Raw genomic sequence first — 70,000 nt, forward strand, 5'->3', positions numbered from 1 at the left:
CTATCCCTATATTTTTCCAAGTTCCAAAGGACCATAAGAAAAACAATGAACCCACCGTCAAATTTCTCCTGTTTCCTTTCAGAAACCATCCGACGGTGAAAACTAAGCCATTAGGACCAGACCAGATAGAAGAGTCTAAAGTGATTTAAAATTCTACCTGTGATCAGAATAAGGCTATGGTCCAGAAACCGTGTCCGCGTTTGTAAACCCTGGCGGAGACACCTCAGGGTGGCGCACGGGGCTTCTCCCATGTTTGGAAGAACACACGCTATGTCCGAGCTTTGCGGCTGTCTTCTGCAATGTAAAAATCCTAATGTGATTCCTTGGGGGGGGGGGGCGAATCAATGCTTCTGTTGCGTGGGACGAAACAGAGCCATCAGTGTGCCCCAAAACACCATTTTTTCCTCGTAAGCCTTGTCAAACCTGTACCACCACAAGCAGTGAGAAAAACTAAAGCCCGTTGTGACGCTGACGTGCGTCCAATGGGCTCCCTCCCACAGCCCCGTTATAAACTACAAGGAGTTTCACCACGTGAATTACACCAGGAATTGCATTGCAAAAGACGATATTTGTTTTTTTGAAATTTTGACCTTGATTGCTAAGGATGATTATCTTAGTGGTATTTATTTCATTGTGCCTCTGGAAAGGCGGATCTGCAGGGATGCTAAATGATACGGTACAGAAAATGGGGTTCTTAATAAACGAACCCCTCCTGACCTTCAGGGAATAGAGCATGGCAATGTGTTGAGAGACGACTGGGGTTCCCGGTGAAGAAACCCCTCAATTTAAAAAAAACATTATCTCTCTATCCGGCCATTTTACTATTCGACAAAATTATTATCAATTGATATTGTATGTGTTAATGGTCCTAAATTTGTAGAACAGTATTCCCCATACAAAAAAAAAAAACAACTGGGATGAAAGCATCCAAAAATGAATAAAAGCCTGTAATCTTCTCCCATATTGCAGATTATGCTAGCAAAAGTTTGATGTTTGGGCATATTATTAACAGAGCGCATGAAGCCAACACAAGCCCCAAGAAGACCGGAGACTGCATGTTATCGCCACAACAACCAACAGCAAAACAATATTGAGCAACAGTTGTCCCTAGAGAGAAGAGTGGAAGTGATGAACCGGCAACCAGGGGATCTGAAGGATCTAGATTTGACCTGAGTAGATGAGGCGCCCCCAATTGTGAGAAGCTAGCCAGCCGATTCTTCTTTGCTGCGTAACCCTACATCAGCTATTTACAACTCTTGACCACCCATACAAAAGGAGATGCACATCAGGGGCGTGGGCTCCCATATTTATAAAACACAAGGGGTTTTCCAAGTTGGTGAACTTGGAGGAGCCCGTTAATTTTTAAAAACTCAAAAGAATCTAAAAAAAAAAAAATTATTAAAGAGCCCAAAGCAAAAAAGCTTGGTGTCTGTTGCTAATGACAGAAAATACACGTGATTTTTGTCCTTTTTGATCCATTTGTCCTTAAAATTTTGTGATTGATACGTCGCGTTTTGCTTATTTCCTACTTCGGCTACCATGGGGGCAAAATTGACTGCAAAGGTTTTTATTCAAAATCCAATTGAGGAAAGTTGAAAACTAAATTTGCTGTCTTGAAGCAAAAACGGTGCTATCTTGGGAGTAATCACCTCATTCAAGCGCATTACCCAACCTCCCTGTTTTACTTTCATGGTTTTTTTTCTTAATAGCAACGGAATGTTAGCTTTAAAACTAAAAGTCTTCAAAGGAATTTCTTATGACAAAGGAGTTCAAAAAGTTTAAAATAACGCTTGATTAAATGGAATAGTCATACCCCAAAAATAGTAGATGACGGGCCTGGATAAAAGTTCTGTCAATATTGAAGAATACGGCCAAAGTGTAAATGAAAGAATTCTACATAGAAAATGACAATTTATGAGAAAGGATTTATTTTGGTTAAAGATATTTATTCATTTAATTTCTGAAATTATTTAGTAAAGATTTTGCATTATATACTTAATTGAGTATTTTGTCCTTCGAAATTATTGCCTTATTTATTTTTAATAATTTTTATATTTTTAAAAATAATATTTAATTATGTTTTCATGCTTATGTCGAACTGATTCATTTGACTTAGTTATTAGATGTTCAATTCCCTTATAAGTTTTTACTTTTTTTTAAAAAATATATACTCACTGCATTAATTTTTCTAACTTAATTTTATTAAAATAGATGTTATTTTTAATTATTTATATTTGAAAATGAGTGAAATGATAAAATTGTCTTTTTTAAAAGTAAATGTTAAATTTTTTTTTCCGCCAAAACTTATTGGTTGACTTACGGTCAACCAATGATTGTTTCATTTTGGTCAATAAATTAAACCTCCACAAAGGTTTTTGTTGTTATTTTTATATTAGGTTTGCCCTTATTTTTCTTCCCTTTCTTTTCTAATTTACTAATGCATGTTGATACTTTGTTTTTGTAAATGAATTTGATTTTTGTGCACTGTTATGTTAAAACGCATTACAATAGCTAAATGCTTCTACAATCGAACATGCCAAGAAAATTCTAATTACTACGGTGGTTTTTGGTTGATAGAAGCTATTCTGGAAAGTAGCATTAGGTACAATTATAGTTATAAATAGGTTTATATAATTTAATTTAAAATAGCTGTTACCCATGAATCAATTAATAAGAATGAAACTCTCATGAATATTATAACGAGCGAACTCCAAGGAATAGTTTTGAGTGTCAAATTTCGACCATATAAGTGCTTTTTTCCCTTTCTTATTACTTTTTAAAGAAGTAAAACTTAATTAACACCGAAAAATCATGGGAAGAATGATAGGATTTCTTTCTCTTCTCTCTTCTCCAAGTAATAAAAATTAGTTTTATGAAATATGACAATATACAAAACTATATCTTTTTTTCCACAATTCACAGCATCCACAAAAATAGCCCAAAATAATCACAAATATCAATCACACAGACACACAATTCTACGTGGAACACTCCTTTCAATTAAAGGTAAAAATTCAGGGGCTTGAGAGTCCACTCAACAACTTTACTATGATAAAGGTGGGTACAATATCTCAATTTTTATGCTATACAATGAGTGCATAACTCTTTTTTAACTAACAACAAGAGTCTTAAAATTAAAAAAGAAGGAAAGTTGAAGTATTTTTCACACCGTAATTGGGGTTACAATTCAAAACACAATTTCCAAGCTAAGTTCTTGGATGACCATCTACCCACCAAATCCGTGTTCATACAGCCCTCTATCTATTGACAAAAAAATCAGCTTGATCAAAAACCAACGGATTGACCCCTTCACACTTATAGAATGATCAAAACCCTGACCACTATAAGCAAAAAACCTAATATTTTCCAAGTGGTTAGTGTTAAAAAAAGTAGAATCTCTGACATACAAACGCTTTGTACAACCATCAACCATCATATTAAGCATCTATTAAGTCCTCTATCTATTGATAAAATATAAGCCTCGATTGGGCAACTAATTGCTACACTCAGCTAGTTTAGGGCTGAGTTTTTGGGCTTTCGGTTTTGAAGTAGGCTTTAGCTATCGCTTGAGGTTGTGCCTTTAGGCTATGTTAGGTTGTGGTTTAGAAGTTTAAGTTTGGGCTTGGGTTTTGGTTTAAACTAGGTTTGGGATAGGCTGGTTAGATGGTTTTTAAGTGGTTGGGTTGGGTGTTTTAAGTAGGTTGGGTTAGTCCTAGTTCGAGGTGGAATGATAACTGTGACGAGTAAAAGTTCAAAAAAGGAAAAATACAGTGGTTGATTTAATATATTTTGTATGTTCTTTCTCATTTCCTTATAACCAAACATTAAACAAAAACATGAACCCAGCCTGCAAATTCGCGGGGGTCGTTCTGAAACAGCCAGATAGGTGAACCTAATCCAGAGATAGTCCCTACGCAGATGATAGGCCTAAAGTAGAATCCATTTTAATTCTACCTGGGATCAGGATTGGATGCATAGGGCAGAAACTGTGTCCGCTGTTTGTAAACTGGCACTGACAAATAAGGTGAAACACGCTGCTTCTCCTATGTTGACGGAACCCAAGCTTATGTTGTTCAAGCTTACTGGCTTCTTCTTGCAATGTAAGGTCCATGTGATTTCGCTGGACGATGCGGTTGTTGCGGACAGGACAGAGCCATTCTTGGTCCCCAAAACAGCATTTCGTCCTCTAAAAGGCTTTGTCACCTTACCGACACTTGTCACTGCAACTGTCATTGTAAATTTTATTCTGTTGAAATTTGAAGGACGAACGCTTGATTTTCCTAAGGGATGATAGCTTAGGAGGGTTTTTTTATCATTTCCGATTCCTCGGCCTGGAAAGCAAGATCTGCTGGGATTTCTGAATGATACGGTACAGACACCGAGTTCTTGAAAACCCTCTTGAACCTTCATGTGGAAATAGGAGCCATGGCATGTGTTTGAGAGACGACTGGGGACACCCACCCGCGAACCTCAATTACACAGTGTCTGCAATTGTCATCTGCACAAAAATATTATGCAATTGATATTGTATGTGTGAATGGTCTAAATGTGTGTATGAACAGTACTCACATACAAAAAAAAAAAAAAAAAACACATGGATTGACAGATATGTGTTAGCAAAAAGTTTGATGTTTGGACATATTATTAGCAGAGAGCATGAAGCCAACACAGCACCAAGAAGACCAACATCAACATCAACAACAATATTGAACAACAGTTGTCTAGAGAGAGACAGAGGGAGAGAGATGAACCTGCAGCCAGGGGATCTGAGGATCTCAGATTGGAAATGAGCATATGAGGCTCCCCAAATTGTGAGAAAGCTGTTAATTGCTAGCAGCTGCGTAACCCCTGCATCAGTTATTACTCTTTACCCATACAATAGAGGCCAAGCCACCGACTCTCCTGATGCCCGTGCCCTTCAGGGATAAGGATGGACATCGGGCGTGGGCTCCCATATTTATAAACACAAAGGGGATTCTAAGTTGTGAACTTGGAGGATATGCGTTAATTTTTAAAAACTAAACAATAAAAATAAATTTAATAAAAGAGTGAAAAGCAAAAAGCTTAGATCCTTCTTAATGACAGAAATTTTTACTTTTTTATTCATGTTTCCTTTAAACATTTGTGATTATGTTTCTTTAAACATTTGTGATTGATAGGTCGCCGTCTTGCTTATTTCCTACTCAGGGCTACCGTTGGGAGCTAAAATTTGCTGCAAAGGCATATTAAATCCAATTGAGGAAAGCTTGGAATTTAAACTTGTTGTCTTGATGGCAAAATTACTATCTTGGGAGGTAGGATCACACTCATTCAAGCTGCATTATCCAAAGTCTTCAAAGGAATTTCTTGTGACAACGATGTTCAAACAAGTTTAAATACCCTTTGATTAAATGGAATAGTCTATACCCCAAAAATAGTAGATGGTGGTCTAGATATAAAAATTTGTAGTTGATGAATAACGCCAAAGTGGAAATTGAAATTCTACATAGAAAAGGAGTTAAAAATATTTTAGTCATTTAATTTTCATGAAATGTATATAACGAATATTTTGGAATAATATAATTAATTAATTACTTTTTTAAAATTATTTGCACTATTTATTTTAATTAATTTTTCTTATTAAAAAAATTAATTATGTTTTCATGCTTATGTCAACTGATTCATTTGAATTAGTTATTAGATGCTCAGTTCACTTATAAGTTTAATTAATTTTTTTTTAAAAAAATATTATAATTAAATGATTAATTTTTCTAACTTAATTTATTAAACTAATGTTATTTTATTAATTTATTTTATTAAAATTGAGTGAAAGGATAAAATTGTCGTTTTTTTAAAGATAAAAAAAATTTTTTTTTTTTTTGCCAGACTTAATGGTTGACTTATGGTCAACTAATGGAAGGTTCATTTTGTCAATAAAATTAAACTTCAAAAGGTTTTGTTGTATTTTTCCTAGGTTTGCATTGTTTTTCTTTTGTTTCTTTTTGCTAATGCATGTTGAGACTTTGTTTGTAAATGATTTGATTTTGTGCACTCTATGTTAAAACTCATTACAATAGCTAAAATGCTCTACAAATCGAACATACCAAGGAAATTCTAATTTACCTATGTTGGGTTTGGATGGCTGATTGCTTATTTTTGGAAATAGATTAGTTACAATTAATAGTCATGATACGTTAGTTATAATTAATTATACAAAATATTTTGTTACCATGAATCAATTAATAATATGAAACTCTCATGATGTTATAACATCGAACACTCAAGGAATAGTTAGTTCCAAATTTCACCATATAAGTGTCTTTTTTCTTTCTTACTACTTTTGAGAAGAAAGGAGACTTACCGAAAAATTGTGGAAGCACAACCAGAATTTCTTTCTCTCCTAAGTATATCTTTTCAGCAGCACTAAAATAACCATAAAAATAATCACAAATATCAATCACACAAGACACCCAATTTTACATGGAACATTACTTCAAATTAAAAGGTAAAAATCGTGAGCCTTGAGAGTCCACCCAAAAACTTCACTATGATAAAAGTGTGGGTACAAGATCTCAATTTTTAGCTAATACAATGAGTACATAACTCTATTTTTAGCTAACAACAAGAGATCTTAAAAAATCAATCAAAGAGGGAAAGTTAAGAATTTCATCGAAAATGTGGTTACAGTTCAAACACAATTTCTAATGCTACAGTGCTTGGACGACAAGTCTGACCGTTCAAAACAGCGTCTATGAGTCCTCTATCCATTGACAAAAAATCAGCTTGATCGAACTAGGGATGACTCTCCACTAGTCGATTGATCAAAACTGCACACTACTTCTATACTTGACTGAGTTTAGGGCTAGAGTTTTGGGCTTTAGATTTTTGAGTTAGGCTTTACACTATGGATTTTAGGTTGGGCCTTTAGGCTATGTTAGGTTGTGGTTTAGAGTTCAAGTTTGGCCATGGGTTTTGGTTTAACTAGGTTGGGATAGGCTAGGTTAGAATAGGCTTTAGTTATTGGGTTAGGGGTTTTAAGTAGGTTGGAGTAGGCTAGGTTAGAATAGGCTTTAGTTATTGGGTTAGGGTTTTTAAGTAGGTTGGGTTAAGGTCTAGTTCGAGTTGGGTTTGGCCTTAATTTAGGCAGGCTTAGGTTTTGGGCTTGGTTGTTTAGGTGGGATTGGGTTCTCAAGTTAACGGATCATAGTCAACAAGTGACTCAGGTCAAGGTTGTTAGGTAGTTGACTCGAGTTAAGTAGCTGAGAGTAGTTGACCTAGGTTTGTTGACTTGGGTTGAGTATAGTTGACTTGGATCTAGGTCAGCTTGGCTTGGTTCTAGGTCTCTTTTAGGATTTTCAAGTCATATTGAACCAGTTTTTTGGGTCGATTTGACCTGGGTTTAGGTGGTTTAACCTAGGTATTTGGGTTTGTTTGGGGGTTTTCATTAGGTTTTTAGGAAAGGTTTTTAGTTTTTTTTTTTTTTTTTCACTGGAAGGGGGGGGGGGGATTTTAAGGGTGTTTTATTTTTTATTTTAGGTATTCTAGAATTAAATTTTGGGTTATGTTTGCTTGAGATTTTAGGAATTGAGGGATTTTGGTAGAATTTTGATTAGAAGCCTTCATTTTGAACAAAAGCAGTATTTAGTTTAACTTTTTCAAAATTTAATATTTGACGAAAATCAATGCCAATTTTGCATTGTTCAACTTGAAATATTGTAATTTCAGGCAATGAAACCTAATTTCAAATCATCTACATCACTTATTCAAACAACCATACATTGAATGACCATAAGTACTCATCAATGCATAGTAGAGGAATTAAGGGCACTTACCTCTTAAGCCTTCTCTCTCTTTACTTATTTTTACTGCCTTTGCCCTCCAAGCTTCTCTCTGTTCATACTTTTTTAACTTTGCTCTTCTTCACTCTGATTCTTACACTCTCATTCTTATAGGTTTTTGTACAAGTTTTTTTCCCCCCTTTTTCAGCCTACAGGCTTCTTTCTCTCTATCTCTCTCAACGACTTTTTTTTTCAAGGTCTCTCTCAATTTTCCCCCCTTTTTTAGTATTTTTGAATTTAAAGCCTCTTCCCCTATGGAACTAGCTCCATGGGGAAATGCAAAATGTGGCTAGCCATGGGAACCAACCACATAGGCAAGTGAAGCATAGGTAAGGGTAGGGCATGTATGTAGCCTCAGTTGCTCATGGGGAATAGCTATGTGGAAGGGATTGCTAGATCCAACTAGAGGCCCTTAAATTGGGCCGTCACTGTCCTTAGCCAAATTGGGATCCAATTTTAAAGAAAGGCCCACAATGTGCCTTAATCACTCAAAATTAATCCTCGGGGCTGCCAATGAGGCACATAGGCTTTAAATCACAAAATTAGCCCAAATGGGCCCAAATGTTTTGAACATGAAGCCAACATTGAAACTCTTTTGTGCATGTAGGTGATGAAAAAGACCCAATGTGGGCAGCCCCAAAATTAGATATTCGTATTTTCATTCATATTGTACTTGTATATACATACCTATGGATGATTGTAAAATAAAAGAAAAAATATTTTGTACAAAAAACCAATTATTGAAAACACATGTCAGCGAGTAAGGTTGAGAGAATCAAAATGAGAGATCCAATTAGGTAAAGACCTTAGATGACACCAAAACAAGTAGGCTAAAAAGTACTAAAAATAAAGAACAAAAATAATATAAAGTAAAAACCCCAAGAGTTTTGTCATATAATGACCGGACAAAATGGAGTGTCTATAGAGTAATTTATATAAAATTAATTTATTATATTGTTACATTATTAATAAGAGCAGAAGCTTTATAATGCATAAAAATAAAAGGTGTACAAAAATAAGAGCCAAGAGGGTGTTTGAAAAAGAAGGACAAAAATCCTAAGTTGGTGATACTAGTGTACGTGATGAATATAATGAAAATATTCGAACTAGTTTACTTGAGGAGTGATATAGATCAAATGACAGAATCACTATAAATCATGTTATCTATCTTGCTTACTTTTCTTTTATTTTTGTTCTCCCTATGGTTGTAATTAAATTACAAAAGCTCATTTACTATATTGTTTATGATTTAGTTAACCATCAAATTGATTTGAAAAGTGTTAACTTTTAGAGTCTGATCACTGTCTTAATTATGACAAACTACAGTATTTCATTTGTGCGTTTAATCTTTAAACAGATTTATGATGTAGAAGGCGCAAATAAGGGATGCAAAATGCTAAACTTGCAATTCTGAATTGATTTAAATTGGCTAAGATAATTTTATTTGAGTTGAATAATTGTTTAAATACAAGAAGGATATTTGCTTGGCTGAAATTATTCAGATTGTTTATTGACATATTCATTGATTAAACACAAAGGTTAATATATGTATGGTTTAAATATCTATTCACCTATATTAATCTGCTAGAATTAAAATAAGTTTTGTGTTCTAATTATATATATATATATATATATATATATATTTAGGATTGTTCATTGGTATAGTTGTTTGCTAATTAGACTCTTGTGTTAATTAATATTATTTATAGGGAACCTGATAAATAAGTGTTAAAATAAATCAAGCTTTCGCGTGTTAAATTTAAAATACCCAATTCGCTCCCCTCTTGGTACTACACAGTCACTTTCAGTTGGTATAGTATTTGAGAAATAATACTATTGATCAACATGTTGTTAGACATATGGATTTTAATTTTGCAGGTGATCTCGATAAATATCGATTGACTACTAGATATGTATTTACTTTTAGTAATGATCCAGTGAGTTGGAGGTCTATCTTACACTTGCTTTGTCTATGACAGAAGTAGAGTACATGGCAGCTCCAGAGGCTATTAAGGAAGCTATTTGGTTGTAGGGTTTACTTGAAATTTGGGAGTTGTTCAAAAGCCCATTATTGTGTTTAGTGATAGTTAGAGTGCTATTCATTTGGCAAAGAATCAAGTCAACCATGCACGAATGCAGCACATTGACGTTCGATTTTACTTTATGCTGGACATAATTAATGAAGGCAAAATACTTCTTCAGAAAATTGCTACAGTTGAGAATACCGTAGATATGTTGACCAAGGTTGTGACAGCAATCAAGTTCAAACATTGTTTAGACTTCATCAATATCTTACAAGTCTAAATACTTTTGGAAGGCACTGATGATGTGGTACTCTAGAGAATGTTTGTGATTGCAAAATTTATTGAATTTATCATCAAAGTGGAGATTTGTTGGTTTTTTGTACCACATTGGTGGGAAGATTTTTTTAAACTTTTAGTTTGAAAGTATATAAGGAGCTTCTCTCACCATTTCTAGAGTTACAAATAGTATTTGTACTTTACGGGTATTTCTAATTACTTTTGGTAATTTTAAATTTACTCAAGTTGTAATTTTTTGAAAATAATGGATTGATCGTCAATGCCTGAGAACTTAAGTAATTTGTTTATTGAACATCATAAATTGTTGTGTTGTTCTTTATTGTTGTCTTTGATTATTAGTTTCTACACTACTTTAATTTAGTTATATATTCAGTAGTAATAGTTATAGTATTGGTATTTAACACAAGTGGGATGCGCGGCACAATATTACTCTCTGCTTTAAATGGTGCAGAGTTAAACAGATGGCAAGTTTAAAATGGGGAGAACTTTTTTGTATTCTATTCCCATTTCCTTATGTCAATATGGAAAACAAAATTTGTCAATATATAATTACGTCGTATTTAAATTCTTTCTTGTGCCAAGTACAAATGAGGAAGAGAAGCCTTTCCATTCCTTAATTTCCCCCCTGTTTTCATGTATTATCCACTTTACTTTTTGCCCTTGTGTGGATTGGAATGTTAGCATATCAACTCCAATTCTTTTTGTCAAAAAGGTGTTGGTGTCTCCACTTTGTGGGTAAGTGTTGTATAGAGCTGGTTAGAATAATGTTGTAGAGCCTTTGGGACGTTTTATGTGAAGTAAGTTTCCTTCTATAAGTTAGTCAACCACCCAGGCCTTAGTTGTCGTTGGGTAATGTGTTAATCTCTCTTCTATGGTACATGATGTTATTCTGAAGCTACACGAGATAGTTGCCATGCGCTTCAAAAAGTACACTAAGGAAAAAATTTTATTCATTTAGTTAACTGCTTCAGCAAGAGTACATTACGAAAAAAAAAAAAAGTGTAAAATTGAAAAGATTTATTTTATGTGTTGTTACAAAGCTACACAAAATAGTTAGGATACGCTACCAAAAAAACTTGTTCCTTTAGCCGTGATAGTACATCATGGAAAAATATTTATCCATTTAATTAAAGACTTCATATAATGTGAGGTACATTATGGGAAAAATTATTTAAAATTGAAAAATAAAATTAGCTCGTATAATATAGATATGATTTCAATAATGTAACTAGTAGTAGTGAAGAGAAAATTAAACTTGATAATCAAGAGATTGATAGTATAAGTAGATTTAGATAACTTAGATCTGTTATGCAAGTGGAAGGGAAAATTGAAGAAAACGTTGTACATAGAATTAAAATAGGTTGGGTAAAATGGAGGAGTGTGTTAGGCATTTGTGTGATCGTAAAATTAATACTCTTAAAGTTAGAAAGGAAGTTTTATAAGTTGGCTATAAGTCCAACTATGATTTATGGTTCAAAATGTTGGGCAATTAAGAAACATGTACAAAATGTGAAAGTTATTGAAATGTGAATGTTCAAGTGGATTAGTGGTATAACATTAAAAGATTTAACAAAAAAAAAAAAAAAAACATATATGCAATAATTTAGTCATAGCACCAATCAAGACAAGGGAGGAGTGACTTTAATGGTTTGGGTATTTGAAAAGTATGCCTAGGAAAACACCTGTGAGGAGGAGTGAATTAGTTATTATTTTTTGAATGAAAAGGGGTAGCACTAGGCCTAAAATAACTTAAAATAGGGTAATGATGAAGGATTTAATAGCCACTAATCTAATAGAGGAAAACAACCTCAATCAGATGAATTAGTGGAAAATGACTAATATAGTCAACTCGATTAGTGGGATTAAAGTTTTGTTGTTGCTGTTGTTGTTGTTGTTGTATAATATAGATATAATTATTTACACTTTTTAAATTAATTAAATTATTAATTAATTTAATATGACCGTGGGTGAACTTAAGTGATTTTATATATTTGATATATATTTTATACTGAGAAAAATTAGTGAATCAAATTACAACATATAAAAAATTAGTGGATATTTTAATATCAGGTTAAAGAGGATTACTTTGCCACTATAGAAAAATTGTCTTAAAATTTATACAAAAAAAAAAAAAAATCGAAACACTGGTAATTTTATTTTAAAATTCAAAAACCCTTTAAAGAGGGCCTCCTATCTAATTAAAAGCCCAAAACGCCAAGTTCAACTCAGAGCAATGGGGGCATGCCAAATAAGCTCAGGCCAACAATCTCACATCCTTTAGCCCTAGCCACATCAGTCTAGCAAGACTCTAGAAACCAGCTAAGCCAAGCAAGCGCATCAAAATTTTAATGTTGTAGTATTGCTATATAGCAAAAGGTATTAAATGAAGATTTAATGAGCTGATCTGTCGCCTGAAAGTTTTCCGAACATGGGCATTTAAATGAAATATTTCACATCTAACTCCATACTCGAAATGTGCTAGAGAAAAGAATTACATCCATTGTAAGGAACTGATCTGTTCAATAAATTACATAGGGAAAAACAAAAAAGCAAATAATAAAGAGTAGTTGGTCAACAAGCTAATAAGACATCGACACTCTTCATTGGCGAAATCTTGAACCCTTTGACTCAATCCAATTACAGCTTTTTTGTTCTACAGTGTTGTGGAAATTTTCCAAGACGCCTCACAACAAAGAGAGTGATACCATTTTTTATTCTAAATAATAGAAAACAATGTTTTGAGTTTTTCCATAAAATCTAGGAAAGTATATTTTGTTCTCGACTCCAAGGATTCTAGCTACAGCAAAAACAAATGACCAATTGCTAACGAATACCATATGGCTGCTTAAGCTTTCAATCTTCACGCAAACCATGGCAAGGCAATTTAACTTGAAATAATTTCACCCATTCCCCCAAATGACCTAAAAAATTTGACAAGAGCTCTCCATCATACTCCATATGGTTAAGGCATTGGAATGTGATGGAGAGTTCTTGTCAATTTTTGTAGGTCATTTGGGACAATAGGTGAAAGTCTTCCAAGTTAAATTGCACTGCAATGGTTTGCATGAAGATCGAAAGCTTGAGCAACCTTATGATATTCATCAGCAATTGGTCATTCGTGTTTGCTGAAGCTAGAATCTTGGGAAAGGAGAACAAAATCTAGTTTCTAAGATTTTATGGCCAGACTCAAAGCATTGTTTTCTATCCTCTGGAATAAAAAATGCATCACTATTTTGGTTGTGAGGTTTCTTCAGGGAATTTCTACAGCACCACAGAGCAAAGAAACTATTGTTGGATTGAGCCAAAGGGGTTTTAGACTTTATAAATGAGTAGTATAAATTTGTGTTGAGTTTCTTCTTAACCTATCCAAGTTCAATTCCAATGCTTGAACCCATGCTCCTAAGCACTATCAAAGAAGCTTTGCAAGAACAAAACAAATATCACGACCAAGAGCACTACAATCTACCATAGAAGTGTCTCTCCTTTGCCCCAAAATCTTCAAAAAATGGTTGTCTTCCTTACCCTCCTTGCAGGGGTATTCTTCCAAATTTTATGGCTATGATCGCCTTCTGCATGCCTATGAACAATAATAACAAAACCTCAGTTAGCATGCGAAAATGGTGAATATTCATATAAATATAGAAAAAAAAAGTCTAGCCCAAGTGATAAGAAAATAATATCCAAATTATCGAGCAATATTTATGACTAATTTGGAGCAAAGATTTTACTTGAAAAAACAACAGAAAAAGAAAATAAGAGGGAAATTCATTTTTTACGATATTTTCTTCTTGTATCAAATATCATTTAAAATAAAAAATTATTTTAATATGTATCAAATTTATGATAAAATTTCAGCTTCATTACAATAATAGTAGCTTACAACATGTTTATATATACAACTTCAGCTGATATTGAACTGATCAGTAACAGAAAACTTAACAACTCAATAACTAAACTAACAAGTCAATAACTAAACTATTGATAAAGTTGATCAATGAGCTGGCAACGAAAACAATGAGCTACAACTATTCATAATATGCCCCCTCAAGTTGGACTGTGTATGTTAATCATGCCAAACTTGGCAAGGAAATAATGGAAGGAATCCGAACCCATAGCTTTGGTAAAGAAGTCTGCCAATTGATGACGCGAAGGCACATAAAGCAAATGAAGAAAACCAGATTGAACATGATCTCGAACCAAATGGCAGTCTATTTCAATATGTTTGGTTCGTTCGTGAAAAACTGGATTCGATGCAATGTTCATGGCAGTTTGGTTATCACAGTATAAAGCTACAAATTACAGATGAGAAACATGGAGATCCTTAAGTAAAGATACTAGCCAAACCAGTTCACATGTGGTAGAGGCCAAAGCTAGCCTTATATTTGGCTTCAACAGAGGATTTAGATACTGTCGTTGGCCTTTTAGAACGCCAGGAGATGAGAGACGAACCAAGAAAGACACAAAAACTAGTAAGAGATTGTCAAGTTATAGAGTAGTTGGCCCAATCCAAGTCAATGAAAGCACTAAGTTGAAGGCTTAAGCTATTGAGATAACGTAATACACGTTCAGCAACTTGGAAATGAGGAGTACGTGGATTGGCCATAAACTGATTTAGAACTTAAACATTGTAGGTCAGATCAAGCCGATTGATAGTAAGATATGGCAGGCGACCAACCAGGCTTCTTTAATGGAATGGATCAGCACGTAACTCATAAGTTTGAGATTCAGCCCCATTTGAAAAGGTACTGGTTTACATCCTAAAAGACCTGAATCTCGTAGAATGTCTAGGGCATATTTCTGCTGGCAAAGAGAAATACCCTTTGAAGAATGAGCTACCTCAAAACCCAAGAAATAAAGTAAGGAACCAAGATCCTTAATCTTAGACTGCTCATGAAAAAATGTTTTACTGATAGTAATGCAAGACACATTAGAACTAGCAACTATAATGCCATCAACATAGATGAGAAGAGTTGTAAAATCAGCACTACCAACATAAGTAAACAAGCACAAATCAGGCTTCGATTGAGTGAATCCATAGGATAAAAATGTTGATGTAAGCTTGGAAAACCACTGATGTGAAGCTTGCTTTAAACCATACAAGCTTTTATTCAATCTACAAACCATATTCACTCCCCTGAGCTTCAAATCTGGGAGGAAGCTACATGTACACTTCCTCAGACAAATCACCATGAAGAAAAGTTTATTCACATCAAGCTAGTGAGCAAAGAGATTCTGAGAGGCAGCAGCAACAACTAAACACCAAACGCTAACAAACTTTGCAACTGGTGAAAAAGTCTTAATATAATCCAGACCTTTAACTCGATATAACCATTTATAGCCAATGGGTTGATGTGTAGGAGGCAAAGCAGTGACAATCCATACATGATTCTCTCCAAGAGCCTTAATCTCAGTAGCCATAATATTTCTCCAATGAGAAAAATTAACAATTTCATGATAGAGTTGTGGTTCCTTAGTGGAAGAGATATTAAGAACAAAAGAGTGATAGGAAGGACATGGTGAAGTATATGAAATAATTCAACTAAGATCATAGGGCATACATGAAGAAGGCCAAGAGCATTAGGAACATTACAAGCATTAGAAGGAGAACTAGAGGGAGAAGCCAAGGTGTTTGATGGAAAAGGAAAAGAAATATCATCATAAGTATTCAGAAGAACTAAAGAAGAAGAAAGATAATCAGAAGCAAAGGTGAGAAAATTATAAGGAAGAGATGAAAAAGGAAATTGGGTTTCACGAAAAATAACATCTCGTGAAATAAAAATTTTATGAGAGTGAATATCAAATAATCGGTAACCTTTGACATCAAAAGGATAACCAAGGAATTCACACTTCCAAGCTCAAGAATAGAACTTGTGACGAGAGGAAGATGAAGTCGAAGGAAAACGCTGACAACCAAATACCCGTAAATGATTATAGGAAGGAAGTTTAGAAAAGAGAACTTCAAAAGGTGATTGGTTAAACAAAAGAGGAGTAGGCATTCAGTTAATAAGATAGGTTGTAGTAGGAATACAATCTGCCAAAAAGGGTAAAGGGAGATCGATGAGCTTGAAATCAAAGAGCACGGGCAACATTAAGCAAATGTTGGTATTTTCATCCAACAACCAAATTTTGCTTTTGTGTAGCAACACAACTACGTTGGTGTATGATTCCTTTTAAAGCAATAAAATAAGATGTAAGAAATTCCTGCCCATTATCAATGTGAAGAATTTTGACAGGGGTATGAAACTAATTTTCAACAAGAATGAAAAAATTCTAAAGAGACATATGTGTCTCACTTTTATTCTTCATTGGAAAAATCCATGTACATCGAGAGAAATCAACTACAATGGACAAAAAATAAAGAAATCCTTGTAAGGAAACCACTGAAAAAGGGCCCCAAATATCAGTATGAACAAGTTGAAAACTAAAAGTAGTCACCAAGTGCTTGAAGGAAATGGTAATCGATGTTGCTTAGCCACGGGACAAATGGTACAAGGACAATTATTAGCATACTTAAAAGAAGAAAAATAAAGCAAGCCACAAAGCAACAATAGCTTGGAATCAGATGGATGACCAAGCCTTTTATGCCAAACATTGAAAGAAGAATGTGTCGAAGTGAGACACTTTGGAGTCGAAACAGAAGGCAATATGAAATTGTAAAGGCCACTAACCAATTTACCCAATCCAATCGTCCTCCATTACTGCAGTTCCTTTACAAAACGGAAGGAATAAAGAAAAATGAAGGAACAAGAAAGATCCAAAACCAATTTACTAGCAGAAATAAGATTGAATGTAAAAGAAGGAACACATAAAACATTCTTTAAAACTAAAGAGTCAAAAAGCACAATATTACGAACATGAGTAACAGGTGCTTGAAGACCATTAAGAAGCATAAAAATAATACGAAACAATAAATGTAATGGAAGAAAATAATGTAACCGAGTTAACCATGTGATCAATAGCCCCGATATCAATAATCCATGAAGTAGAAGGAGAGTTAATCGCGAGAGAAGAAAAAGCATGAGACTGAGATGAAAAAGAAGAACAAGAATGATAAGAAAGAATACCTATCATGTGAGTTGGAGTTAAAGAAGTACTGGAATGCACTGAATGCATAGAAGTAAGTGTAGAAGTAGAAGAAGATTCTTGTGAAACAGATGGCTGAATGAGAGCTAGTAACTGATGATATTGCCTTTGAGTAAAAGGCAATGATGGAGAATCAAAATTAAGCTCAGTAGAAACATTGTGAGCTGAACTCAGTGATGTAGATTTGGACTTAGTAAATTTGTATTCGGGAGGGAAACAATGCATTCGATAACATTTTTCCACGGTGTGACATGTTATACCACAATGCAAACAAACAAGATGCTCTTTCTTGACAAAAGATTTTTTGTTACCACGTGTGGAAGATGCTGGAACAAAAGAACTAATCATTACTGCGGAATCAGAAAGAGGAGCATGTGGAACTACAATTTGTCATTGACTCTCTTCTTAAAGCAAAAGAGAAAATACTTTGTTGACCAACAGAAGAGGATCAAGCAAAAGAATTTGACGCCGTATGTGACCATAGGATTCATTCAACCCCATTAGAAATTGCAAAACATGATCATAGTGTTGAAAATCCACAACAGATCGGATAGCACCACCAGAACAAGCAAGAACACAAGAATAAAAAGGAGAAGGACGTTAGCTTTGAATTTCATCCCAATAACCCTTAAACTAAGTGTAATGCTGAGTAACAGAAAAATGACCTTGAGATAAATCCGAGATAGCTTTCTTAAATTGAAAGATGCAAGGATCACTACTGCAAAAGAAACGATCATGAAGATCCAACAAAATCGCACGAGCAACGGTCACATAGATGACACTAGCTGCAATCTCCTTAGAAATTGAATTGAGAAGCCATGCCACAACCATGCTATTACAATGGCTCCATGGATAGTGAAGAGAATCCGAAATTGGTGGTTGAGGGAGCGAACATTCAATGAAAGCTATTTTATTCTTTGCATTCAAAGTAGTTAGCATGGATCAACTCCATGTATGATAGTTATCTCTAGTCAAGACATGAGAAACTAGAACAGCACCGGGATGGTTTGAATTACTGAGATAATATGGATTGACAAAATCATCAATGGTTGATGAAGGAGAACAAGAAGGTGGAATGACAAATGCGGAAGGAGAAGAGGAAATTAGAGAAGCTTCAAAGGAAACACTCTAAAGTAGCTCTGATACCATATCAAATTTATGAAAATGTTTCAGCTTCATTACATTAACAACAGCTTGCAACATGTTTATCTTTGTAACTTCAACTGATATTGAACTTATCAATAACAGAAAATTTAACAACTCAATAACTAAACTAATAAATTAATAACTAAACTAGCACCTCAATAACTAAACTATTGATAAAGCTCATCAATGAGCTGGTAAGGATAACTTTGAGATGCTGCTATTCATAATAATATGATAAAATATTAAGAAAAATCAAATTTATTCATTGAGTTGATATAATTTTTTTATTTTCTTTCTCACTTTCCTTTATAACCAAACATTAAAAAGTAAAATCCTTCTTCTTCCCTAATATTTTCCAAGTTCCAAAGGATCATTAAAGGAAAAACATGAACCCAGCCTTCAAATTCTCCTGTTTCTTTCTGAAACATCCGACATGTGAACCTAATCCATATATAGACCATACGCAGATATATGTCTAAAGTAGATTAAAATTCTACCTGTGATCAGGAATAATGCATTTGGTCAGAAACCGTGTCCGCTGTTTGTAAACCAGGCGAAGACAAATAAGGTGAAACACTGGCTTCTCCCATGTTGAAGAAACACAAGCTTATGTCCGAGCTTGCGGCTTCTTCTTGCAATGTAAAATCTATGTGATTCGCTTGGATCAATGCGTCTGTTGCTGGACAGGAAACAGAGCCATTATTGCCCCAAAACACCATTTTGTCCTCTTAAGCTTTTCACCTGAACCACACACATCATGTGAGAAAAAACTAGCCCCTGTGACGCTGACTTCGTCCAATTGCCTCCCTCCCACAGCCCTTTATAAACTACAAGGAGTTCACCACGTGATTACACCAGGAATTTCATTGCAAATACTATATTTGTTTTTTGAAATTTTGACGCTTGATTCCTAAGGATGATATCTTAGGTGGTATTTATCATTGTGCCCTGGAAAGCAGATCTGCAGGGATTCTGATGATACGGTACAGAAAATGGGGTTCTTACCCTCCTGACCTTCAGGGAATAAGAGCCATGGCATGTGTTGAGAGACGACTGGGCACCCGCGACCTCAATTTAAACATTATCTGCAATTTTAATTTGAACAAAAATATTATGCAATTGATATTGTATGTGTGAATAGTCTAAATGTGTGTATGAAGCAGTATATCACATACAAAAAAAAAACACATGGATGAGCATTCCAAAAGATGAATAAAAAGCCTGTAATTTCCCATGATTGACAGATATGTGTTAGCAAAAAGTTTGATGTTTGGGCATATTATTAGCAGAGAGCATGAAGCCAACACAAGCACCAAGAAGACCGAGAGACCGCATGTTATTGCAACACCAACATCAACAACAATATTGAACAACAGTTGTCTAGAGAGAGAGAGGGAGAGTGATGAACCTGCAGCCAGGGGATCTGAGGATCTGAGATTGGAAATGAGTAGATGAGGCTCCCCAAATTGTGAGAAAGCTAGCAGCCGATTCTTCTTGCAGAGGTATGGCTTTGGAAGAAGACAGGCCTTTTACGTGTTAATTGGTAGCAGCTGCGTAACCCTACATCAGTTATTTACTCTTTACCCATACAATAGGGGCCAACCCACCGACTCTCCTAATGCCTGTGCCCTTCAGGGATAAGGATGGACATCGGGCGTGGGCTCCCATATTTATAAACACAAGGGGTTTCCAAGTTGTTGAACTTGGAGGATACGCGTTAATTTTTAAAAACTAAAAAATCAAAAAGAATTAGTAAAAGAGCAAAAAGCAAAAAGCTTGGATCCTTTCTAATGACAGAAAGATATGCATTGATTTTTACTTTTTGATCCATGTTTCCTTAAAATATTTGTGATTGATACGTCGCCGTTTTGCTTATTTCCTACTTGCGGCTACCATTGGGGGCTAAAATTGACTTCAAAGTCATATCAAATCCAATTGAGGAAAAGTTGAAAACTAAATTTGCTGTCTTGAAGGCAAAATTGCTATCTTGGGAGGTAGGATCACACTCATTCAAGCTGCATCATCCAACCTCCCTGTTTACTTCATGTTTTTTTCTCAATGGCAACGAATGTAGCTTATAAACTAGAAAGTCTTCAAAGGAATTTCTTATGGCAAGGATGTTCAAATAAGTTTAAATAACCCTTGATTAAATGGAATAGTCTGTACCCCAAAAATAGTAGATGGAGGTCTGGGTATAAAGATCTGCCATTGATGAATAAGGCCAAAGTGGAAATTGAAATTCTACATAGAAAAAGACAGATTATAGAGAATGTTTTATTTGTTCAAGATATTTTATTCATTTATTTTTCATGAAATGTATATAGCAAATATTTTGCAATGATATAATTAATTAAGTATTTTTTCTAAATTATTTGCATTATTTATTTTTTATAATTTTTTATGTTTTGAAAATAATAATTTAATTATGTTTTCATGCTTATGTCAACTGATTCATCTAACTTAGTTATTAGATGTTCATCTCACTTATAAGTTTAATTTTTTTAAAAGAATATTATAATTAACTGATTAATTTTTCTAACTTAATTTATTAAAATAATGTTATTTTATTAATTTATATTATTAAAATTGATTGGGAGGATAAAATTGTCATTTTTTTAAAGATAATTTTTAATATTTTCGCCAAACTTAATGGTTGAATTACTATCAACTAACGGAAGGTTCATTTGTCAATAAAATTAAACCTCAAGGGATATTATTGTATTTTTCCTAGGTTTGCCTTATTTTTCTTCTATTTCTATTTGCTGATGCATGTTGATGCTTTGTCTATAAATGATTTGATTTTGTGCACTCTATGTTAAAACTCATTCCAATAGCTAAAATGCTCTACAGACAAAACATACCAAGGAAATTCTAATTTACCTACGTTGCATTTGGCTGACAAAATGCTTATTTCTTGAAATAGATTAGTTACAATTAATAGTTTTAATACATTAGCTATAATAAATTATATAAAATATTATGTTACCCTAAATCAATTAATAATATGAAACTCTCATGATGTTATAACATCGAACTCACGAGGAATAGTTAGTTCCAAATTTCACCATATAAGGGTCTTTTTTTCTTTCTGACTACTTTTGAGAAGAAAGGAGACTTACTGCAAAATCGTAGAAGCACAACCAGAATTTCTTTCTCTCCCAATTCATAAAAATTAGTTCTTATGACATGACAATAGTACAAAAATATATCTTTTCAGCAGCACAAAAATAACCCAAAAATAATCACAAATATCAATCACACAAGACGCACAATTTTACGTGGAACACTCCTTCAAATTAAAAGGTACAAATCATGGGGCTTGAGATTCCACTCAAAAACTTCACTATGATAAAAGTGTAGGTACAAGATCTCAATTTTCAGCTAATACAATGAGTACATATGTAGAGACCTGAAGAATTATTACAATTAAATAATAAAAAGGAAGGAAAGAAAAGGAAATTTCAAAGGGGGGACTCAACAGGGTCTTATCGACGAGCGCAGAGCATTTGTTAACGAGCAGTCTTCTTGGACACATCGACGGGGACACATGTCTCATTGATGAGAGCTTATTGAGAGAGCTGATTTCGGGGTCTGAGATTCGTTAACGAGGGTTATGTGTTTTTCGACGAATCTCCTTCTTGGTCTCGTCGACGAGGTGACATGACCAGCCATCTATATATATATATATAGCCAAAAATTCACTTTTCGGCTTCGTTCCTCCCCAGTTCGATGATCAAAAGCTAACACAGTGATCATGGGGAGATTCTTTACAACCTAGTCGAAGCAAAATGTTGATTTGAGAAGTTTGGGCACCATCCCAATTTTAGGGTAACTAGATCATTTTGGTATTTCCAGTATTACCAGGTTTATCTAAGCCTAGATTTTGTATTTTATAACAACATACTGGTGTTTTTTGGAGTAAAAATTATGGTGTTATGATTTCAGGGTTAGGGTGTTTGTGGGACCCTACATGCATGGGTTAAGAACCTTAGTGGTTATTTTTCTAGAAACCCAGGTAAATTATAGTTTAAAAAATTATGAATAGGTAGATTCAGGAAGTGTGAGTATGATAATTTTTTGGGAAATTTAGTGTTTTACTAGGAAATTTTTATATATCTAATTACAAGATTTTTAGGTTGGTACACCGAGGGCATGAGGGCTGAATTGGAGGCAAACCTCCCAACTAGATAGGTAAGGGAAATATGATATGTTAGGAATTTTGGAATGTTTATCAGTAAATTATATGTTTTTTCCATATTATTATCTAGTACGCAATTATTTGTATATTAGAAGATACAATTTTCAGAATATGGAATATTTATTTATTTAGTTGAGTGGCATGAGACATTATCAGATCAGTATAGAAATCCAACAGTTTTCGTATTACTATGATTTATAGTATTTATGCAGAAATATGTTTTATCAGATTTTACAGAATTATGAATTATAGTGTATATACATATAGATACTTTATAGCATTTACATATTACAATGATTCCCAGAATTTTAAAACCATAACACTATGATATTACAGTTTATACAATTCAGATATTACAAATCAGTTATTATAGGTATTACAGTTCAGATATTAAAGTATTTTCAGAAGAGTTTTCGGTGTCATGGCATACAATTTTCCAGGGTAAATAAGATGCTAATCAAAGTAAATAAACAAAACACATCATTAAAAAACAAGAACGATAGAATAATGAAAGAACTAGAATCAATTAAAATTGTTGAAAATGATAAATATTCAAAACTCAAGAAAATAGAAAATAAGTATGAAGCTGCAATAAAAGAATTAGAAGTTAAAAATCTTGCTGAAAAAGAAAAAGACTTGAAAATTAACAAATTAGAAAGCAAGAATGAACAGATGATAGAAGACCTTCGATCCCTATCCTCTACAGAATATGAGAAAGACATATATTTCTGAATTAGAGGATAAAATAAGAAAATTATCTCAAGAATTAGAGAAATCACTAAAGAAGGTTGACGACAAGAAAGAGATAGAGATAAATGATCTCAAAAATCAAATTGAAGATAAAAAAAAAAAAAAAATCACTTATAACTTCACAAAAAGAAAGGCAAACTTTGAAAAAAGGATAGGCTCACAAAGGATGACCTTAAACAAAGAAGGTAGTGGATTTAATGGGGCTGAAATAAAAAAGAATCTTTACATGGGTTTGTTTTTCGAAAGCATCCAAAGATTATGCTAGCACATCCTCTAATGCCTATAGTACTAACACCATATGCTATCAATATAAGAAAAATGGACATACAAAGTTTGAATGTTCATTTAAAAGAAATGGTGTGAAGACTCAACAGGTATAGAAAATAAAAGAAACATCCCTTGACAAATCATCCGGACCCAAGAAAATATGGGTACCAAAAATGAAATAATTTCATACAAATATAAAATAGAAAGTAGCAGGATACATAAAGGTTGGGTGTTCAAATGAAACAAAAAGAAAATCTAAAAACTTATTGCATAAGTGCTTTTAAAAGAAAGGTATGTATCTATAAAAAGAGAAACTTGAACCATTATACAATAAGGGAAGTAAGTTAGAAAGGTTCAAAACAAAGAAATAAGGAAATTTCAGAAATTAAAGAACTTCGGTTGACTAAACTGATAAATTCAGCCTCCTACATGTACTTCAGGCGCCTGAGCAATAGACCTTAAGCAATTGAATAGCTACTGCCTGCTGAAATTCATTCCAGAAAATCCTCAGGCGACTGAACTTATTCTTCAGGCGCCTGAAGTCACGGATCCCTTTAATATTTATTGCGTGAAACCCTATTTTTTCTTAAACATCAGGCTCCTGAACTCTGGTATATCACTTACCCAAAGTTTCAACACCAGATTCTCTTCAATATCTTGCTATAAAACCTTTGAATCAAAATCACTTAGAACGATCATACCTATTCTAGGGTTTGAAAGATGCCATTAGCTTGCTCTAAATCCTTACCATGCCTCGAACAAAACAAACGGCACATGGTGGTTTGTCTTCAGGCAAAGATGATACCAACATTGAGCAATGGTTGGTAACTCCTCATGCAAAGCATGTATATCGAACCCATCTTCAGTCTACATATCCTATATTTGGTAAGGTTCTTAATGTTCAGTTCTTCAACACTGAGTTCCCTGAAATCCTACCGTTATTCCAAACCATAGGATGGAAAAACTTCATTGTATACCAAGCTAAAGGACTTTTTCCAAACCTTGTCAAGATATTTTATGCTAATATGGTTCAAGGAGAGAATAACTTATCAACTGAAGTTAAGGGTAGGAAAATAATTCTTACTTCTCAAACATTAGCTCCCATTCTCCACATTACTCCGGGAGAGTCTGAATGCCTTACATTTGCCCAATCTTGGATACTTCAACAAGAGTTTACATCGGAAGAATTTTTACCACTAATCATGGAGAATGAACCTTCCTATTTTAGACATCTGCCACTCTATAAGCAACTAAACTTGAAAGCCCAGATCCTTCTAAAGATCATCACCAATAACATTCTACCACAAGCTTGATCATATGACCATCTCTCATATATAGACTGCTTTGTATTGTGGTGTCTGTTAAAAGGGAAGAAGCTTGATTTGGCTAGTCTTGTTATGAAATGGATGTGGGCAAAGTTGGATGCAACACGAGTCACTCTTCCATTTGGGAGAGCTCTTAATATGATCTTTGCGAATTAGAATATCACATCTTCATCAATTTTTTTCATCAAAAAGACTAGGTATGACCTTTTTACCTCCACAACCCTCAAATATATGGGATATGAAAAACGAGATCGGGAGTGGTTCTTAAAAGGAGGTAGACAACAAAGAGTGGCAACTGCACCTTCTTATCCACCTCAGGCTCAAGGATCTGCAACTGAAGCTCCTTCTTGGTTCATACCATTCTATAATGAATTTACATCCTTCAGCCGAGATATGCGCAATGGTCTTAAATCTCTACATGTTAACTACTCTTCCTTAGATCAGCATCTTACGCGCATTGAGCAGATACAGGGTATTTCCTCACATGGTGATCCTATGGACACTAGCTCCATACCCCATAGCGATAACTCATCGGCAAAAGCATATGAAGAAGATAAGGAAGGAGATGAAGAAGAAGAAGCATATGCTGGTAATGAAGAAACTAAAGATGATGGTGATGATCAGAATGAAGATGAAGAAGAAGAGGAAGAAGACTATGATGCCTCTGATGGTGCTGAAGGACATGATGATTAAGTTTTCTTAGCTTTTAAGATGTAAACTTAAAAATAGCTCTTTTTGTGATGCATTGTATTGTTGTAGGTCACATCTTCGTGATGTGTTTTGGTTTGTACTACTTATGACTCTTTTATTTTGATGCGTATCTATATGGTTCTTTACTCTTTGTATTACAATTTTGTATCCCTTTTTCATGATGTCAAAGGGGGAGAGATGGTTTAGAGAGCAAAAATATGCTATAAATATTTGAGCTGAATTGACTTTTTATGTTGAATGTTGAAAATGCTATATGTTGACTATATGAAATATATGTGCTATGAATGTTAACTATATGCAACATATGAGCTATGCAAATACCTTGTTAAGTTTTGGACTACTTTATAAAAATATTACTTGAATCTATACTTACTATAAGGGGGAGCGTTCTAAAAGTTTATCTCAATTTTTGCTCTTTATTTGTCATCATCAAAAAGGGAGAGATTGTTAGCCTAGTAAGGCTTTCACCTATTGTTTTGATGGTAACAGATGAAGGAATGGTTTGATGTCATTGTTTGTTCAAGTAATGATGTTTTTAGGAAACTTAAAAAGCCAAAACCAATAAAGGTTTGAAAGATCACCAACAAACTTAAAGGTGCGTGATGTATCATGAAGTGATAAAAAAGGGAAGCTCAAAGATAGTTGAAGATGGAATGAACTCAAAGCTCAAAGATAACCATGAAGTTTTCAAAGAACAAGAAATGTTTATATTTTTAGAAAATCTTCATGTAAGTACTTTAAAGGTAAAAATGTCATTATGAGTGAAATGAAGCTCATTAGGGGATATAAATGGACTTAGAGACTTTATTTTAAAACCCCAGAAAATATTTTTCAAAAATAAGAAAGCAAGGAAGCCAAATATCTTTGAAAGAGAGAAAAGAAAACTGATTCTTTACTATTAGAGTGACTGAGGTTCTATCCTCAAGGGACTGAAGATTTTGCAGAATAAATTTAAAACATGCAGAGTTTCTTCAGGCGCCTAACCCTGTATCTTCAGATTCCTGAACCCACTTCAGGCGACTAAGGCTGCACTTCAGGCAACCGAAATACGGCAAAAGGCAGATTTTTCAAACTACTTAATTTCAAATTTAATTTACTTGTGCCCAAATCTTTTTAGAAACTTGGGGGGCACTCCAAGTAAACTTGGGCAGCACGAATGTGAATGTTTTTAAAGCCTATATATATACATGGTTTATGAAAATCAAACCTACCAAGCATTGAACAATCTTTCAAAATCTCTCTCACTCAAAGCTATCTTGCTATTTGCTCCAAGCTTTAAATTGCTGCAAATTTCTTGAGAAATCTCTGAGCTTTTTACATCTTCACTGAAGCATATGATTTAAGTTTTTGATCCTCATCAGAGAGAAGTAAATCAGTGATATTTACATTGAGATTCTTGCTTCATTCCTTTGGTATTTTGAATTGAAGTATATTAGTTTCTAAATTGTACTAATCAACTCTTTGTGTGAGCATTATTTGTACAAATATATTTGATTTGTATCTTGTAGATATTGATGGTTCAAGGTTATTTGGATCGTTGGCTAAGCGTGGGGATATCGCTTAGAGAGGCGGGCTCTAGCCTAATTAAAGGAGTGACCGAACGAGCATACATCGTTTGGAGAGGCGGGCTCTATCCTACTAAAGGAGTCTGTAAACGATGTTGTTCCGCCCAAAAAAGGAACTGGTTTTAGTGAATCCTTTGGTGGTTTGCCAAAGGTGAGGACGTAGGCTGGGTATAAGCCGAACCTCGTAAAAATCTCGATCTCACTCTCTCTTTCCCTTACTCTTTATTTTCGACACATATAAATTGCGTGGATGGTTTAATTGGTAATTATAAATACTACATATATTTGGAAATCAAGTAAACTTAAAGTCTAATTTTGATTTTGGTTGCAGAAATCGAAAGGGAGTACGTTGGTTAAACCATGTTTTGCAGAAACCATAAGGGAGTACGTTACTTGGTTAAACACCCAAAGATAAATTAACTAAGAGTTTATTTGAATTCTAAATTTTGGGAAGAGTGTGAATATTGTGTTAATTGAGAAAGCTAATTTATTATCAAAGGGATTGCATTGACAACGGGGCTGCACACAAAGTTAAAAAGCTAAGAATCTTTATTAAGTTGCAACGTATATCTTGATTGAATGTTTTATGATTGTTTGGTTTGAATATTGTGCTTGATTGATTGGTTTGGTTGATTAATTGCTTACTTGTTTGGTTAAATAATAGTATTGTGGATTAAAAGAACAAAGTTCTTGTGTGATTGGTAAATTAAACAAACAATTCTAAAATTGATTAAAAAAAAGTTTTCAAAGGAATTTAAAGAAAATTTTAAAATTCAAGTCTCTGAGCTGGTTGATAGAGCTATAGTAGTAGAGGAGAGTGAGTAGACAGATGTAGAAGTAAAGAATTAGAGGAAGAGGCCCACGCCACCGGGTTTCCTTGCAAGTCCCAACAGAGGCCCAGGGAGAGGAGACCGACATGAAGGAGCCCAGAGATAGATGATGGGGCACAATGGTGTTTAGGGTGGGTAGATTATTCCTATCTATCCTAGATGTGGCCGAAGGAACCCAGGTGAATGTCGGTTGGGAGAGAATGTCTGCTATCGGTGCGGGAGATTTGGCCATATGGCACGATTATGTCAGGGACCGCCGATCCACGCACTAGCCCATAGACCACTTCGAGGTGGTTATTAGGTGCCCTGTGGGGGCCAGCAGAGGAACACAACATTGGCGAGGGTTTATGCATTGAGACCAGGAGATGCTAATACTGTTGGAGACGTCGTGATAGGTATCTTTAATGTTTCACCATATAAAGTTGTTGTTTTATTTGACACAGATGCCACATATTCCTTTGTATTGACGGGGTATGTTAAAGTAACTAGGATGGAGGCACAGCTGTTAGATGTTGAGTTGTCTATAGCCACGCCGACGAGATCGATTGTGAGGTGTAGGAAGGTACTTAGGAAATTTCCGGTGGGCATTCAAGGGAAAGTACTTTCAGCGGATCTCATGATATTAGATATGAAAGGGTTTGATGTAATATTAGGTATGGATTTGTTGGTAGCCAATCACGCCAGCATAGATTGTTATCATAAAGAAGGGATTTTCAAACCCCCAAGTGAGTAAGAATACAAATTTTTGGGTTCACGTGTACGTGCCTAACCATAGTTAGTGTCAGCTATTCAGGCAAGGAGACTGATTCAGGGTGGATGCTCGGAATATGTAGCTTACATAAAAAAGCTGCCGAAGGAAGAATTGAAATAGGCTGATATTCTAGTGGTCAGAGAATTTCAAGATATTTTTTCAGAGGAATTACCTAATTTACCACCAGATTGAGAGATCGAATTCACCGTAGATCTATTACCAGGGTCGGCACCAATATCCAAAACGCCATATAGAATGGCTCCAGCCAAACTGAATGAATTAAAAAATTAGTTGCAGGAGTTGCTGGATAAAGGGTTTATCAAACCCAGTGTGTTACCTTGGGGAGCCCCAGTTCTATTTGTGAAAAAGAAAGATGAGACCATGAGGATGTGCGTAGATTATAGGGAAATAAATAAATTAATAGTCAATAATAAATATCTTCTTCCCAGAATTGATGATTTATTTGACCAACTCTAGGGGACCAAGGTCTACTCCAAAAATTGACCTTCGGTCAGGCTATCACTAGGTGAAAGTCAAGGTAGAGGACGTATCAAAGACAGCATTCCTAACCAGGTACGGGCACTACGAGTTCTTGGTAATGTCGTTTGGATTGACAAATGCACCAGAGGTGTTCATGGATTTAATGAATCGGGTGTTCCATCAGTACTTAGACTAATTTGTTGTGGTGTTCATTGATGATATATTGGTCTACTCGAAGAGTCTTGAGGAGCACAGGGGTCATTTGAGACTAGTTTTGCAGGTGCTGAGGGAAAAGAAACTATACGTTAAATTCAAGAAATGTGAATTATAGTTGAGGCAAGTTACTTTCTTCGGGTATGTGATCTCCAGGGACAATATATCAATTGATTTGAGTAAAATAGAGGTAGTAGTGAGTTGGGGTGAGACCAGTGAATGTTCGGGAGGTCAGAAGCTTCCTAGGTCTAGCAAGGTACTACCGGCGTTTCGTGGATGGCTTCTCTAGATTATCAGGTCCATTGACTCGACTCACGAGAAAAAAAATATAAAATTTGATTGGACCGATGAGTGTGAGCAGAGCTTCAACGCCCATTAGGGGAAGATGGTTTTCTAATATATAGTGACACTTCCTAGAAGGGACCTGGGTGTGTGTTGAAGTAGCATGGGAGAGTCATCTTCTATACATCTAGACAGCTTAAAGAGTAAGAAAGGAACTGTTGTGTGCACGATCTAGAGTTAGCTGCAGTGGTGTATGCTCAGAATAATCTAGATGCATTATCTTTATGGTGGGAAATGTGAGATCTTCACTGATCATAAAAACTTAAAGTACTTCTTCACCCAAAAAGATTTGAATATGTGATAGAGAAGATGGTTAGAGCTCATCAAGGATTATGATTGTACTATTAGCTACCACCTAAAGAAAGCAAACGTGGTGGCTGATACACTGAGTAAGAAAACAGCAGAAACAGCAGTGTCAGCCGTGGAGACTTAGCGCCCTATCTAGATGGATTTGGAGAGGTTAGGTGTGGAGCTGATAGAGTATGATCATAAGACATTCATTGCCAACTTGGTGGTACAACCTACCTTGTAGGAGAAAATTAAAGCTACATAGAATAATGATGCAGAATTGGCAGGGATGATAGAGAAAGTGTGGGATGGATAGGAAGAGGAGTTTAATATTTAAGAGGATGGAGCCCTAAGGTCCTATGGCAGACTATGCGACCCTGCAGATGCTGAGATCAGGGGGACTATATTAAAGGAGGCTCATAGATCCCGGTACACAATTCATCCAGGTACACTAAAATATATCGGGATCTTTGAGAGACTTTCTGCTGGAGGGGAATGAGGAGTTAGATAGCTGAATTCATGCCACAGTTTTTGATGTGTTAGCAAATAAAGGCTGAGCATCAGAGGCCGGCAGGATAGTTGCAGCCACTCCACATCCCTGAGTGGAAGTGGGATCATATATCCATGGATTTCATCACTGGTTTACCATCGGCTCTGTATGGTTAAAATTCTATATGGGTGATTGTTGACCGATTGACAAAAACAACCTACTTTCTACCTATTAAAGTTAGCTACCCTATGTATAGACGGGCAGAGATCTATATTCAGGAGATAGTTCGACCTTATGGAGTGCCAGTATCCATTATTTCAGACTGTGACCCACGTTTTACATCACTGTTTTGGAGGAGCTTGCAGGACGCTTTGGATTCTTAGTTATCATTCAGTACAACATATCATCCTCAAATTGATGGCCAAATAAAGAGAACGATCCAGATACTTGAGGATATGCTACGAGCATGAGTTCTAGATTTTGGAAGTAGTTGGACCCAGTATATGTCGCTGGTTGAGTTTCCCTTTAATAAAAACTATCAGGTTAGCATCGACATGACACCTTATAAGACATTGTATGGAAAAAGGTGTCTTTTACCTTTGTATTGGGATGAAATGGGTGAGAGGCGAGTTCTGGGACCAGAGTTGGTGCGGCAGGCATACAATAAAGACTAGTTAAAGATAGAATCAGTGCAGCTCAGAGTAGGCAGAAAAGTTATGCTAATACGCTCCGTCGGGAATTGGATTTTGATGTTGAAGAGTAGGCATTTTTGAAAGTAGCACCATTGAAGGGAGTTGTGAGATTTGGGAGGAAGAGTAAGTTGAGCCCTAAGTTCATTAGCCTATTCGAGATATTAAAGAGAGTGGGTTCAGTAGCCTATAGGCTAACTTTGCCACCAGCATTGTCCAGAATACAAATGCACCAGCAGTGGAGAAATCACGTAGTAGAGGAGGATTCGTGGGAGCCGGAGGAGGAGATACGACAGAGGTACCCACAGCTGTTTGGTGGGAATCAGTAGTAGTTAGGAGTGATAGTTTAGAGAAATTTAGTATTATTTATTTCAGTGCAGAAAAGTTAAGGTATGAATTGTATATTAGATTATAGGATTGATAGTATTTTACTTTTTGGAGGACCTTTTTTTTTTTTCTTTTATATTTATGTATGTAATCTTCCAGAACTTTAGTTGTAACCACGGTATTCTTCCGCCATAAGTGAGGGTAAGTAATAAAATAAGTAGTCAATTTGTCCTTAGAGGATGGTGCGTAATACAGATAGTAAATTTCGAGGATGAAATTTTATAAGGAGGGGGAATGTAATGACCCGAAGAATTATTGCAATTAAATAATAAAAAGAATGAGAGAAAAGGAAATTTCAAAGGGGGGACTTAGCAGGGTCTCGTCGACGAGCGCAGAGCATTCGTCAATGAGCAGTCTTCTTGGGCACGTCGACGGGGACATGTGCCTCGTCGACGAGAAAATAATTTTTGTTATAATTGTTATTAATTGTTATTATTTTTGTTATAATAGCAATAATAGTTAATATTTTGATGATTTGTTGATTTTATAATATTTTTATTATAAAATAAATATATTTTATGGAATGAAGATAGATTCCGATCTACTTGGATTAGACTAGAATCACGACTTCGTTGTTCGCAAGAATCATATTTCAGTCAAAATATGGAATACGATGTTATCGTTGATTTCACAAATCAAACATAGGTTTATTTTTAAATTTTGATTTCATTAGTTGTTCGCAAGAATCATATTTCGGGCAAAACATGGAATACAATGTTGTCCTTGATTTCAAAAATTAAACATAAGTTTATTCCTCACATTTGATTTCATCCTAAGTGTGATGTTGCAAACTGGGGTTAAAATACTAAAAATCCATCCATAATTTCCCCTAGTGAAATACGAGAGTGGGATGAAGTCAACTAATAAAATTTGGAAGGTAAATGAAAGATAACTCTAGAAAGTAAGAGATAAGGGTAAGAAATCAGAATTTTTAAAATCATTAAAAATACTATTCAACCTTTTTTTGTAAATTTAAAAACTTTAAAAATAACGGGACATTCTTGCAAGTATTTGAAAACTAGAAATAAAAATAAAACTCTTAAACATTGTATTTCTATTTTTTATTCTATACTTATTACGCAGATTGCGTGTTCCGCTCTGCTGCCCTCTCTTCTCTTTTATTTTCATTTTTGTTTTTTGTTTTTTTAAATATATAAGGGAAATAAAAACTCAAAAATTTTAAAAAAATTATTCTGCAAGATACACCCTGATCGGACGGTGGTTAGTGCATCCATCACCCAACAGCGACGCATCACCCGGGAAATGCCCCAAACAGGTGCGCACAGCGCAGAGCGCACAGGCGCGCACTTTAGACTTCGCACCAACAAGTCCAAACTCGAAAGATCCCAACCCGAACGTTGAAACCGTCTCTCTCTCCCTCTCTCTCTCTCTCTCTCTCTCTCTCTCTCTCTCTCTCTTCTACGCCGACCTTACTCGTACATATAAGTAGCGTTTCCCGGCCATTGAGATGGAAAAGGAAACAGAGACTGGCGATTCATAGCTTTCTCTCTCTACGCATTCGGAGAAACCTCACCGCCCATTCGTTTTGATTATCTGCCCGGTCCTCGCCGGTTTCCAGAGAAAATCTGTGAGAGAAAATTCTCAGTTGGACCCAAGGGACGAGCTTTCTTTCGATCTGAGGTGCGGCCTGTCCGGTAAATGGTGATTGCGGGTGCGACGGAAGAGGAAGAGAACACGCACAACTCCATGGCGATGGGCCCTGAGAGATCCAAGCCTCTGCACAATTTCTCGATGGGGTGTCTGAAGTGGGGGAACCAGAGGTTCCTCAGGTGCGTCAAAATTGATTCCGAAGGCGCTGGTCCCGCCGTCGGCCGCAGATCGCCGGATTCTGGGATGGAGAAATCCTTGGTGGTTCGCCGTCGCGAGGGTAATTTCCAGAAGCCTGGATCTCTCCATTGTTCCAGAAAGTCCCCTTCGCCGGCGGCGGAGATCGAAAATTTGAGGAAGGGGAGGGTTGAGGGTGACGGCGACGACGGAATTGAAGCGGTGAGGACGAAGCTCTTGCTCGATCTTCAAGAGGCGGTGGATAAGATGAACTTTACTTTTGCGAGGGGAGGCAAGGCGGTGGCGGAGGAGTCAGCTCCCGCGGCGAGGCCGTGGAATTTGAGGTCGAAGAGAGCTGCGTGGATTGGCGGTGATGGAGGAGGAGAGAAGACTTTGACAATTGATGACAGAGGACGCATCGCCGAGAAGAAAGAGAGGCGGAACTTGACGGTGCAGCTTTCTCGGCAGGAGGTGGAGGAGGACTATTACGCGATTTTGGGACAGAGGCCCCCGCGGAGGCCGAAGAAGCGGGCCAAGATTGTACAAAATCAAATGGATGTAAGTTTTTTTACCCGCTGTTTGGCTTTCGGGAAAACCCAGGAATTCAAAATAAACAACAAGAAAATCGTGGTCTTCTTAATTTCCTGCTTGAACTTTGAGGCATTCACCTCCACTAACCTAACCCATTCCGTGGGATTATAATTCTGAATAATTCGTTTTTGCTCGAGTCGATTTTTCTTTGGCCTTTTCCGTTTTCAATGTTGGGGATCAGAATTCAAATATTTGCTTTTGCTTCATTTGAATCTCATACTGCAATCTGATAATTTTTCTCGGAGAATCTGATATTTGTGTTTAGATCTAATGTCTCACTGATTCTCTGCAGACTCTTTTTCCAGGCTTATGTTTAACAGAAATTACAGCTGATAGATACAAAGTTCCTGATTTTCCCGAGTCTAGATAGGTGATTAATTCACACTGTTCTTACCGATCCGAATTTTTTTCCTTTGATTTCTTTTGATTAATTATGTATTTATCTGATTGTTTGTTCTCTGAATTCTTAGTTTCGATCTCTCCCAATTTCTTGTGCAAGGTAGAGCTTTCCTTTTGGCGAGGGTTGACAGTGTTTGGGAATCGAGAATTGTACAGAAAACTGAATTTTCCAGGAAAATGTGGCGTGTTTGGCTGGTGCATTCGCCAGCTTGAATGAGATGGAGGAGGTAGCCGTTGCATAACCCCAAGTGGGTTACCGTGTTTGAACTTTTTTTTTTTTCTTTCTTTTTTTGGAACTAATTGCCAGCTTTTGAGTTAGTTTGAACTTTAAACCAAGGTTGGAGTAGGATTACTTGAGGGGTACCCTACATTGAGAAGGGTCACCGACTCGCCAGTCTTTCTGGAACTCCTGTTAATATGAACCATCTTGGACAGAATTGTCAAAAAAAAAAAAAAAAAAATGTTACACGTAAGATCATGTTTGCACTCTTTTTTTTTTTTTTTTGAGTTATGTTGTTTTTATTTATTATTTATTTATTTGTTAAATGAATATAAGAAATTTAATATGATTTTAATATTACTTTTTCTGCAGATCTGCACAAACTCAAATTTAAAATTTAAAATTTAAACTTCTAAAGGGAAGGTTAGTATTTTTTATTCATCCCCACACGTGTAAGGTTTTTTTTTTGAAGTTTAGAAAATATTGATGCAATTAATTTGAATTTACCATTCAATTTAAAATGTTACGTACTCTGACATCTTACAAGAAAATATATTTGTATTTTAAACAAAAAAGTCATCTTCCTAACCCTATTGGTTATGAAAGTAAACTCACAAATGTTCATCCATTTTAAATTTTGATGCCAAAATGTGGTGACAAAACAAATTAGAAACATCAATTTTTATTACTAAAAATTCTATTAGTTGGAACCATTTAGTCAACTTAACAAATAGAACATCCATCTTATGCACACGTACGTAATTTCAACCAATAATTTATTTTGAGTTATTGTAAATTTATATGAATTTTGGTGCCAAGTTGCACACTAAATTGTGTTAAATATTTAGTCAAATATATATATTAACATCTTCTAAGGTTTGTCAAAAAAAAATATATATTTTTATTTGACACTCCATAAATAAAAATAAATTTATTGGACATTTATGTATAATGATCGTACTTTATATTTGTCTAAATAACAAACTTGTCCCTTAATATAGTTGGGAGGAAGACTTATGCTACATTTGGGGGTGCATATTTCAAACCCTAGATTTGAATATTCAAAGATTTGGAGTAATTTTAGTATAAGTGATTTTAGGTGTGATCCCAAGAGGGGGGAGGTGAATTGGGATTTAAAAATATTTCGCTAATTTGAACATTTTTGATTCACCACATCATATCTCATTTAAAATAAAATGTGCGCATGAAAAATAATTATGACAATAAGTAAACATTCATACACATGCGAAAATTAAAGTGCGGAAATTTATATGTGTGTGTGTGTGTGTGTGTGTGTGTGTGTGTGTGAGAGAGAGAGAGAGAGAGAGAGAGAGAGAGAGAGAGAGATAGTATTTTTATCGAGATTCGGTCAATCCAGCCTACGTCCCCGTATTGGGAAAACCACCCAAGGATTTTATCAAGTGTTCACTTTAACTAGGTGGAGCAATGCCACTTACAATTCTCTCCTTACGGGGTGAAGAATACCCCAGCTCAATTATCAGATTGAGCCCAACTAGTCTCCCTTGCGGAGTAGAGACACCCCTACACAATTCACGAGTTGAGCCACAACCAACACTTCTTGCGAGACAGAGATACCTTAGCAACACTTTACGGGTAATGCCAAAACCCAACTCAATTTCTAGGCTGAGTCCAACTGGTTTCCTTTATGGGGCAGAGACTCCCTAGTTCAATTTACGGGCTGAACCAAACCGGTACTGTTAGGACTAGAGGAGCCCATAGGGGGCTTAATACACATGAGTGAACATAAATTTGACCCAAAAGTTTAAGTCTATTGGGTCTTGGGCCCAACTATGTATATAAGCACTCATCATCCACTCAAAATTTTCAATGTAAGATAAGCTTATAAGTGGAAATCTCAACAATTTCCCCCTCGTTTGTGAGTTCCAACTGCTACCCCTTGAACGGAAATCGTCTCTCTTAAGGGAGTAAGCTCAATTCCCCAATAGTTACTCAAGTGGACCTTACAAATGGCGCCTTACATGCCTCGGATTGCATTTCACGTGCCTCCGAACCAATCATACCTCCCACATCTTGACCCTATTCGAATCCATCTCAGCCCTAGATGATCCTTATTGGCCTTGATCACACACTTGGTCCTCTAACTATTAGCACGTTAGGAGAATTAGCTTCATATCTCAACTTTTATGATGTCACTCCCCCAGAGTTACGAACCATTGGCTCTGATACTACTTGAGACCGGAGGAGCCCATTGGGGGGGGGGGAGGCTGCTTGATACACATGGGTGAACACTAACTTGACCCAAAAACTTAAGCTTATTTGGTCTTGGGCCCAACCATGTATATAAGCACCCATCATCTACTCGAGTTTTCTGTGCGGATACCTTTCAGTGTTTTGATCATAACTTTTTCTATACAACTCCAGATTGGGCGTTCTTGGCATCAACAAAAAGTTAAGAAAAAATCCCACAACTTTCAAGTTGAACACTTCTTAAGATAATTTTGATGCACAACGACTTTAATCTTCCGATCAAAAAACTAAATCACACAAAGAACATTCATAGAAAAATGGAGACGAGAGATTTTACGTGGTTTGGCAAGGTTGTTTACGTCCACGGAGCGTGCACCTGGAGAAAAATCCACTATGAAATTATAGCAGTACAAGATCTGATCAGTCTCTCCCCGGCCCCAGATCTCCTGTACACCCCTTCACCCTTTAACCCGCTGAAGAAAAGTTCTTCCTAGAGAGAACTCCCTCTAGCTCTCATTGCACAAAATAACAAGCAATCCCTATATTTTCCCATGACTTACAAACATATATATGACACCACACAACCTTTGGATTTAGAGACGATCCAACGGTTGTGATAAAAGTCACAATAAATAAATAAATAAAAGGAGTGATTTTACGTGGTTCGACAAGGTTGCCTATGTCCACGAAGCGTGCACCTAGAGAAAAATCCACTATGAAACTACGACAGTACAAGACCTGATCAGTCTCCCCAATCCTAGATGCCCTGTACACCCCTTTACCTTCATCCCGTTGAAGAAAAGTTCTTCCTAAAGAGAACCTCCCCCCCCCCCCTCTCCAGGTCTCTTTGCACAAAATTACAAGCAATCTCTATATTTTCCCATGACTTACAAACATATATATGACATCACACAACCGTTGGATTTAGAGACGATCCAATGGTTGTGATAAAAGTCACAATAAATAAATAAAAATAAACATATTTTTTAAACAATCTCCACCCTAGCTTTTAATCACAACCAAGCACAACAATCCATCCCCATGCTCTAGGATGCTCTGTCAACAATCAACAAGAGACTACATTAACTAAGTCCAGACAGCGTTTGAACTTAGCTAATGTAATAGGCTTCATGAGCATATCTGCAACATTTCCATCTGTGTGGATTTTCAATAACTGAAACTTACCACTTTCAACCCAACCTCTAACTACATGGTACCACACGTCAATATGCTTTATGCGAGAGTAGTAGACCTGATTCATTGCCAAGTGGATCGCACTCGGACAATCACAAAATACGTTTAATCTATCTGGCATAACACCAAGTTGCTGAATCAATCCAGTTAACCACAAAGTGTAATGACCCGAAAAATTTTAATGATAAAATAATAGATGAAAAAAATAAATAAGGAATAAAGGAAAAGTGGGGAAAAGAAGAAAAGGAAAAGAAATTTGAAAAGGGATAATAAGTAGGTGCTCATTAACGAGCTTGATTTTCTCATCGACAAGTGATGTTGTGAGCCTTGTCACTGAGCAAGTATGTATCATCGATGAGGATTAACCAAGAGGTTTGGCTGGTCTAAAACTCGTCGACGAGCTCACGGCCTTGTCGACAAGTGTTTTTTAGTGGTTCATCGACGAGTCCTATCTTCTCATTGACAAGTCCATGTGGCAAGGACGAGTATATAAAGATCTAAGGTTGCTTTCTTGCAAAGGAAATTAATTTTCATTCCTTTATCTCTCTTTAAAATCATCCCTCTCACTACTCTCTAAGAATCCAGCCTAGATTCAGCTCGAATCGCTAAACGGAAGTCGCTACGGTGTTCTAGGGAAGATTCTTTACACATATAATGAGTTAGTTTCTTAAACTGGGCTTTTTAGGAAATGCTCCTAAGTTGAGGTAAGGGCCAGGGTTCTTAGTTTTGGTTTTTTATAAGTTCATTTAAGGTTTATAAGTTGAGAAAATGTGGAAATAGTGATTTATTTGGGATTATTTAATTAAACTAGGGTTTTTGAACTAGGGTCCGGGTGAGCATCACAGGCATCAGTTTGGGATACCTATTGGTGAATTTGAGGATTCAGGTGAGGGGGAAATTTATATATTAAATCAGGTTTTTATATATTAAATGAAAATGGACAATATTATATAAATGTATATATGTTTCATGTGAATACAAAATGCCAATCATGTAAATTGTGTTTTTTGAGCTTAGGGTTGCCTATTTAGCTACGTATATGTGAAAATAAATTGATGAAAGTAGAAAGTATTTCAAGATGTAAGAAATGAAAAGTATTTTTAGTATTAGTGTATAAATGTTAAATGTTGGTTGGCTTATTTTACAGGCAATGTATGAACTTTTTTGTTAAAATGTGTTGCATGAGCGGATAGTAATGTTGTTTGGACGTATGTTATATGTATGAAATGCAGGTTATGTAATAAATGCACTGTTAATGAAATGTTATAAGGACCATGTTGCTTGTGTTTGATAATGAAAATATGAATGCAATGATAGTTAAAAGGAGTTGTAGACTAATTGATGACAGGTAAAAGGAGTTGTGTTAGCATATTCTAGCGCATATCTGTGTCGACTAATTGATGTACAACTAAAAGGAGTTGTAGTACGAATGAATGAAATGGAAATGTGAATGAAATGGATATAAAACGTGAAATGTCACTACAAAAAATTAGGGTATTAGTGAAGGATCAAATTCGTCACTAATACTTATAAATTCATCACTAATACTATTAGTGACGAATTTATAAGTATTAGTGATGGTTTTAAATTAGTTGATATATCTGCAGTTACTACTAACTATTAGTGATGAATTACAATCATCACTAAAACCCTAATATCGTCACTATAAATTCTACATTGGCTTTACTGAAATTCGTTAGTAATAGTGGAGTATCGGTGACGGTTTTTAGATTCGTCACTAATAGTAGGCTATTAGTGAAAGATTCAAATTCATCACTAATAGTAGGGTATTAGTGACGAATCTAAAAACCGTCACTAATACTCCACTATTAGTGACGAATTTGAATCCTTTACTGATACTTTATTATTAGCGACGAATTTGTAATTCGTCACTAATACCCTACTATTAGTGATGGGTTTGTAATTCGTCACTAATACCCTACATAAGTGACGAATTTGAATCTTTCACTAATAATTTAAAAATAAAAAAATCTTTAATACTAATTTTTTTTAGTCATCAATTCCAGTAAAAATCTATAATTACATTTTCGCATACATAACCTGAAACCATAATTACTACAAAATTCGTAAATCATTCAAAATTTCAAATTCAAATACAAATTTAATTAAAATAAGGAAATAACATTTGTTCAGATAACAAAAAAAATTTCAAAATATTCAAAATTCAAATACAAATACTAGTAAAAATTCAAATTAAAATATAAAAATTCCATTTGTTCAAATAACAATAAAAATTACAAATAAATAATCAAAAGTTGCATTCGACGACTATAATGCATGCATGCATGGCATCGTGCTAATGTTATGACAGCCGCAAACCCAACAAATTAAGAATTATAAAAAAAAAAAAATAGTATACAAATGGAGAGTTAGCGCTCAGTATAATCAGGAGAAAAAATATTGAGAGTGTGCTGTACAATAATTTTCAATTCCAAACGAATAACTAAAATGAATGTGAATGACGTACATATGAATATATACAGTTGCATGCATCAAACCACGCATGTAAATACTTTAACTCGTTCTCAAAACAGAATATCCTTGGTGGTGGACCAATGATAATGCTTGTCCATAATTAAAAGCAAATGATTTGCCATATATCTTGATAGATGCGAATTTAGGGCTTAATGATATGACTTTTCGTTTAACTTCACTCACCTTTTCAAAAATATTTTAACATTCATTTTAACATAATTATCTTTGTACATAGTTTTTTTTTTTTGGAAAAAATTTAACAAAATTTTATCAGCATGCCATTTGTAAATTGGACATTTTCCCATTAAACCTGTACCTGATAAGTTCAAATAAGCCATTTATAATTCAGTTCAAGACACACGAGAACTAATATCCACTACCAGCATGCAATACACATCAACTACATCTGTCATGGACGAGGCATTCTAAACTAGCATGCAATCAGGTAGTAATAAACAAATCACAATATATAATCTATCCATTAGAGAATATAAATAGTAGAGAACAGTGGATAATATTGAGTTAAGTGTAGTATTGTTATTCATCTAGGCATATGAACATGAATGTTATGAGATGATGAGAGCATTTAATTTAAAGAATTATGAAGATGATGCTCTCTCTGAGTTATGTATATATTGAACTTATGCCTTTTTCTAATTTTCAAATCCTTAGCCAAGTGTTTTTAAAATTTTCAATGATTTAGGGTCGGCAATGAATGCTTTAGGCTTACCGAACCAAAAATATAAAAATGAATGCTTCTTTAAATGAACTAAGCATACATTGCCTCCTTTTTTATGATTCCTAACTTTCACTCATCCTTTCAAAAATATTTTAACATTCATTTTATCATAATTATCATTGTACATTGTTTTTTTTTTTAAAAAAATTTTAACGAAATTTTGGCAGCATGCCGTCTGTAAATTGGACATTTTCCCATAAAACCTATACCTGATAGATTTTAATAAGTCATTTACAATTCAATTCAAGGCACACAAGAACCTATATCCACTACCATAATGCAATGCACATCAACTGCATCTGCCATGCAGAAGGCATTCTAGACTAGCACGCAATCAGGTAGCAACCAACAAATCACAATATATAATCTATTCATTAAAGAATATAAATAGTAGATAACAGTGGATAGTATTGAATTCAGTGTAACATTGTTATTCATCTAGGCAGATGGACATGAATGTTATGAGATGATGAGAGCATTTAATTTAAAGAATTATGAAGATGATCCTCCCTCCGAGTTATGCATATATTAAACTTATGCCTTTTTTCTAATTTTCAAATCCTTAGCCAAGTATTTTTAAGATTTTCAATGATTTAGGCTCGACAATGAATGCTTTGGACTTACCGGATCAAAAATATAAAAATGAATGTTTCTTTAAATGAACTAAGCTTATATTGCCTCATTTCTTATGATTCCTAACTTTCACTCATCCTTTCAAAAATATTTTAACATTCATTTTATCATAATTATCATTGTACATGGTTTTTTTTTGAAAAAATTTTAACGAAATTTTGGCAGCATGCCGTCTATAAATTGGACATTTTCTCATAAAACCTGTACCTGATAGATTTTAATAGGTCATTTATAATTCAATTCAAGGCACACGAGAACCTATATCCACTACCATCATGCAATGCACATCAATTGCATCTGCCATGCACGAGACATTCTAGACTAGCATGCAATCAGGTAACAATCAACAAATCACAATAAATAATCTATCCATTAAAGAATATAAATAGTAGAGAATAGTGGATAGTATTGAGTTTAGTATATAGTATTTTTATTCATCTAGGCACATGGACATGAATGTTATGAGATGATGAGAGCATTTAATTTAAAGAATTATGAAGATGATGCTCCCTCCGAGTTATGCATATATTGAACTTATGCCTTTTTTCTAATTTTCAAATCCTTAGCCAAGTATTTTTAAGATTTTCAATGATTTAGGCTCGACAATGAATGCTTTAGGCTTACCGGACCAAAAATATAAAAATGAATGTTTCTTTAAATGAACTAAGCTTACATTGCCTCCTTTCTTATGATTCCTAACTTTCTCTCATCCTTTCAAATATATTTTAATATTCATTTTATCATAATTATCATTGTACATGGGTTTTTTTTTTTGGAAAAATTTTAACAAAATTTTGGTAGCATGCCATTTGTAAATTGGACATTTTCCCATAAAACCTATACCTGATAGGTTCTAATAAGCCATTTATAATTTAGTTCAAGTCACACGAGAACTTATATTTACTACCAGCATGCAATACACATCAACTGCATCCGCCATGCATGAGACATTATAGACTAGCATGCAATCAGGTAGCAATCAATAAATCACAATAAATAATCTATCCATTAAATAATATAAATAGTAGAGAATAGTGGATAGTATTGAGTTCAGTATAGTATTTTTATTCATCTAGGCATATGGACATGAATGTTATGAGATGATGAAAGCATTTAATTTAAAGAATTATGAAGATGATGCTCCCTCTGAGTTATGTATATATTAAACTTATACCTTTTTATAATTTTCAAATCCTTAGCCAAGTGTTTTTAAGATTTTCAATGATTTAGGCTCGCAATGAATGCTTTAGGCTTACTAGACCAAAAATATAAAAAATGAATGCTTCTTTAAATGAACTAAGCTTACATTGCCTCCTTTCTTATGATTCTTAACTTTCACTCATCCTTTCAAAAATATTTTAACATTCATTTTATCATAATTATCATTGTGCATGGTTTTTTTTTTGGAAAAAATTTAATGAAATTTCAGCAGCATGTCGTATGTAAATTGGACATTTTCCCGTAAAACCTATACCTGATAGGTTTTAATAAGCCATTTATAATTCAGTTCAAGGCACACGAGAACTTATATCCACTACCATCATGCAATACACATCAACTGCATCTACCATGCAGGAGGCGTTATAGACTAGCATGCAATCAGGTAGCAACCAACAAATCACAATATATAATTTATTCATTAAAGAATATAAATAGTAAAGAACAGTGGATAGTATTGAGTCCAGTGTAGTATTATTATTCATCTAGGGTGAGCAACCACAAGCTCAGTACACATCCTTATTCAAATAAGGATTTCAATACTTAACACATGATGTCTTACATGTATGCATGATCATAAGGTGCACGGACACACTCTTTATTCAAAACAATATGCATGAACACACTCTTAATTCTAGGCAATTTATTCATCTAAAATGACCATCACATAACATTCAAATAACATACACTTACATTTTTTTTTTCCAAATATAACAGCGTTATCCCAACTAAGTGCACATTTTATATCAAACAAGTGCCAAATTCCAGCTTTCCTAACCACCACTTAATGCAAAAATGCCAGCAAGTGCCAAATTATAGCTTGGCCAACCATTACTTAATGCAGAAATACCCTACGGAGATTTAGGGCCTTTCACCCAAGGGAGACACAATCCCTACTTGCTTAAATTTCACAATTTCACAGCCACGACAACTGGTGTTTTTTATTTCACACTACACTACAAAAAATCAGGGTATTAGTGACGGTTTTAATAGTTGCTATATGTACCATTACTACTAACTTTTAGTGACGAATTAACAAATTCATCACTAATAATAGAGTATTAGTGACGGATCATAACCGTCACTAAAACCCTAATACCGTCACTATAAAATCTAGAATGGCTTAACTCAAATTCGTCACTAATAGTAGGGTATTAGTGACGAATTACAAATTCATCACTAATACTAGGGCATTAGTGAAAGATTCAAATTCGTCACTAATACTAGGGCATTAGTGAATGATTTAAATTCATCTCTAATAGTGTGACATCAGTGAAGGATTCAAATTTGTCACTAATTAGTATGGTATTAGTGACTAATTATAAATTCATCACTAATAGTGGGGTATTAGTGACAAATTTGTAATTCGTCACTAATACTAGGGCATTAGTGAATGATTCAAATGCGTCACTAATAGTATGCAATTAGTGACGAATTTGAATCTTTCTTTAATAATTAAAAAAATTAAAAAACCTTTAATATTATTTCTTTTTAATCATCAATTCTTATATAAAAATATGTAATTACATTGTCGAATACATAAACTAAAACCATAATTACTACAAAATTCGTAAAAATTTAAATAGAAATTCAATTAAAATAAAGAAATAACATTTGTTCAGATAACAAAAATTATTTCAAAATATTCAAAATTCAAATACAAATACTAGTACAAATTCAAATTAAAATACAAAAATTTATTTGTTCAAATAACAATAAAAATTACAAAGAAATAGTCAAAAGTTGCATCTGACGACTGTAGTGCATGCATGCATGACATCGTGCAGATGTTATGACAGCCGTGAATCCTATAAATTAAAAGTCATTAAAAAAAATTAGTATACAAATAGAGGAGAGCTGGCACTCAGTACAATCAGGAAAAATATTTATATGATATAACAAATTCGCAAAGATTTCATAATCATACATATTACACAATTTGTACGGTAGTAATATCAATAATGAAAAAAATAATATCAGTATTTAAAGCTAAATACTGAGTTCACATATTTCCATCGAGTTGCACACTTGAAAGGTAGCCTATAAAGTCGAAGGGATGAAAGGGTCTTTAACTAACCATGAGAAGATACACATACAACCATACTTGCAACTAATTATATATATTATGTGTAATTACCTTTTAATTTTTTGAAAGGTAAAATCGAGTGAATTCATTAATAAACAAAACTCAAGTTAAAGGCCTGAGGATACAAAAGTGCAGGAAGACCCAAAATAGGAAACCAACAAGGTAATAAAAACGGTGAGCAGCCAAAAAATCAATAAAAAAAATTGAAGAGAACGCCAATAATAGAAAATGCCAAAGCAGCTGAATCTGCCACCGAGATTTTAATAATGTTCATTAACCATATGTGTAATTATTATCTTAAGATTGAGACACCTATAGTTATGGAGATTGTTTTATCTTTTTTTTTTTTTTTGTGATAGTGTTTAAAGTCTTTTAGGTATGCTTAGTCATGAAAATTATTTTATAATTTTTTTCTATAATGGTGTTTAAAACCTTTCAAATAGTTGATTAATTTTTTAGGACATAAGGATAGTCTGTCCTTCTACCCTAATCTCTAATTAAATAAATTTATGTCTAATATTTGAGTCCTCTGTTGCCCTTTCGATAAGCTTAGGTGCTTACAAGCAGGTTTTAATTACGTCTTTAAAATTTTCATTAATTAATTATTTAATTTGTATTCTTCTTAATCAGTTTGTCATCCTAAAAAATAAAACAGTTTTTGGAGAAATCAGATAAGTTGAATAGAAGGGAAAATGTGCATATGACTTAAAATGGAAGATGACTTAAAATAGGAGTCATATTTCATTACATGCTCCTCCTTTTAGATAGATGCATTTTGAAAAGTTTTGAAGGAGATTGAGAAAAAGGAAAATATTGTTTTCAGGGTGTTATGTAGGAGGCCCTGCGGGTGTTAGGCTAGTATACTGTAGGGGCTTTCTAGTCGTCAGGTAAGGGAAATATGCTATGTTAGGTCATTTTAAAATATTATACAGTTTACTAAATTATGAAAATTATGTATTAAAGTATGGTGTGACTTGAGAATATGAATCTAGTACGGAGATATGTTTTACGTATTTTAGTACCATGATTTTACGTATTTCAGCACCATGAATGCGAATTCTAGTACCATGATTATACAAATCTCAGTACCATGACTATACGAACTTCAGTATTACGATTATGCAGTCTTCAGTATTATGATTATGCAGTTCTCAATATTATGATACATGAATTATAATACAATTTATGCAATATCATGGTTATTACAATTATTTCAAAATCATGGTAAATCAGATAGTTGTATATACATATATATATATATATATATATATATTATATAGTATCAAACCTTGTTGGATTATGCAGTTATAGAGCACGGTACCGTTGCTACATATATTATGTTATGTTTTAAGTGCAACCACCTATTTAGATAATACGTGGTAGTAGGTTGATCACCTAAGCCCTTGACATGGACAGACTCCCTATTAGATATGGGTTGAGGTGGGCAGATCAGACCGATGAAGTATAGTGATTTATTTCTAGTTGGCCAGTCAGGGTAAATTCTGCCTACGAGCTGCACAACCTTGTCATGAGGGGTTAAATCATGACACACAATTATTTATAGGGAAAGTTTTCAGTTACTATTACGTATGTACAAATTTACAGAAACAGGGAACATATTTATGTATGCTAAAAGTATTTTGAATAGTAACCTACAATACTGTTATGTTAAGCAACATGGAAAGGGTGTGTTTTTTTATTACTTGTACTATACTTACGTATCCAGTTGTACATGATTATATGAAAACAAATTTTCATAATACTGTAGCTCATTTGCCACACACTAGTAATAGCATATTTCGTCTTACTGAGCGTTGAATCATTTTTCAGGTGATCTAGGTAGGCGAGCAGACCAGGCTCGCAGATATAGGGGTTTCAGTAGTGCCCTGTCAGTGAAGTGAGTATTTTGGAAGATTTTTGTATATCTCAGTATAGTTGAGGGTATTTTGGGAAATAGATATATGTGTATATTTTGGGGAAACATGTTAGTACTCTGGTATTGTTATTGTATATATATTTTCATATGATTATGTCTATGTAATTTTTGCTTCTCGTTGCTTAGGCCAATGATTGGGTTTACTCACAGAATGGTATCAGAGCATGTTATATGTCATAGTATTAAAAAAAAATAATATGAAAATTAAGCAGGTCGTTATAGATTTGCTCATTATAAATCTTGTGTAGGGATAAACCAAGTAAGCTTATGATATTTGCATCTTTGTTGCAAGTGTCCAATAGCTTGATTTTTGTTGTGCAAAGATTTCTCAAACAAGTAAGTATTTTCAAACTAGTGTTGAGCATCTTTCATTAAGGAAAACTCTTTTGAACTATTTTGATCATCTGATTTGTATACTTGGAATATTGATGTGTTATTGAAATACTATGTTTTAATTCCAAGATATTGCTTGTGTTGAACACTCTTATGCATCATACTGATTATATTGTATTGGGTGTTGATTTTACAGAACTTGCATCACTGAACTTATACTATATCCATTTTATTGATGTGTATGTGAATGTGCGTATTTGGGTACATATATGATTTACGTGAAAACACTTTTACTGTACCATCTATTTGGGTGAATACTGTTGTATTTCCAGGTGTGGCCTGAGGGGGCAGTAATCCAACCCAGTAAGGATTGGTTGTAAAGGTTGAGGTCAGCATTGAGCTTATTGACCTGGTTTGTGTAGGTGCCACTCCATCCGCTTAAGTGAGCAATTATAGTGGTAATCATTGTGCTTGTTAGCCAAGACAGGGAGGTAGGCAATTGGCTGAACCTCGATAACATTTTTGCGTGTCACTCTTACTTTATTGCTTTCTAGTGCTTGTGTTGTCAATTAGACTGCTTTATTTAATTATTGGTACATATTACAACTGATTTACATTACCTGCACTAGATTGACCATAGGGTTGTGAATATACTACTGTTAGGAGATTTACCTAGGGTATAAATTTTAAAAGTACCAATTCACCCCCCCCCTCTTGGGATCATGATAAAGCTATCACTGTGCATTTAACATAGACCTTTGCCGGGGCTGTGTTTCGCTATTGGCCGCCACCCTGGGTGCTTGTGTATTCCCTCCAAAAGTCTTGGGAGTAGGAGCAGTACTATTTTGTGCACAATAGCCTTGTGCTACATGATTCGGTCTACCACATCAATAGCAGAAATTCCTGCCTATTCGGTATTCTCCTCTATGTCTCTTTCCACTTTTCAAACAAACTAGATATGCCTACTCGCCCTAAATCTCCTGACTCCCTGTCTCCTGCCTCTAAACTCTACTGTATCTGTCTCCCCTCCAAGGGTCTCGGCTGGACACTACCTGGAAATTCGGAGGTGTGGGCCTCTTTCTATAACTAGACGTCTCTACATCCCTCTGACTGACCTCCTCTACTACTATGGCTCTATCCACCGATTCGAAGAAATCATGCACCTTTAGAACCGCCACCTGTCTATGGATGTTATGTCTCAAAACCCTTTCAAACATTCTCACCTTCTTAACCTCATGTGGAACGATGTAGGGAGCAATGCGTGACAACTTAATAAAATTTGCTACATATTGTTGAACCTTCAGTTGCCCCTGTCTTAGATTCAAAAATTCTACTATCTTAGCTTCTCTAATAGTGGTAGAAAAATAATGATCAAAGAACATCTCCTTGAATCGATTCCACATCATAACCACTGGTATGGGTCTCTATCCCTTAAGCAACTTCATAGCTATCCACCATCTCTCAGCCGTACCTGTTAACTTATACATAGCATATGGGGTCTTTGTTCATCGGTGTAGTGTAATACCGACAATATTTTCTCAATCTATTGCATCCAGTTTTTAGCAACTACAGGATCAGCAAAGTTCTCTATAGCATAACCTTGGTCTGCTAATGGTTCTCCCTACTCCTTAGAGTTCCATGCAATCTCATCCATATCCTGCAGAACTATACTACGCAGAACTGTGTCAGAATCACCGCTGCCCGCACTAGAGGGGCCTGTACCATCATCACCACTAGCGTGAGTGCTGCTACCCCCAAGGTCCATCTTGAAAAAAAATGAGCATAGTCTGAGGACCTTGTCTACATAACATAACTAACATATTTATCTAATTAAATCTCATATTATCAATTAACCTAGCGCCCTTATTCTCAATTTAAGATTCAGTTCAGCAATTAAGAAACACAACTTGAAAATAGTTTACTACGACTTTTCAGAAATCATCACCCCAACAAAGACATAGAAACCACTACGGAAATCCTACTTCTCGATTACGAAACAAAATCCTAAATACTCATCTTAATTCCTTAACATTGACTCACTAAGTTCCTGATTTATTCCTAAACTCTGGCATTGTTTCCGCTGTAGAACTTAGCAACCTAGGCTTTGATACCAAACTTGTAACAACCCCAAATTTCTACTATTTTTTTTTTCACATATTAATAATTCTCTAATACCATAAAACGTAGTCAAAGTCAACCTGGACCCATAGGTACCGGGGGTTCACCTGTTTATACATACATGACATCTAAGCAGCGGAATTATAACATACTCAACTTATATACAATACCAGAGTTCCACTGTTTCTACATATACATATAAATAACCCAAAAATCCATCCTACTCCTGACACGATTACTTACCCTACAACTGGGTAATACCAACGAACTCCTCTATCACGAAGCTCGCTCCACTCATTTGTTGGGATTTCCTGAAATATTTGTAATGCTCGGGTGAGACACCTCTCAGTAAGGGAAATAGACTTATATCAATGTGTGGCAACAAAAGTTTAATCATATTATAAACATATACTACAAATAATATAGCTGTAATATATCTTAAGTTGTAACTTAACACATGGATAACTATACTTTTAAACATAATTTTACTATATCACAATAAATTTTCATATCATTTAAATCATCTATTAAATCTGTATATTATTGAAATATTATACTCTGGATGTCTATTTGTATATCATGAGCTCACCCCCCATGATCCGGGTTGTGCGACCCATAGGTTGGACTTAACACTGGCTGGCCTACTAGGCTAAGTCAAACATAACATATCTATGCATGATTGCCCACCTAACCTAGCCTGCCCATCCTACACCACTGTTAAAACCTCTAACAGGTCAGTAGATAGAGGGTATCCTACAACACCCCCTACACTTCAGGGCTAATCGGCCTCCGACCCACACTTCCTGAATAGTGTGGTTGCACTGTCGGCTATACACTAATCTGGTCTGCCTATCCTACTCGCCGTCAAACCTCTAATGGGTTGGCACACAGTGGGTATCCTCTCTCTTCGATCTGGCTAGCTAGCAATGGGACCACGCTCATAACGTAAGTAACCATCCAAGTTCTGTTATTATATAATACATTTCACATTATATATGTATATATATGTTCAAAAATAACATTTTCCATGTAATGACCCAAAAATTTAAAATAATTAGGAAATACAATAAATGAAATGGATTAATGGGTAATAAAGGAAAACGGATGGATTTTTAGAAGAAATAACAGGCCTCGTCGATGAATATCCTGTCTTCATTGACGAGTGTCCTTTTAGAGATCGTTGACGAACTCAGTTCCTTATCGACGAAGAAATCCCGAGAGAGTATATCTGAAACTCTGAATTTTGTCGATGAAAGTGTCTTCTCGATGACAAAGTATCTATAATGGCTTGTCAACGAATCCACATGTCTCATCGATGAAGCCCTGCCTATAAATAGAAATTTTCTTCATTTCAGCAAGAAAACTTGGGAACTTTCTCCTTCTCTCTCTAAGAAACGATCTCCCAACCTTCTCTCTTCGATTTCGGGTCGGATTTGACCCGATTTGACTATCCAAAACCACCACGAGGTTCGTAAGTTTATTCTATGTAAGGCTGTAGGAGCTGATCGTTGGTCTAAGAGGTTTGGGAAACATCCCAAAATTGGCGTAAGTAAATTATTTTTGGATTTTCTTAATGAATAATGTTATTTGGAGCCTAGGAAGTAGTAAATAAGTGTTTTTTTTTTTTTTTTTAAGTTTTGAGGTAGTTGGAATTTATTTTAATTAAAATAGGATTTTTGGTTCAGAGTCCAAGTGAATATTGTGGGTATCAGTTCAGGGATCCTACCAGTGTAGTTTGAAAGTCAGGTAAGGGGAAGTTATATACTAAATCATATTTTATGAAATTAAAGGTAATAAATTATGTTATATTATATGTATATTTTGGAGTGAATTATAAAATGCCAACCATGTAAAACTATGTTTTCTGAGCATAGGACCACTTATTTAGCTATGTATATGTGGAAATGAACTGAGGAAAGTGAAAGGAATTTTCTGAGGAATTAAGTAAGAAATGAAATGTATTTTCAGCATATAAATGTTAAACGTGGGTTGGCCTATTTTATGGGAATATGTATGAATTTTATTGTTAAATTGTATGGTATAAGATTCTGTGCAAATATATGTTAAATGTATGAGATGCAGACTAAGTAAGTAAATCATTAAAAATAAAATATGTCATGGACTATGCTACTTGTGTATGTTAATGCAACCATGTAAATGTAAGACAACTAAAAAAAGTCATGTTAGCAGATCTAGCACATTTTTATGTAGACTAACTGATGACAGCTAAAAGGAGCTGTACACTAACTGACGATGGCTAAATACCAGCTATAGTACGAATGAAGGAAAAGAAAATGCAATGAAATTATAAAGGAATGACAATGGAATGAAATGACAAATGTGAACGATGTAATGTTGAAGATTACATAAAGTGAAATGCAATGCAATGTTTAAGTTATGAACATGAACAGATGTGTATGATTGAATAATGATAGAAATAACAATGAATTATGATATTAGAAGTATTTATGCATGTAGAACATGTTATGATTGGGTGGGGCGTACTCTTCGCCTGAGGGCTTGTTGAGTAAGGCGAGTGCACTAGTAACTTCAGATGTGGCAGTAGCTGCATAACGTACTAGGGCAGAGGGAACTTACTTGTATGGACGGGTATATTTCACTATCCTTAGGGCCTTTTCTAGTAGACTATTATTAAACTGTGTGAGTACGAGATCAATCTAATACTTGAGGGCTTACTGAGTAAGGTGAGTGCTTTGGTATGCTTTAATAGTGACCCTTGGGTTGCTTATGTATCAGAACAGAGGGGTGCTACTTGTATGGGCGGGTAATCACCCCTATCCTTAGGTAATCTCGTGGGTTAAATCTTTGTTTGTGATTGATTAGGTTTAGAGAATGTTTTCTATGTTACGTTAATGATTTGAAAATGTATTTAAAATGATATCCATATACCTCATGTTAGCCACAAACTGTTTTAATATGTATATTTCTTCTTTTACTAAGATGTGTCTCACTGAATATAATTATTTCTTTTTTAGGACATCCTCGAGGTCGGGCTTAGAGAGCTCGAGGGTATATAGTTTTTTGAGAATTGTAAAGAGAAAGGGTATATTTTTTTTATACTGTGGGATTGTATTAAGTTTAAGTATATGTTTTATGTTTTATGTTGTTATGTTTTAAGGATGTTGAGTAAGGAATGGTTGTGAAATACTGAAATGTTTTTGGAGTTATGTAGATTTATGGAAATGCAGGTGATGGATGAATTATATGGAATTTAGATAGGAATAGTAAACTCTGGTATTACGGTATTATGGTATTATATATGGAAATTATGTTTATGTTTTCTGTTGTGTATATTATGGATTATGGATTATGGATTATCATGATTTTATCAGGTATAATGTAGCGAACCCGGGTTTGAGGGTTCAGGGCGTTACATTCCATATTTCTGGAAAAAAAAATATGGCCCTCACGGTCGAATCTTTGCATCTCATCGACGGCTGTGATCGCAACGTACAGATTGCCCCTTCGATGACCGTTCCCTTCACGCGTCAGCCAACACGTGGCTCCCTGTTCCCCTAGTCATTAATACGTAAAACAACTGCATCTCAACTGTTGGGTGTCTTCCCTGCATCAAAGGCTGGGATTGCTTTGTGTCAAAAGCAAGGATGAAAGGCTGCTCTTCCACTCGCTGCGTGAAATCTGGCGCTTCCTCCTACACACTCAAGAATGCAGGACGTGGCCACCTCTATACCATCTGATTGTGACCTCCTAACGGTGAAGAGGATGCTTCCACGTAGGCGATCTTGCCAACCCTTGTAAGGCCACTCAGATGCTAACACGTGGCATTGGCCTTGACCGAGCATAAAACGGTTGACGAGCCCCCCCTTTTTGACCGATTCTTCTTCGAACTAGCCTGGTCTTCATAAATTGGTGGGAAATCGGTTTAGCCTATTTTTATTTAAACTTTACGTAATTCATAGAAAATTCTGAAAAACTCATAAAAATTCTGAAAAAAAAAAATTGCAAAAAGTTAGGAAAATTTGGGAAAAATTCTACAAATATTTCTAAGCTAGTTCTCATTGCTTTTACCTTCTTAAAATATTTCTTATTTTAAAAATCACAAAAAAATATAAAAATAAAATAAAATTTCACATAAATATTTTTTAGATTAAAAATTGTTTTTGAACTTAGGAAAATCACAAAAATTTCAAAAAAATCAGGATTAAATTCTAAAAAAGTATTTTTGGACTTGATTTTCATTACTTTTCTTTAATTATTTTTTTGCTATTTCAAAATTTTGGAAACACATGGAAAAGCTACTAAAATTCAAAAACAAATAGAGTGAAATCGAGAAAAATATTTCGAGCTTTAAGAGTCATTTTTGACACTTTTGTCTATCCCAAATGAGTTCCAAAACCTGCCAACATAATATTTTCTTACTTAGAAAAACAATATAAATTTTAAAATGTTGGGAGTGTATTTTTGAAAAGTATTTTCTCGATTTTCTCATCCTAATGATTTAAAAGGGAGGCATGAGCTCTTTGGAATACGGTATGCCCCGGTTCCAAGGGAATACATGTATAGTATGTTTTTGGTGCATTTTCTCTGATTTTTTTTTTTTTTTTGAAAGGGAGTAATTTCAAAGGCTTATCAAATTAAATTTATGGAATAATTTTCAATTAATTAGGTATCGTTCGTAAGAACGGAAAGTAGAGGAGGTGCTTATACCTTCCCCTTGCACAACCGAATCTCCGATTCCGGCTTTGGTAACACAGACTGATTCCATCTTTAATTGGGTAGTAATCAAGTGTTCTAATCATACTAAAAGATTAGTGGCGACTCCATTACACCATGTTTTCCACAAAAATACCTCTTTCACATCTCTCGCCCAGTTCACGTCCGAGACCGTCACGACACCATTAACAACAAATAGCTTGCTCCTCCTCACAAGTGAACCACTTAACCTAGGTTTCAAATGCCCAAATCATATAAGTCATCCCTCCCTTATCTTATTTTCTATTAGTTCTATACATAACTCGTTACAAATATATTCACTTTTTAATTTATCATTTAATGTTTTACCAATCATCCATTTTAGTATTTGCATTTCAATGACTTTTATTTTTTAAATATGTTGTTTCTTGGTTGCCTAATATTATGATGCATAGAATATGATTAGTCTTATAACTATCCTATAGAACTTTCCTTTTAATTTTAACGTGATCCTATGAAAACATAATACTCCCGAAGCATTCTTCTAGTTTACCCTACCTACCTTAACACTATGCACTATATCCTTTTCAATTTCTTCTCTTGTTTGGATAATAGATCCAAGATATTGAGAACTACTATTACTGTCAATTTTTTTATTATCAAATTTATTCTTATTTTCAATATTTATTTAGTCAAAATTACAATTTTGTTTTGTTTTTACTTTCCAAAAACTTACAAGATTCTACTTTACCCTTTTTCCAGCAATCAAAATAATTATTGTTATCTTCGAATAACATATACCAAGGATCTCACCTTGACTTTACAATCATCAATCAATAGCTTGCACAAATAAGATTATATAAATTATTAGTTATATCTTTTGTACCTTATTCTATTTTTGGATTCAAAGTTAAATTGTATTTGGGAATGTGCAAAGATATAATACTACTATACGAAGCAGCACCATCATATATATATATATATATTCTCTCATGCATGAGATTGTTATTTCACAGGAGGATTTATCATCATCATCCCTCCCAAGTATTTAGGAAAACCTTTATTAATTTATACATATGTGTGATGATTTAATTTGGGCTCATCATTCATCAATTGATCTTATCGGTTAATGATTTTTGTCAAACTAATTCCATCTTATTTTTTTGTTAGACAATGAATTATAAGATTAAAATCTGTTTTTGATGATTCTAGAGCTTCTCCATGTTACATTAAAGCCCCCCCCCCCTCTCTCTCTCTCTCTCTCTCTCTCACCTCTAGCCCCTATATAAGGAGCGTCTTCTTCACCAATCCTCCATTTCTCTGAGTCTAACTCTCTCTCTCTCTCTCTCTCTCTCTCTGAATCTAAGAGACGAATCTCAGTTGAAGAAAATTTAGAGGTCAAAGAGCTTTCCTTCGATCAATGGGGAATGCGGATGCGACGGCGGAAGAGGAAGGGCGCGCAAACAAGGTCATAAAGCGTCTGCGTATATTCTCCTCGGTGGCTTTGAAGTTGGGGGATGACAAGTTCCCCAGCTGGTGCCTCGAACTGAACTCTGAAAACGATTCACTTGACTCCAAAACCAACAAGCCTTCGTCCGGGGCTCACCATCGGGTCGATCATGATTTCGAGAAGCCGAGGGCTGAGAATATTGGCGGCGACTTTAATGGAATCGAAGCGGTGAGAACGATGTTGTTGGTCGATCGCCAAGAGCAGGTGGATAAGTTGAAGGTTAATTTCGGGAGAGAATGGGAAGCGGTCACGGCGGAGTGGTCGTCGTTTGCTCCCACCGCCAAGCCGTGGAATCTGAGGGCGAGGAAAGTTGCGCGCAAGGCGACGATCGACGGCGACGAAGCGAAGTTCACGATACCGCTTTCACGGCAGGAGGCGGAGGAGGATTATTTGGCGAGGTTGGGACACAAACCCCCGCGTAGGCCCAAGAAGCGAGCCAAGGCGGTCCAGAAGGAAATAGACGTAAGTTTCTTCCTTTAGCCGCCGTTTGGTTCTCAAGAAAACCCACATGATGAATTCAAAATAAACAAAAAGGAAAGTTGGGTTCATCTTCTGCCTTTTGGTTCGTTTGATTGAATCTGATTTTCCCGAATCATTTGTTTATAGATCTCTAGCTTTGCATGATGCATTAATTTCTTTGCACGCAGGCTCTTTTTCCAGGCTCAACGTTAACTGGAATTACAGCCCACCGATACAAAGTTCCTGGGCGTAGAGGATAGGTGATTACTCCATCTGCATGTTCTTGCTTATCCCAAATTTTTTTTTTTTTTCCCTTTTCCCTTTAATTAGTTTTGATTAATTCCGTCTTTAATTTATCTGATTGTTTGTTCTCTTGATTCTTATTTTTGCAGGGGTAGCAGTGGGATCCGGCCAGTTTAAATTAGTGCATTTGTGAATTGGGAATTGCATGTACAGAAAATATTGAATTTTCCAGGAAAATTCTGTTTCTCCTCGGCTACTTTGTTTAGGGCATGGGATGAAAAGATAGTCGTTGGATAGTGCCAAACTGGGCTATCATTTTATCCTGTTTGAATTATTGTAACCATTTTTTAAATTAGTTTGAATCTTGTTTATCTTCGAATTTCCAGGAAAATGCACGTGGCTTCTGTTATCTTATGTTATAAAAGAAGAGGAACAAAAATAAAAAATTAAAATGGTCCTCCAATTTTTTCTCGTTGAAAATATTCTTAATTAATATATATAATTTCTTCTTTTACCTGGAAAATATATATATTAAATCACAATTCACTAATTTTTTTGACTCGTTCAAAAAAAATTAATATGTTTTTACATATTGCAACTTGCAACTCACTCCAATGGAAAAACTATAGAGGGGACCCGTCCCTCCACATATCTGAATTTTTGTTTCCTAAATTTTAAACATATTAGAAATGAGTTCGCCCTTTTATTTGTATGCTATTAATGAATGTAGGATCATTTTGTCATATAATTTCTCATATAACTTTTATTTGTTTAAAAAAATCACTAATTATCTAAATTAGACCATAATTATATTTAATCAATATTCATTAGTTTTATGAAGAAAAAAAAAGATACTTATATATTGATTATATATATATATTTATATATATTATTTCAAAGATCTAATTTTATTTACGTTAAATAGAATAATCTTTTTTTACAAATTGTGGTCTTATGTTATGCAATGCAATCCACCTATGATGCACTTAATATCGTAATCTTTTCACACACAACTAGCCTCAAGCCCGGGTAAAGGAGGAGGGTTGCATTAGGTAGTTGATAGTTAACGTAAAATTTTTTAGATCACTATGATATGAATCCTTATTGAATATTCATTGAGGCGTCCCCTACGAGCAACGTGTTGCACTTATACACTCGGGTGTAGCAAAATGTGGGCAAGGGTGGGCTAGGTTGTCGTTTCGAAGCGATGCAATGTGTAGACGCCTGTGCACATTGTCAAATATGTAGGTGTTCTCACATCATTCTAAACGTGGGCGGGTCAAGAAGTTAGTATAGTAGACTAAGATTAGATTAGCAGCTTGAAATACAAGGACACTTACGGGCTGGGTAAAAACATGAACATTGTGTACACAATGATTAGAAGAAAAATTTACATAATTTGTTTTCAAGAAACTAAGTGAGTGTGAGAGAAAACTAGAGAAATTGTTAAATCAAGATTTAAACTTTAGTATACTGGGAAAGAAAAATATAAGAATGGGATAGAAATTATTGTAGATAAAAACATAAAAGATAGTGTCGTCGATGTAAATAGAGTAAGGGATATAAATATTAAAATTAATATGGTCTTAGGCTAAGAGATGATATTTCCTCTAGTGAGCTTATCAGAATATCTTAAGAGAACAATTTTGGTAAGAATATATAGTATTATACAAGGCATATTAGGGACTGAGAAAACATTCATAGGAGCATATATATCTGAATGGACACATTGGAATGGATACGTGGAGGATATCAATATTTTCACGCCCCGAACCCGAAAATGGGACCCACGATTGAAAATGTGATCTAACATGTCCTTGTATCATACAAACCATCTATAGATATAGTACAAAGGATAAGGGTCCGACCCCGTGGGGTTCCCAGACACCCTATACACATCCAAACACAGAAAAATATACGTACCGGAAATAAGTTTTTCTATACAAGAGTGGTACCATACTAGAGTCTATACAAGAGCAGAAACAAGGCTCTATCATATAACGTACAACCGGATGCCCAACATGTCTCAAAATGACAACTCACAAAACACAAGTCCTAGCACCTACCCAAGCGCTACCCGCTTGGAAGGTGTGGAGCATGCCATAATTCTGTTAAATTCATTAACATCAAGACTACAATAGAAAATATTCATAGTAGTAGCATTTAAACTAACAGCTTTCAAATCATCATCATTATATTCTTCTTCCGTCTTAGGAACCCTAGTGGTACCCTCAGTTTTCATAGGGACATAATTTCCCTTAGAGACAATCCTCCACACCTTCCAATCAATATTCTGAAGGTAAATGCACATCCTTTATTTCTAGAAGGTGTAATTAACACCACTGAAAGTAGGAGGTCGTGTGGAAGATGATCCCTTAGGGAAAGGAGTCACAGAGCTATACATCTTAGTTGAGCTTACACTATATCTCGAGTGCATGATGTGCATGTGATAAGCATACATCCACATGCCTAAGTTATTATTACAAACCCATATTATTATAGACCGATATGAATTTTAATTACAAATTACAAATCTTCACGGTCTTCTTGTTTCCTTAAGTGTCCTTCCTTGGAATATTAATTTGAACCTACACAAGCACTTTTCAATCATCAACTATCGGTATTTGTTGTGACAAGCCAAATAAAAATTGCATTTTAAATAATAAAGGGAAAAGAGAATTATCAGAGGCCTCGTCGACGAACACAGGGGATTCGTCGATGAGGGCATAAGAGCGCCTCGTCGACGAAGCAAAATTTCGTCGATGAGAAAATACCGAGAGAGGTTTTTGAGCAGATTGAGTTTCGTCAATGAGGAGTGGTTCATCGACGAAATTATTGAAGGACTCGTCGACAAGATGATGTGGCTCATTGACAAATCCAGTTCTATAAATACTAAAAATCCAGATTTTAACTTCACAATTAAGCAAACACTCATCCTCTCTCTCTCCCCTTCGGCTCTCTCTCTTTCTTCGATTTTGGGTCGGATTTCCGTTGGTTCGACAATATGAAGCCACCACGATGCTCCTGTGGAAGTTATCTTCAAATCTGTCAGAGCAGATCATTGGTGAAAGCAAATTGGAAATCATCCCTGAGTTGAGGTAAGACTTTTTAAGCCAAATTTGGTCTTATGGTAGTTATAGGAAATGATATACATGTAAAAATACTAAAGTTTAATATTGGGAGTTTTCGTTTTCAAGGTATTGATTAGGAAATCCTACGGGTGTTAGACTGGAATATTTTGGGGGCTTTCTCAGTAGCCAGGTAAGGGAATAAACTAAAGCAGTTATTTTCCAGGCGAAGTATTATTATTTATGAGTAAATTTATTTTTAGAAAAGCATATGTTTTATTTGTATATTACGAAGGAATTACATATTTGGGAAAATACTGCAAATATGATTAAATGAATATGTATGTACGAGATGTTAAAATCTATGATTTTAGAATACAATGTATGGTTTTATATAACAAATGTGTGGCATGAATATTATTTAATGTGGGAAAATATCATGATATGATAATGATATGAATGAAGTACGTTTTGAGAAATTATGGAAGAATACAATACATTATGATGTTGAAAATACATGATAAAGTGATTATTTTCAGAATGATATACATATATGTATGATTTCAGCATGAGGCCGTATTTATGTATGACTTCGGCACTAAGCCGTATTTATGTATGATTTCGGCACGAGGCCGTATTTATGTATGATTTCGGTACGAGGCCGTATTTATGTACAATTTCGACGCGAGGCCGTATTTATGTACAATTTCGGCGCGAGGCCATATTTATAAAATGAATGGCATGAGGTCGTATTTATGAAACGTTCAGCATGAGACCGTATTTATGAAGTTATGAAAGATACTATATTATATGTTATCAGAACCCGAATGTTAGTTTAGTTCAGTTTAGGAGCACAGTACCGTAGCTTATAGATTAGATATCTATGTTCAGATTAGTGCTAACCACCCCACGAGGGGGTGGGAGATGGATAGTCGATGTGGCTTTCAGTAGAGTGTAGACGTCCACCTAGTAGTTCGGACTAGGGTGCGGTGGACCCATCGTACTTACAAACATTTTTGACTCGACAGTGGTCGGCTAGACATTGCCGGGTCCTGCCTTCGAGCTGCACAACCCGTCATGGGGGTAATACATGACATCAGATAGCTATTCATCTTGAGCATGTTTTCAGTATTACCAGTTATAACATACGTTTTATGTACAATATGATTTATTAGAAAATATGAAAGTATATGATTATTTAGTACGAAATGATCAATGTTTACAGAAATATGAAATGTACTATATATGTATAATTGCTTTAGATATTCATGTTGCCACACAACTGTATTTAGTTTATTTTCCCTTACTAATATGTGTCTCACCCCCCCGAACTTAATCAATTTTATAGGAGACCCTGAGAGACCGGCGGGTCGTGGCCGTCGTTGAGACTATTAAGTTACCCCACTAGGAGGGTAAGATTTTGTACTAAGATCAAGATTATTTTGTTGTATGATCCTAGGGTTATTTTTATGTTTTGGAGATTGTATAAAAATACAGTATTTGATGATGTAGTAAACTCTGGTATTATGATGTATGGTTGAATGTTTGAGATTTTATACTTATTGCTGCTTAGGTTTCTGCTGTGATCGGCAGGTGTCCCCATTACCCATGAGTTCAGGTTGACTTTTCTATTTATTATGTTATATTTTATAGTAAGATTTTTGAGGTCGTTACAGTTTGGTATCAAAGCCTAGGATACTAGGTTTTGTAGACTCTAGAGTGCAGTAATAATAATACCAGAGTATAGGATAAGGGGATTTGAGGTCTAGTTTTATAGTCTAGATGCAGGACTTTCATGGTGGTTTGTGTGATTTTCCTGGGGTGACAATTTTAGAAAATTCATGGTAAACTATCGTCGGGTTGGGTATCTAGGTTGTAGGATTGAACCTTGAATTAAGATCAAGAGAAATGAATTAATTAGGAGAATATACTATATGAGTTGGGTGATATGCATAGTGAAGGTGGTTTTGAGTTAAGTTATTTGCTTTTCAGGATGGACCTTGGTGGCAATAGTGCTCAAGCCAGTGGGAGTGAGGGTGCTGGACCCTCAGGCGCTATGGGTAGTGATTCAGATGCAGTCCTACGCAGCGTGGCACAACCGGTTATAGCATAAATTGCCAGGAGTCAGAGGGAACAAGGTGGTCCATCGGCAGGCCATGGTAGCTTGATCGAGAAATTTATAAAAACAAATCCTCCAGATTTCTCAAGAGGGATAGATCCTGCAGTCGCTGAAAACTGGGTGCAAGAGATAGAGAAAATATTTGCAGTACTGCAGTGTTCGAAGGAGCAGAGGTTACTATTTGCCACATATAAACTGACTGGAGAGGCCGAGAGATGGTGGTTGGCGGTGAGATTATTATAGCAGTAGATGACTGTACCTTTGGAGATGATGTGGGAGCGGTTTAAAGATATATTCTTCAACAAGTATTTTCCAGCCTCGTCTAGGGAGGTTAAGATTGAGGAGTTCTTGAATCTGAAGCAGGGACAGCTACCAGTACAGCAGTACGTGGCGAGGTTCATCGAGCTATCTCGTTTCGCCCCGTACATTATATCAAATGAAGCAAAGAAGGTGCGGAAGTTTGAGAGAGGTCTGAGGAGAGGAATTTATAAGCATGTATCGATTATGAAGTTGCAGGATTTTGTTGAGCTAGTGGATAGAGCCACTATAGCAGAAAGTGGTGATCGATTAGAGGCTAAGAAGCAGAGATAGAAGAAAAGATCCGCACCTTCCAGTTCCCAACAGGGATTCGGCCGTGCTTCGTGGAAGAGAGGTGGCTATAATAGAGACTGGAGATAGAAGACCGAGAATCACGGATTCCAAGGTGTGTAGCCATCTCCAGCTTGCCCATATTAGGGGAAGAAACACTTGGGGGAGTGTCGCGCAGGGCGAGGTGTCTACTACAGGTGTGGGGAGCCAAGACATATGATGAGAGAGTGTCCGACACAGATTGTTGTAGCTCTTGCTCCTAGACCTACTTGAGGAGGTCACCAGGCACCACGTGGAGGCTAGTAAAGGAATATGGCCCCAGCCAGGGTTTTCGCTTTGATGCCAGGTGATGCTGAGACAGCCGGCGAAGTGGTGACATGTACTGTTAATATGTTTTCATTTAAAATTATTACACTTTTTGATTCTGGTGCCTCACACTTGTTTGTGTCCTTAGGGTGTGTTAAATTATATGGGGCAGAAACGCAATCATTAGATGTTGAAATGTTAGTAGCTTCACCGACCAAGTCAGTGGTGAGATGTAGTAGGATACTCTATGGTTGTCCAGTTGATGTTGAGGGGAAGATTTTATCTGCTGATTTGGTGGTGCTAGATATGCACAGGTTTGATATCATATTCGACATGGATTGGCTAGTAGCTAATTCTGCTATTATAGACTGTCGTACAAGAGAAGTGATATTCAAACCTCTAGGGAAACCAGAAATTAGATTTATAGGGTTGCGAGTGCGATATTTACCTCTGATGGTCCCAGCTGTTCAGGCAAGGGAGCTGCTCCAAAGTGGATGTTCGGGATTCGTGGCTTTTGTGAAGGAAATGTCAAAAAATGAATTGAAACTTATCAATACACCTGTGGTGAAATAATTTACAGATGTGTTTCCAGATAAATTACCAGGTTTTCCACCTGATCAAGAGGTAAATTTTCCCATTGATCTACTTCCAGGTATAGCGTCGATCTCTAAAGCATCGTACCAAATGGTGCCAACAGAATTGGCAGACCTAAAAGATTTGTTGCAATATTTGCTTGATAAGGGCTTCATACGACCCAGTGTATCTCCATGGGGAGTTCCAGTACTTTTCGTGAAGAAGAAGGACGGGTCTTTGAGGAAGTGCATAGACTATAGGGAGATTAATAAAGTGATCATCAAGAACAAGTATCCTCTATCCCATATCAATGACTTATTCGAATAGCTCCAGAGTACACGGGTATATTCTAAAATTGACCTCAGATCAGGTTACCATCAGGTAAAGGTGAGAGCAGAAGATGTATCGAAGACGGCTTTTAGGACTAGGTATGGGCATTACGAATTCCTGGTTATGCCATTTGGTCTGACGAATGCTCTTGCGATATATATGGATTTGATGAATAGGATTTTTCATCCATATTTAGATTAGTTTGTGGTTGTTTTTATTAATGATATACTGGTCTATTCGAGGAGTTATGAGGAGCATGAAACGCACTTGAGACAGGTTTTGAAGTTGCTCAGGGAAAAGAAGTTGTATGCCAAATTCTAAAAATGTGACTTCTGGCTTGAAAAAGTTGTGTTTTTGGGGCATGTTATTTCAGGAGATGGAATTTCTGTAGACCCTAGTAAGATTGAGGCGGTAGTGATTTGGGCTAGACTGAGGAACGTCCAGGAGATCAGGAGTTTCTTGGGGTTAGCTGGATATTAGCGTCGTTTTGTCAAGGGATTCTCAGCTTTATCAGGGCCTCTGACACGACTGACTAGAAAGAATTCCAGATTTGAGTGGGACGACAGCTGTGAGCAGAGTTTTCAAGAGCTGATGCAGAAGCTAGTCATAGCGCCAGTATTAGTCATCTCATCAGGGGGTGAGGGCTTTACTATATACAGTGATGCATCCTTGGAGAGACTTGGCTATGTGTTGATGCAGCATGGCAGGGTGGTGGCATATGCATCCAGCAGTTGAAAGAATATGAAAAGAACTACCCTACCCACAATCTTGAATTAGCTGCAGTGGTACGCGCATTGAAAATTTGGAGGCATTACTTGTACGGCGAGTAGTGCGAGATTTTCTCCGACCACAAAAATTTAAAGTATTTCTTCACCCAGAAGGAATTGAATATGAGGCAGAGAAGGTGGTTAGAGTTGATTAAGGATTTTGAATGTACTATCAGTTACCACCTAGGGAAAGCAAACGTGGTAGTTGATGCACTGAGCAGGAAGTTTAGGGTATCAACATTGGCAGCTATGGAGATCCAGTGTCCGATCATGATGAATTTAGAGAGACTCGACATTGAATTGATAGAGAGTAATACTCCAGTATGTATTGCCAGCCTAGTGGTACAACCTACTTTACAGGAAAGAATTAAAGTTGCCCAGAAAGAAGATCCAGAATTGGTAAAGGTAATGGACAGAGTGTAGAGTGGTCAGGGAGAGGAATTCTACATTTCAGATGACGGAGCTTTGGGGTTCCATTCCAGACTGTGTATTCCTGCGATGCTGACATTAGGAGGACTATTTTAGAGGAGGCTCACAGATTCTTATATACAGTTCATCCTGGCAGTACGAAAATGTGTAGGAATCTGCGAGAGTTTTATTGGTAGAGTGGTATGAAGAGAGAGATTACTGAGTACATAGCCCAGTGTTTGACATGCCAGTAGGTAAAAGCTGAGCACTAGAGGCCAGCAAGTCAGTTGCAGCCGCTATTTATACTAGACTGGAAGTGGGATCATATATCCATGGACTTCGTTTCAGGGCTGCCGTCGACATCTCATGGCCAAAATACGATTTAGGTGATAGTAGACCGATTGACTAAGTCCGCCCATTTTCTCCCTATCAAGATCAGCTATTCCCTCAGCCATTTAGAGGAGATTTACATTTAGGAGATAGTTCATTCTCATGGAGTGCCAGTATCCATAGTGTCGGATCGAGACCCGCGTTTCATGTAACGGTTCTGGAGAAGCTTGTAGGAAGCTTTAGGGTCTTAGCTATCGTTTAGTATGACATTCCATCCTCAGTCAGATGGGAAGATTAAGTGGACAATATAGATACTAGAAGATATGCCCCCAACATGTGTTTTAGACTTTGGGGGTAGTTGGACTCAGTTCATGCCGCTGGTGGAATTCGCGTATAATAATAGTTACCAATCCAGTATTGGCATGAGACCATTTGAAGCACTATACGGTAGGAGATGTCGATCTCCTTTGTATTGGGATGAGGTGGGGGAGCGGCGCATTGTGGGCCCAGAGATGGTGCAGCAGGCATATGACAAGGTTCGTCTTATCAGGGAAAGAATCGGTGCAGCTCAGAGCCGACAAGAAAAGTTATACTGATAATCACTGCAGGAATTTAGAATTTGATACTGGTGATCATGTGTTTCTAAAGATAGCTCCGTTAAAATGAGTTATGAGGTTTGGTAGGAAGGGTAAACTTAGCCCTAGGTTTATCGGTTTGTTTGAGATTTTAGAGAAAGTCGGGCCGGTGGCCTATAGGCTAGCTTTGCCACCTACAATATCTAGGATACATGCGTATTCCACATATCTATGTTGAGAAAATACGTCCCAGATCCTTCTCATATTATTAGCTATAGTGAGATGGAGCTTAGTGATTCGCTAGTATATAAGGAGATACCAGTGCAGATTCTGGATCGAAAGGAACAAGAATTACGTAATAAGAAGATTCCTCTGGTAAAAGTTCTATCGAGGAATCATACGATAGAAGAGGCTTCTTAGGACTGTGAGGAACAGATCAGACACAAATACCTGTAATTATTCCAATAAATCCTTATGTAATTAAGTGTAATGTTTCTTGTGCGGGTACATGTAATGTTTTCGGTAGTATGAGATATTTTAGTTTTGGGGAAAATTTTTATTTTGTATATGTAATCTCCCAGAACGTGAAATGTAACCACGGTATTCCTTCGCCATAAGTGAGGGCAAGTAATAAAATGAGTGGACCATTTTGCCTAATAAGGGATGATGAATTATATGAATAGTAAATTTCAAGGACGAAATTTTATAAGGAGGGGAGAATGTGACAACCCGAACAAAAATGGTATTTAAAATAATAAAGAGAAAGGAGAATTATCAGAGGCCTCATCGACGAACACAGGGGATTCGTCGACGAGGGCATAAGAGGGCCTCGTCGATGAAGCAAAATTTCGTCAATGAGAAAATACCAAGAGAGGTTTTTTAGCAGGCTGAATTTCGTCGACGAAATTATTAAAGGACTCATCGATGAGATGAGGTGGCTCGTCGCCAAATCCAGTCCTATAAATACTTAAAATCCAGATTTTAACTTCATAATTAAGCAAACACTCATCCTCTCTCTCTCCCTTTCGGCTCTCTCTCTCTCTCTTCGATTTTGGGCCGAATTTCCACCTGTTCGACAATCTGAAGCTACCATGACTCTCCTAGGGAAGTTCTCTCCAAATCTGCCGAAGCAAATTGTTGGTGAAAGTAAGTTGGAAATTATCCCTGAGTTGAGGTAAGACTTTTTAAGCCAAATTTGGTCTTATAGTAGTTATAGAAAATGATATTGACCGTTGCAAACTGCAAGTGCACAGTATCGTAGTTTTATAATATAATGATGTGTAGAGTATCGTCCTCAGGGATTGATGTGTTAATTTTACCAAGTACCGAAATTTTACTAACCTTGATTTTACTTAAAAAAATTAATAATTTTAGACTGCAAAATTTAAACAAAGCTACTTTAAATAAACTATTCAGGAGAATTTAAAACTAGATACCGCGTGTCAAATTGATGATGGTGAAAACTTCTAGGAAACCAATTTCACCTAGTTTCTCACTATGTTTTACTCATTTAGCTAATTCAACTTTGTTTTCTCTGTTTGTTAGCAAATCGCCAATTTTTTCAAAAGCCTCTTTCGATAGTCAATCAGAACTTATTTTTGTTTATTATTTAACATAAGAGTATGCAAATTAATAACGCAAGAATGCAGTAAGACCTCGATTTTTAATGCTACGTAGGTTCATACAAGTCTTTCGATCTCTATATTTATCTACGCTGAATTATCCAAGATCTATCCTATAATCCCCCATTTCGGTAGCAAATTAAAAGACTAAAATCATTTAATTAATGGCCAGTTAATTAAAAACATTAGGCACAGAATAACTCAAAAAACATTAATGAAAACTACATCAGATTAGCATCAAAGAGCAAGCATAGTTCGAAATTGGCTACATCGTTTTCCTAGAATTCAAAAATTTAGTTCATTCCGAAAATTAAATCCAACATAACAGATTTCACCATATTTTCTTCAATTTGGAGCGTACGGGAAAGATCAACACTCGCCGCACCGCCGTCGCGCGTCACGAACACCCCGAACACCGCCATTGTTTGCCGCCTTCCGATTATGAAAAGATAGTATTTTTGTGTGCTTCCAACTCTCCTTTGCTAGCTGTGTGTGTATCTTCGTAGCACCTCCAAAAGAAAATCACAAGAAAGCCCCCAAAAAGATAATTTTTTCCAAGAAAATTTTTGTGGTTTGGCCTCCCTTATGTGTCTCCCAAGAAAAATCTTTTTTTTTTCTCCTATGGCGTGGCCTCTCTCCCTCCAGCCTCAGCGCACGCTGCTCTCTCCAAGTCTCCTCTTGCACACGGCACTCTCCCAAAGAAATTCTCCTTTTTTCCTTTTTCAATCCTTACTTTCCTTTTGTCCTTTCTTTCTTTGCTTTTCTTTCCTTTCTTTTTTTTCTTTCCATTCTTTTGTATTTCCTTTCTATGTACCCAGCACACACTGCCCTTCTGAGATGACCCGGCTGCATGGCTGGGTCACATCTCATTTTTTTTAATTTTTTTTTTCTTTTTTTTTTTTAAAGATACATGAACTACCCTCCTCTTTCAAGCCCACTTTCGACCCTCTTAAAGATTGTAAATTTCAAAGCTTAAAACACAAAAGATGTAGAGCTCTTTTTCAGCTTTTTCCAGAATTTTGAATCGTCTCGATCGGAGCTCGATGAGAAAGTTACGCCACGATTACGAAGAATTGTCGAAATAATCCATGAAACGGCGTATACTAACTTCATGTCCGATTTCGGCCCTGATGCTGCCAGTATTTTGCAAAATACAAAACACAAAAATTGTAGATTATTTTCTTATCTTTCTATGGCATCTTGAATCATTTGAATCAGAGGTTAGATGAGAGAGTTACGCACAGATTGCAAAGTACCATCGGTTTTTTAGCTTCCAACAGTTGCTCTGCAATAACAAACACCAAAATTTCATACATTACTCAATAAAACCCAAAATTTATAAATAGAACACAATGTTAGAATATTGAGAGTAATTAGGTATTTAAATACAAAATATCATTCGCAATGCATGAATTAAAGCACCTAATTACGCAATTTAAGCGCGTAATCACACCCCCCAACTAAAGTTTTTCTAGTCCCTAACAAATAACGTGAATGCAATTTAGGGTGGTGTCATACCAATTTCAATGAATGAATACACAGGCAACACAACTATACCCTTTCACATACAGGAATATCACCAAATTACACACAAACTCATTCATACCCAATTCACGCAACTCCGAAGTAAGTCATTCATGCAAATCTCATCATTATATAGCCATTAAGAATAGTAAACTCACGTAAAATTAACTAGCGAGCATAATTCAGAGTTAATGTAGCCATATAAATTAAAGTATAAATAGGCAAAATCTTGACGCACGTGTAATGTGTGTGACTCGTTACACCCAGGATATCCGTGGACACCTAAAGAACTGTCGCTTTGACTCGGCCTAACTTGTATACCCTAGAAAACACTCAAAAAGGATGGGTTCACTCATCGTATGTGAGGAGGAGTGTCATGATCAAACATCCCATATATTGCAAGGAACAAATGCAAAATGTATGGAGTGGACTAGTCTGAAAAGGATCAAGCCTATTTAGGAGGTGTTGGGTCCTTCACCCAAGCATCTTCTCACCTACTCATCATGTCCAACCGAGACCACCCTAGATCAACTTATTCACAAACTAGGTGTGAATACATCTGAGGCATTAGGCTGGTAAAGAGTCTTCATATGTGGATAACATGCGTCTTGGCCTTGACTTTTTTTGAAGTTGTGTGGAGCAGGTATTGATCTTTCACCTCTTCTAGGGTATTTCTTTCTCTTTTTCTTTCTTCTGCTCATTTTTCAATTTCTTTCTTTTCATGGTCAATTAGGACAATCATAACACTTATTTTATTGTTTTCATACCACCCATGTGCATTAAGCTCGAACAAGAGTCCATGAAATAAGTCTATTTCTAGGGGTGGTTCGGCCTTCACATCTTGAGTAGGCTACAAGACCTAAGTTTTTATCTCCCCACTAGATGTCACCTCTAGGCTAGCAATTCAAAAACCAAGACTAGTGTGCAAAGAGTATCCAGAAAAAAATAGGGAAAGTTGAGTTTCATGAACTCTAAGTTGACGTCAAAACTCAAAAGAGCGATAAATGGCTCAACAGTACCTCACAAGGTGTCAAAGTCTCCACGGGCGCTCTCTCAGTGTTCACAAAGAACCCTAAGTGCTACAAGTCACGTGAACGTGTATTTTTTTTTTTTTTTAAGCCTCAAGAGATACCATGTAGATACTAGAGTTTATATAGCCAGATTAACACAATTGCACTACCAATCAACTTTCAATGAGTTACGATTCCTAATTTAGCCATATAAATAGAAACTACACATAAATGACCCAGTGTGTACTCCTAGGATATATGCAG

The 70,000-nt window shown here is 35.6% G+C and overlaps 2 protein-coding genes and 1 long non-coding RNA gene across 8 annotated transcripts; 2 read left to right on the forward strand and 1 right to left on the reverse strand.

Moving 5' to 3' along the window:
- Nucleotides 1–12,598: 12,598 nt before the first annotated feature.
- LOC131153459 (uncharacterized) lies at nt 12,599–19,995 on the reverse strand. The gene is made up of 3 exons (XR_009136238.1): nt 19,776–19,995; nt 18,865–19,452; nt 12,599–13,715 (listed from the first exon to the last, which is right to left on the reverse strand). It is a non-coding gene; the product is annotated as an uncharacterized LOC131153459 (long non-coding RNA).
- Nucleotides 19,996–33,000: 13,005 nt separating this feature from the next.
- LOC131153269 (uncharacterized) lies at nt 33,001–34,901 on the forward strand. Of its 6 annotated transcripts, none has more exons than XM_058105467.1 (3): nt 33,001–33,996; nt 34,322–34,399; nt 34,533–34,901. In XM_058105467.1, the coding sequence occupies exons 1-2, from the start codon at nt 33,313–33,315 to the stop codon at nt 34,397–34,399; spliced, it is 762 nt and encodes a 253-aa protein (XP_057961450.1). In that variant the 5' UTR covers nt 33,001–33,312; the 3' UTR covers nt 34,533–34,901. The 6 variants fall into 6 exon arrangements, 4 of the variants coding, with proteins under 4 accessions (XP_057961450.1, XP_057961449.1, XP_057961451.1 ...); XM_058105466.1 differs by having other exon boundaries at nt 33,002–33,996; nt 34,500–34,901; XM_058105468.1 differs by having other exon boundaries at nt 33,123–33,996; nt 34,529–34,901.
- Nucleotides 34,902–55,724: 20,823 nt separating this feature from the next.
- Nucleotides 55,725–56,533, forward strand: LOC131153712 (uncharacterized). The gene is made up of 2 exons (XM_058106161.1): nt 55,725–56,276; nt 56,462–56,533. Exons 1-2 carry the CDS (start codon nt 55,725–55,727, stop codon nt 56,531–56,533), a joined length of 624 nt encoding a protein of 207 aa, XP_057962144.1.
- Nucleotides 56,534–70,000: the final 13,467 nt, after the last annotated feature.

The sequence above is a fragment of the Malania oleifera genome, chromosome 4 (genome assembly GCF_029873635.1).
Source record: "Malania oleifera isolate guangnan ecotype guangnan chromosome 4, ASM2987363v1, whole genome shotgun sequence".
NCBI lineage: Eukaryota > Viridiplantae > Streptophyta > Magnoliopsida > Santalales > Ximeniaceae > Malania > Malania oleifera.

What these genes read in the sequence shown, in the direction of transcription:
- LOC131153712 (XM_058106161.1), top strand. Translation starts at nt 55,725, where the DNA reads ATGGGGAATGCGGATGCGACGGCGGAAGAGGAAGGGCGCGCAAACAAG. An exon ending in CGGTCCAGAAGGAAATAGAC is followed by an intron (nt 56,277 to 56,461) that starts GTAAGTTTCTTC and finishes CTTTGCACGCAG; the next exon opens with GCTCTTTTTCCAGGCTCAAC.
- LOC131153269 (XM_058105467.1), top strand. Translation starts at nt 33,313, where the DNA reads ATGGTGATTGCGGGTGCGACGGAAGAGGAAGAGAACACGCACAACTCC. An exon ending in TTGTACAAAATCAAATGGAT is followed by an intron (nt 33,997 to 34,321) that starts GTAAGTTTTTTT and finishes GATTCTCTGCAG; the next exon opens with ACTCTTTTTCCAGGCTTATG.